Below are 72,089 nucleotides of genomic sequence, written 5' to 3'. Positions count from 1 at the left end.
CTGAAGAGGTATTAGTAAATTACACTGAAAAGGTTTTCAGAGCATAGAATATTGGCTTGGTGCAGGAGGAGAAAGGTTTATAAGCAAAAATATGCATTTTTACTGAAAAGGTCAGTAACTTTCATTAGATTAGGTTCAGAAAGATGAGAATCACTGATCAAAATCCTAAACTCACAATAGTTTTGTAAAACATAAAAAAGTAAATAAATTCATCACATAAAAGTCATTACATAAATGGATGCCCTATATTCTAAATGTTCAAAAAGCAGTATTATTTCACGTAATATAAACTTACTATCAAGAACAATTATTAGGGTTTAGAGCATCAAATCTCAATTTTAAATAATATAATTTAATGCATTACCTATGGATAAACCTACCTATAGAGTAAGCCCAGTGGGGAATAGAAAAGCACTATTGGGGGGGTGGTCACTATTTTTTTTAATTCATTAAGTTTATTGCTACATTTTAGGTAGATATGATATGATAACATCTATCATTGGGAATTTGTACCTTTACATGATAAATCTTGGTTCTTATTTTTTTCCCATTCCCCTCCTTCTCTTCCATCCCTCCTAAATGGATGCACATTGAGGCAATACTATTACGCGAAATAAATAGGACATACATGTGTAAATACTAAATCTTTTCTCTGGTGTGAGAAACTGAAAGTGTAAATAAGGATCAAAATGTAGATTAATGTGAAATAGGAAGATAAGGCCCAAAGGGGAAGGGGAAGTGGAAGGGGTAAAGGAAGGGAAATGAATAAATATGAGAAAAGGAAAAAACAGAGGTCACCATTTCAGGGGCTCAAGGCCAAATTATAGCACTAAAGATTTTTGTAGTATTTGGTAATTACCTTCTCAGCTTCTGTTTTGGTCCCCTTGAACTCATACAGGCAATCACTCTGCGATCTTAGACATAATTAATATATATTTAACTCAACTATCAAGGCTCATCATCTGATTTTTAAGTTATTATTAATACTCTTACCTCATCAATAAATTAAGTATTGTTAATAAGCAGAGCTTTGTTTACTTTTCCCTAGCAACAACTAGAAAAGGGCTTTTAAACAAAGAGTAGGAGAGACATGGGGGAAGGTGTGAATAAACACCTGTGAAGAGACCCAGGTATTGATTTAAGTTAGTGGAGGATGTCATTATGTGGGATGATACAAACTATTTCCAGAATAAAGCATGCAGTAAAAAAGTATGAGGAGGGGTCTGAAAAAGAAAGCTAACATACAGATCTTTGTGAAGCTACCTAAATACAAAAAATACTGAAAAACATACTGCATATAACTTAATCCAATTACTTAGATGACAAAACCATGGTTCAAAGACTTTAAATTTCTCTAAAATGCAATACTAGATGACAACATAATAGGGAATAGGTCACCTGAAGGAAAACACAAACTGCTGGTAAAAACATATCACAATAAAGGGTGAAAATAGTCCTAACAATCAAATTATCTCAAATACAACATCGTTTTGCTTTGAGAAAAGGTCTCACTACATAATCCAGGCTGGACTTAAACTTGCAGTCCTCCTGCCTCAGTCTCTCAAGTGCTGGGATTAAAGGTGTGCACCACCACGACCAGCTCTCAGACACAACATCTTAAATTTTTTTTGAAGTATTCTATAAAGTTTTAATCACTCAGACTTAAATCTATCCATCTCATATATGCCAGCATATTTTAAACAAGTAATTGGGTGCCTACAATTTTTAAATCACAGGGCTAAGTACGCTTGCAAGCCCCTGTATGTAATACAAAACTACAAAACAATCCGTGTTTCTGGGTACACTTGAATCCAAAAACTGAAAAATTTTTCCTATGTTAAAATATTACTATGCCACACCTGCACAGATTATATGACACAATATTCAACAATAACGGGCTTACTCATTTATTTTTCCCTATTACTGGTCTCTGTGATTCATGAAATTATACTAAGATCTATTGTTAAAAACATTTTTCACATTAGTTGAGGATTATGTGTAAATTCAAATCAATTAGTATCAACTAAATGCTAAAATTGCCCATTAAAAGTCAGATCCATTCAAATGCTCATTTTACTATGAAGATTTTAAAGATCATACTCCAGATAAATGTGATTCTGACATTCTTCGTTTAGTATGAAAAGTGTACACACTAAAATATCCTAGTTTATTTTTTATGGAAAAAAAATACAAAACTGGGGCAAAGAAATGTCCTAAAAGGCACAAAATTAGGGCCAGAGATTTAGCTCAGTTGCACCGCACCTGCCTCACAAGTACAAGGTCCAGAGTTTGATCTCTGGTACAAAACAAAAACAAAGCAAAAGAGGGCACAAAATTAAATTCTAGCCTGAGAATCCAAATAACAAAGCCATAAAATATAAGTATCCTTTTAAAAATGCAAGCATTTCTCAATCACTGCAAAGCCACACAGTATGTGCTGCCAAGCTCTTGGTTAAAATAGTTTAAAATGTTTCTTAACGAAATGATTGTCATGGGTGATGTATTTCCGCAAGAGGGGAAATTGTAGGATGCTGTGTACTCAATTGTTGGAACTCAGAACATTAGTCATTCTGCTGGCAAAGAATGGCTTTTTTGTCTCAGATGATGAGAAAAATTCAACCCTTGATGCAATACAGCACTGAGCTCTAAGCAGTAAGAACTCATAATTCTTTTTAATAGAGCTCATCTCATAGACAAAAATAAGGGGTAGTTCTTAATTCTTAGACCCTGTCTGGACACTATGATCACTTTCTACATACTTGAAATATAATTGCAAAACATATGGAAAAACTTTTTATTCACCTGGGACCACAGCACTATGGCTAAGGTGTTTTCACTATGTATTAATGGTTCACACAGGCACAAAATCATGGGTAGATATGGCATACCAGTGTCATTTCAATAGCTACCAAGATCATATCCCTAGAGGCACAGGAAGCAACAACTATTTTCCTTCCCTGGCACTTTTGCCATGAGTTTAAATTAAAGTACTGCTCCTATCTGGCTTACACCCTCCTGACACTGTATCAATGTTCCTTTGCTCTCTCATGTCTCCTATGTCTGTTTTCTGTCCTCTTATACCTACCTTGTTTTGTTTTGTTTTTGGTAACGGGGATTGAACTTGGGCCCTTGCACTTGCAAGGCAGGTGGCGGAACCACTTAGCCAAAGCCCCAGCCCTATACCTACCTTTTAAAATCCTAATTCTCTCTCAAGGTCCAAGCACATTGTTCATATCCATAACATTAATATTTATATCACTATATTCATGCCAATTATTCACTCATTTCTTCTAAATGGATAGAGGCTTCTTCAGGACATGGATGCTACCTACTCATTTTTACATATCTTATCCCTATGATCTAGCTACTACCTTATATATGGAAGATACTCTTAAAATGCTTTAGAAAATCCATAATAAGTAGCTAGCTCTACTTATTATGAGCTGCTTTGAGGGATACAGCATTCCTTCCCCCTGACTGTGAGCTAGTCAGATAACTAGGAGATACTATCAGAAGGATTAAAATCTTAGGTAAATAGGCCACATTGCCTTTTAAAATCCCTTTGACCAAAGACTGAAATTCCAAACAGTCCTATGAAGGATGTATGCACTATATCTTGGAGATGGACTTATTTTTTCCTTATTTATCTCTCTAAAGAGAGACATTTCAGAAATTATCAGTTAAGAACAGATATTAAAATCTTCCATCATGGATTTTCTGTCATTTGTTCTATTTGTGGCTCCTTACGAGAAAAAACTAGCATCTAAAGTTAGTGGTTCAACCACTGTCCTTAAAAGAAAATCAAGAAATAGGCAGAAAAATAAATACAAATTATAAAGTAGTTAGTATGAGCTCTACAAGAGGGGAGAAAAATCAGTGAGAGCCAGAATGATTAAGGAAAGGATCTTCATCTAGATATTGTAGGATTAATTAAATGTTAAGAAAAAGGCACTTCCATGTTAAGAAAGATGAAAAAAGGGAAGGCCTGAAGGACAAAATAAACATACTGTAGCACCCACCAGGACAAGAAGTATTGAGTAAAGCTCAAGTCCATGTTGGGGAAGAGTGGGAAATGTTTATTTGTCCAACAAACTGGGAGCATGGAAAGGGGACTTGACAGTAAGGTAACAGAATACCACTGAAGGTTCTGAGCAGAAGAGTGAGTTAAGGAAAGAAGTACTCAAGGTAAATCAAGTCTGGGAGAATACTGTATGCAGGACGGATGGATAGGAAAGCCACTAATATAAAAGGGGGCACTGGAAAGTTGTCATAATCAGAGGTCAGAATCTGTTTTGGGCATGGGGGCAGGGGAGTAGTCAGTGGGGGGGCAGAAGAACAGCTCAAAAAGAGGAAGTAGAAGGATCTGTTAAGAGGGTGAAGGAAAATTAAAAGAATCATACCACAGCGATATACGCACACCCATGTTTATAGCGGCACAGTTTGTAATAGCTAAAACTTGGAAACACCCCAGTTGCCCATCAATTGGAGACTGGATAAAGAAGATGCAGTTTTTCTATAAAATGGAGTACTACTCAGCCACAAAGAATGAAAAACTAGAGTCATTCACAGGAAAATGGATGCATATTGAGGCCATACTCTTACGTGAAATAAATAGGACACACGTGTAAATACTGAATCCTTTCTCTGGTGTGAAAAACAAAAAGTGTAAATAATATCCAAATTGTATATCTGAAAGTGTGAAGTAGGAAGAAAAGGGCTAAAGTTGTAGGGGAAGTGTAAAGGGTAGGGGAAAGGAAATAAGGGAAAAGAAAAAATATGAGAAAAGAAAAAAATGGAAGCAAAGTCTTTGTAAATAGGGAAGGGTGGAGGGGGTGAAGGGAGGGCAGGGGTATGAGAAAAAATGAGAACCAAGATCTGTCACGTAAAGATAAAAGATTCCAATGATGAATATAACTGTACTGTATACCTGAAAAGTTCCAATAGTCAATTTAAAAAAAGGGTGAAAGAGAGCTGGGGATGTTGCTCAGTGATAGCATATGTGCTTAGCATGTACAAGGCACTGGGTTTGATGCCCAGCACTGCAAAAAAGCAGAGGGGGATAGAAGATGAAAGAAAAAGATGTGTTAAAAATGATGGAAAGCACAGTTACATTCATTGTTGGGATCATGTACCTCTACATGGCAAGTCTTGATTCTCCCTAAAATGTACCAATAAACTCAATTAAAGCTGAAAAAAAATGATGGAAAGGTTGATCATGACAAGAAAAGAGTCAAGCAACTAAGGAGAAGCTTCTGGACATGTTAAATCTGCAGTATTAAGTGTGAAATATCTATGACCAGGTAACTTATGGGACAGGAATTCAGAGAAAGAAAGGGATTTGAATCAGAACCTTGAGAACTTTCTACAGATAAAGGAACACTGAAATTCTAGAATAAAAGAGAGGGAGAGAATGTAAAAAAGCCCAAAATTGATGAGCAGGAAAACCTTAAGGCCATTTCAAAACTAGAAATCAAAAGAATATGAGCTTGGGCCGGGGATTTAGATCAGTGATTCCACCGCCTGCCTCCCAAGCACAAGGACCCAAGTTTGATCCTCAGTACCAAAACAAACAAACAAACAAAAAACAAAAAACAAAAAAATATGAGCTGAGTAATGGAAAAAGAAAAATGAGTATGGGACAAAAATTCTGGATTTAATAGTGTCACAGAACACATGAAAAGATTTCAGAAAAGAAATGGGTGATCGACGATGGATGATGATGGATAGGAGCCAGGGTATGTTAATGAAACTGCTAGACTAATAAATGAGCAAGGTTGTTTCACCCCTCAATTACTATATAAAATTATTTAATCGGCCAGAGGACAGAAAAAGGGCTTTCTGGCTGTGTGCTGTTTTCTGTTTTTAATGACAAAAAGGAGACATATCAAAATACTACTATTCTTGGTGCAAAGATAGTTATAATTCTACTAATGTCAATTGATTTTGAGTCATGTTATTTAGAATGTTCTCTTTGGGAGGTACATTAGAGGAATAATACTGCAGATGCAAAGTACTGGCCATATATTATAAATGTGTGGGTAATATATCCAAATGTACAATCCTGACAAAAGTTGTAAGGAATATCCAAAAGCATTTAAAACTGGATCATTAAGTAACTCATGGGATATTGCCAAGCACACACAAAGTTGATGTATTTTGGACCTCACAAGAATGCTGGTGAAATAATGGCTATTACCCGTTCCTGAAATACCTAGTTTATGTCTAGGACCTAACATGAGACACATTTGCATCTACTTTTAGTTGTAAACCAGCTGGGAAGGCATCACAGTGAGAAAGCAGTGTTTCTAGTCAGTTGGTATTAAAATCACTCAGATCTGACTGATAGGACATTAGGAAGTCCAATGCTTTTCCCACTGCCACTGATAGATTGGACACTGGCTTTTGGAAGAACAGTGTGCACTACCTCACAGAAAATACCGTCTATTTCCTCAAATGGAAATGAACAAATAATAATTAATAATGACCATGGACAGATCTAGGTTTTGTGAGTCCTTACATAATTTGGATGCCCTCTTTAAGATATAAAAAAGCAAAACTGTGAATACAAAATTCAGTGTGGAACTAGTTATTTATTTAGAATGAGAACCAGAAGGGGCCTAAAGTTGTAAAGCCATAAAGCATAACGTTCATCGCTACATACTAAATCAACCTCTGCTAATGACCAAGTATTAGGAGTTAAGTACTGGAAAGGAAAACCAGCAGGTAATCAGGCAGAAGAATAATAAAAGACAAAACTCATTAAGGAATACCAGAGACAGACTAAGGAAAAGACAAGGAAAACATCCCAGAAAGACCCCTGAATTGTGGCATAGTGATGAGAGGAGACAAAACTAATAATTGACACTACACATGACCATATTTATTTTCCAGTGATAAACGATCAAAATCCTCCTAGGATTCTGCCTAGAAGAACTAGGTTTTTGTAAACACCAGTCCACTACATTGCAGTTATGCAGCAAGTGTTTGTGAAATGAATAAGTAAATGAATGAAAGAAGGGAAACAAGAGAAATGCTCCATTTTCTTACTCTCAGCTAGGATGTGCTTGTTTTTGGTGGCACTGGTTGGAACTGTCGAAGCCAATGGTCCATGCCAATCTTTTCTCTGGTTGTTAAAGACTATCATGCACAGGACAAATCAAAAACTGTTTTCAAAATTAATTTATAAGTATGTTCAGAGTCTCTTCAAAAGGATAATATATAAAAATAACTCCTGCAGAGCCACCCTATTTACTTCTTCCCTCTTTTTTTAAATCAGATCGTGCATGTATATCTCTAAAATTATTAATACCTGGAGAAAGGGATAGATCCATATGTGATTCTAGGGAGGGCCAAAACACGACGAAATTCCTAAATTTCAAAGATTTTGGCAATTATCACAACATAAGCGTCAATTTAACATGTCAAGTCTTCAAAAAGATACTGAAGGGCCTCACATACCACTGTCAGCTACAAACCCAAGCCAAGACCAGCAGACAATATGCTGGTAGTAGGAGCTCTTAAAGAAAGGACAAAACAGGGCACTCCCTGACTCGCCCACAGCTCTTGCTTCATAAAAGGATTACTTCTGGATAAAAATGCCTTACACCTTCCTGCACATCCTGAGAAAACTGGCAGGAGACAGCTGAACCTAAGAGCTCACCCTTCTTTCGTTTTTAAATTATTTTACATTTTACTAAAGGATTTTACTTCCTTGCTTTTTACCTACCAAAATTTCCAAGGAAAAGTACTTAGAGAACAACAGAGCTAGACTAATATTATTACTACCTCCATACTATAAAAATCTGTATGCTGATGTTCGATTCAGGGAAAGGGACAGTAAATCAGTGAGGCAAAGCAGCCACCTCAGGCATTAAGAGTCGGGGTCTTTAATGGGAGAAAATTTTTCAGGTACTTCCCAGCTAGGCAGTTTGACCTCGGAAGAGTTATTGAAACTCCTCAGGCGTCGGTTGGTGGCTTTTGTTAAAAATAATAATAATAAATAAATAAAGGAGGCTGGGTGTGATACCATCTCACAGGATTGTTGGGGACTGAGAAAAATCTACATAATGTAACCGCACAGCAAAAGCTAATCAAATATTAGAATTTAATAGTAAAATTATTCCCTACCCCCAGGCCCCCTTCATACCACCAGCAAAACTGGCCCAACCTCCATTCCCACTTTGCAAGACCTGGAGTCTAGCCACTGTCACACTCTCCTTTGGAGGAGAAACCAACCCCTTGAAACACCACAGCAATATTGCAAGTTTTGCAAGTCCCTGTCCCTGGTCCAGCCAGGATCGCTCAGGCCACCACTATGGTCCACACTAACCTGAAATGCCGCCTCCTATTACCACTACATCGAACATGTGGCCTGCGGTACTTGCTTTCTCCGGACTCGCCATGCTTTGGTTGAGATTCTTCTGAGGCGTGGATATAAGAGTAGGGACAGCCAAGGGCGGAGCTATCCCTTCAACTGACCCCCGCGTGGCGTTCGAGGGCGGAGCCCATGTTCCTACTGATACTCCGGAGGAACTGGGCCCTAAGACTGGGGCGCACCCTCCTGCTGACAGTCTGGGACTGCCCGTAAGCGGTACTGGTCTTGCTAGCGCTCCCCCAGGGAAGCCAGGCTCTAAGAACCGGGCGCGCGATCGAAGTGTCACCGCGGGGTTGAAACTAGGTAGAGACCCTTGTGCCGACCTTTGGGAATGGCTACCATAGCGAACAGAAGGCAGCGCTACCGATATCCAAGGGTAGCCGGGCGCAGAGAGCAAGAGGTACTCTTGCGCTGAGGGCTGTGGGGGGTTACTTGGCGCAGGAAGAACCCGTGCGGACAGGTGGGAAGAGTTACTAGATGTTGGAAGTCCTGGGGCCAATGGGCGAGACGTTAAGTTCCACTTCAGTTCTTGTAGAGACTCACTGGGTGTGCTGGAAACTGAGGTCCGGGAAGCACTTTGTCCGGACTCGTAGGCTGAGCTCGGTAGAGACGCCTCTGAAGAGCCATATAGCGACAGTGTGGAGGAGCCCAAGGACAAGCCAAGTCCCGCTACCCTGCGGTTGTTAGCGTCCGAGTCAGAACTGGAGCCTGGGGCGGACGCAACCGAGGTGCTTGAGGGAGTGGCAGGTATCGGGCTCAACCCTCTCAGGCCTTGGGCACCGAAGGCTCTGGAACTAGGGTTGACGTTAGGGCCCTGGGCAGAATTAGCGCCGGGGGGCACGCCAGAGTTCGGGTCTGAGGCGGACGCGTTTGGCGCGCTAGCGGAAAAACGGTGGGAGGCCTGCCAGTCTGGTAAGACGTTCCGCTCCGACGAGAGAGTCGAGGCCGCGCCCACAGTGGGGGCCAGGCCCTGGACCTGGTTATCGGACCCCGGGGTTTGGGGAGCCGGCCTCCCCTGACGCTGTCTCCTGCCGCCGCGGCCATAGGGGTCGCGGGGGAAGGGGGTCGAGCTCTGTGAACTCATGTTTTTTTTAGCTTTTGGGTCGCTAGGAAAGACGTTCGGTATCACAACCCTTCCCTACTGGCGAATGCCTTTCTAGCCCGGCTATCTCGGAGTGTTACCTCACAGGGGCGGTCGAGCGCCCGGCCCTCTCTGAGGCGGAGGAAAGAGACTAACGAAACCTAGCCCCACCTTCCTCGTCCCTTAGCGGTTTTCGCGCACGCGCGCGAGAAAATATTTTCGCGCCGTTTTAGACGGGAGATACCACTACAAGAGGGAGGACAGGGGCCAGGCGAGAATGGATGAGCGGGTGTGCTTATGTCCACGTGGTGCCTCACCTGAAACTTTCATTACCACACTTAGCTGAAAAGTATTTTGACTGCAAGGGACACAGAGCCGCAAATATTTGAAGGAAATGAACCCGAAGACTCGTGGGACCACCTACCTGATTGCACATGGTCTAGCCCGCTTGGACGTCACTTAGGGCGGGAGAAGTCTGCGCAGCTGCGCAACGTCCTCGGCAAGGGGCGGGTTGGAGTGGGGGCGGTTCCTTGGATGAATTGGGTGTGGTTACTAGTTCTCGAGTAGGGTTTTTCAAACTCAGATGCTTAACGAAAATTGAAGCAAGTAGGCAAGAAAAAATTACCCAAGTGGCGTTCCAACTTAAACGTGAAAGTCAGAGGATGGCTAAGGTGCAAAAACAAAACGTTTCCCTATCCTGTTTTATTTAGTGCTGACACTTTACTGTACAACCAGCCTTCAGTCTTGCTATTTTTATCCCTTTCTTAAATTTCCACTTTTATTCTTTTCTTTCTAAAGCTGAATTTGTCGTCACCGGAATCCTCAGAAATAGATTTCCTAGCTCGGCATGGTGGGCACATTCCTGTAATCCGAGCACTCTGGAGGCTGAGGTAGGAGGAATACTGCCTTTGAGGCTAGCATGAACAGCACATCGAGACTGTCCAAAAAAAAAAAGTCCGAATTTATAACAGGAATCCAATGTGTTGAGAACTCTAGGAAGTTAATTAGGTATCTTTTCCCACCTCTAAAATATTTCTCGTGCCTGCCCACCTGCATTCTGTATAAAACATCTTGTTGGATAAGCTGTAAAGAAATATAGATGTAGTTTTATCCAGTTTTAATAGCTTTTACTTAGAAAAGAACTTGAGACTCTGGATTAAGTAGAAATCGTTTTCATTGTGGTAGATTTTGAAGCATAGACAGGAAATACATAACAAAGAATTCAACTCTAATGTGATTCTACCCACCTTCCTCCTTATTACCATTGCTTTCATTTTCATTCAAATACTTGATTTCACACTGTGTGGTAGACAAAGATAGAGCAAGGTACTATAGAAATACAGGTAATGCACAACAGAGACTATCTTCATAGTCTATGAGCAATAGACAACCACATGTTCGACCAGACCAAAGTTATGTTGGAAAGATCCTTAGGAAAATTCCCCAGGCCAATTATGTCAAGGAGTTTAGCTGAGCAAAATAAAGACAAAAACACAAGACAAAGTTAAGCAAACAAACAAAAAATGATTCCTGCACCTCCCAAAACCAGAGCATGTTCTTAAAGCTGCAGTCAACAATGAGATCAGACAGCATCTATTGAAAAATGGAAGTGAAATATAGAGAAATGAATTGGTTACAGCTTAAATAGCTAACTAGCTACAAGGACTACAACAGACTAAATCACAACCACTGTGATTTTGTTGTTGTTTTTTTTGTTTTGTTTTTTTTTTTTTTGATACAGGGTCTCACTATGTAGTTGAGACTGACCTGGAACTCGCTATGTAGCCCAGGCTGGTCTAGAATTCACAGCGATCCTCCTGCCTCAGCCATCCGAGTGCTGGGGTTACGGGCATGCGCTACCGTGCCCGGCCAGCTACTGTGATTTAACTCTACATTGGTTTGGTTTGTACACAGTGCGGGTGCCCAGTCCAAATACATGGCCCCTCAAATATTTTATTTGACAAGTGGTCTGACCACTTTAAAAGTTACCTTTGGGAAAGGGAGTCTAAAATACTCCAGAGAAAGAGGGAGCAATTTGGGAGGCTGAGGCAGGAGGATTCCAAGTACAAATCCCACTTGGGCAATTTATCAAGATCCCTGTCTGGGAATGTAGCTCAGTGGGAGTGTCATGGGTCAATCCCCAGTACCACAAAAAAAGGCAGGTAGAAATGTAATCAACATCCCTGTGGTAGAAAGAAGCATCGTTTATGGGGGGCAAATGAAAGGCTGGCAGTAGAGCCAGGGCAAAGTGAAACGCATAGGATGCAAGGCTGCTGAGGTAAGCAGAGCCAAAATCAGATCCTTGGCCTTAAGCTGGAGATGTAGTTCAGGGTTTGGATGCTTGCCCAACATGTACAAGGCCCTGATATTTGATCCCTATCTCTGCAAATGAAAAAAAAAGGTCTTTATACTAAGAGCAGAGGAGAACACTGCAAGAGTCTTAAGCAAGAGGCAATAAGCCTATGTTGCGTTTTGAAAAGGTCTGCCTGCCTGCCTTGGGAATAATGGGCTGAAGGGAGCAAGAGTAGATAAATACAGGGATACCAAAGTTATGAATTCTTCAAAGAAAGTGATGAGACTTTTAGACTAAGGAGCTGTTTACAAAGAGGTGCCTGACCCAGGCAGGCAGCCAGCTCACAGCGAGCTAGCAGGGAGATAGCCAGGAGAATAAATACTCAGACTTTCTAATCTCCCTCCTTCCACTCTTCTGCTGCTTCTCTACATATGAGGCAGAGAAGCCCCTGGCTCATTTTTTTTTTCCTATACCAGTCAGAAGAGCCTGAGTTTGACAAAAAGCAGCTGTTAGGTCCCTCTCCTTGCTTCCCTCTGCTCTCCCTCCCCCTAAAATGAACTTGGACAACTTGCCTCAGTATTCAGTATCCTCCTGCCTCTTCTGAGGTTGCTTTGTGACCTCTCCAAACACCAATAAGCTGTGATGAGCACAGCTGACCCTCCCAAAGGTTTCCTGGTACCACCACTTTTCATGGAGATGAGACAGCCGTTACTGCCCTGCCCTCCGCTGAACCACAGCTATGGCAGCTGCAGTTGTACGGCACACCCCCAACCCCAACCCCAACCCCACTCATACATCTGACCTGATCGCAGGCCAACAGTTGCACTAATCAGGAGGTCTGAATTTGAGATGAACATAGGCTTTACCTTGGACCAGTCACAAGGTTGCTGCTGCTATATGACGAGTGCACCCCTCATGTTACCTCCCTCCTTCCCTCCTTCCTTCCTTCCCTCCTTCCTTCCTTCCTTCCTTCCTTCCTTCCTTCCTTCCTTCCTTCCTTCCTTCCTTTCTTTCTTTCTTTCTTTCTTTCTTTCTTTCTTTCTTTTAGTACCAGGGATCTTACTCAGACTTCCTTTCTCTTTCTTTCTTTCTTTCTTTCTTTCTTTCTTTTATTCTTTCTTTTGAGAGAGGATCTTGCTATGTAGTCCAAAGTGGCCTTGAAATCACTGTGTAACCTCAGGCTGGCCTTGAACTAGCAACAATCCTCCTACCTCAGCCTCCCAAGTGCTGGGATTACAGGACTGGGTTAGTCTCAGAGGGTTCCATCTGCTGTACTGATGTGCTGCTGCACATGTCCTGTTAAAATAAAGCTTCACTCTGTTCGTCCTTTAAATCTTCTTGTAATTTCTCAGGTAGTGTGGCCTTAGAAGGTCCTGTAAATCTACTCAGGATTCCTGAGCAGTATGAGCAGAGCAGTCACTTTCAAAGAAGCAATAAACACTAGGGATTTTTAGCCCTGAAGAGCTCAGCTAGTGAAGATCAGTAACTGAGACCATCAAGCAGCACAATTGACCCACTGTGTCCAGCACAAGCCAGCATCAAATGACACTAGCGAGCAGCAGCAGAGACCAGCAGACAAACGTGGCAAATGACAGTATTCAGCATTATCTGGTGTGGTCCAGTGGCACCAGGACCAATAGCAGAGCTACATTTTGCTGACTCATGGTTTTTTATCTGCACTAAGGGAAAGAACCCTCACCTTATTGGTGACACGTAGACCTACCCCAGACAGAAGCTAGCTGGCAAGAAAGCCTGTACAGATCGGCCATATGGATTGGCCATCAGAGGAGAGAAAACCTGGGATGGGGCAGACATCACTTGGAAGGGTTGAAGAGAGTGCTAAATGAGCAAATGAATACAAAATAGTGTAGTACTTTACATAATAATTACTTAATGTATATTGATATTTTAATTTTTTAGAACTACGTTCAAGTCATGTACTATAATATATTCAACCATTGTCTTCTAATATTAAGCATTTAGTACTTTCCAATTTTTCATATCATGGGGATGAACATTTTGTGCATAAAATATTGTATCCATTTCTTAGAATTTCCTCAAAATAGAATACTAAAAATAAGATTATGGAGGTAAAAACGTAGAAGCATTTTTAAAGTTTTTTTTGGCAGAAATTACCAAATTGCCCAAAAGATTGTACAAGTTTTTATTTCATCAGAACTGTCTAAGAAAGTCCGACTTCTTATTGTACCAACTCCAACATTAAGCAAGTTAACATCTTAACCATTTATAATAACATGAAAAGTAAAAAGCCAGCATGGCATTGCTGTTAAAATCAGTGTTTCTTTATAGCTGGACATGGTGGTGCACGCCTGTAATCCCACCACTTGGGAGTCTGAGGCAGGAGAATCGCTGTGAGTTCAAGACCAGCCTGGGCTACATAGTGAGTTCCAGGTCAGTCTCAACTACATAGTGAGAGCCTGTGTCTAAAAACCAATAGATAAATAAATAAATACATACACACATACATAAATAAAACCAGAAAGAAATCCAGGAAGTAAAGGGATTCAGGCTAAATCAGCAGCAGCAGCTGAAAGATATTCTTTGATACTGCATGAAACACAATAAAACAAAACAATAAATCAGTGTTTCTTTAATTATTAATGACTACTTTGCCCATATATTAGCCATTTCAATTTCTTTTATTGTGAATTAATTCACACCTTTCTGTAGCTGATTTCTATACTTTATATGATACCTTTTATCTGTTATTTTCAACAAAAATACTTTATTCTAATTATATATCCTTCTATTGTTTATATTTTAGATGTGCAGAAATTTAAAATTTCCATGGTAATATCTATTCTTCAGTAATTTTTCCATTACAATTTATTTATTTGGTTGTGCTAGGGATTGAACCCAGGATCTTGCGCATTGCTAAGCACATGCTCTACCATTAGCCTACATCCCCAGCCCTCCATTGCTTTAAACTAAGAGGGTTCTTCTTTGATTTTCCACCTTTTTAAATAAATTATTTTATTGATATATTTTAGATATGCATGATGATCACATTCATCATAAAGAATTTGTACCTGTACACAATACATCTTGATTCTTTTTTCCCCATTGCCCTCCTCCCTCTCCTGTCCTAAGATCTGAAGGACAAAAATCTGTTTTCTTCTAGTTTTTTGGTGATTTGATATTTTAAAACTTAATCTCAAAGTATATATGTTGTTATGTTAGAAAGGGTAATGATCTAAATAGTCTCTCCCCACGTGTAGTTAACAGTTCATAACAAATTGTCCACTGAAAAATACTTCCATACTCCACTGATTAATTTTATCTCATATAATATAAATACTAAGGTCTATTTTGGAATTGCCTCTTCAGTTATACTGACTGCTCATTCTTGCTGTGTTGACGTCAGTGCCACATTGATTTATTCATTGTTACTTCATTGTAGATTTTACCAGATGGACGAATCAGTCTTTTCCTGATAGTATTTTTTTCCAAAGTTATTTGCAGTATTTGTACATTCCTTCTATTAATACAGTCATATTTTTAAATGAATTTTGGATTTATTTAATCCATAAAGAACTCTCTTGGTTAATTTAATTGGGATGATAGTATTTTCTAAACATTATTTTGGGAAATTTCTATTTGGTAGCCTCATTTAATATCTTCTTAAAGAGGTGTTCACCTCCAGAATTCTCATAGGAAATTGTTTTATTTATCCCTGAAATTATAAATTTTGTGATCGTGTTTATATATGTGTTAACTGGCATACATCCTTTCAGTCTGTGAATTTTTTCTTATTTTTTACAAAGAGTCCCACTACACTGGCCAGATTGGCCTTCAACTTTCAATCTTCCTGCCTCAGCTTCCCTAGTAGGTAAAATGATGGCATGGTAGTCTGTGAATTTGAAATTTTGATTTTTTTTTATCCTTATGATAAAACAGTTTTCTTCTACGCTAAGTTGGATTATTGCCTCTATTATTAAGTGTTTGATTTCTTCCTGGAAAATACCTACAATTGTTAAGGTTTGACTCTTAAATGTCTCCTAAAGCCGTATCTTTTGAAGACTTGGTAACCAACCTGTGGGGCTTTTAAGAAGTGGTGGAACCTGTAAGAGGTGAGGATTAGTTGGAAAAAGTTAGGTTATTGCACCTCCACCATACACTTCCACTATGATGTTGCTCTAAAAGAGATGGAACAAAGTGACCATGGACTGAAACCTCTTTTTTTGGGGGGGGGGGGTTCTTTTGAGACAGGGTCTCACAGTGTAGTTGAGACTGACCTGGAACTCACTATGTAGCTCAGCCTGGTCTTGAACTCATAGCAATCCTCCTGCCTCAGCCTCCCAAGTGTTGGGATTACAGGCATGACCCACCACACCCGGCTTGACTGAAACCTCTTACACCGTGAACCAAAGTAGATGTTTTCTTCTTTTAAATTGATTGTCTCAGGTATTTTGTCACAGAATCAGAAAACTATCACAAGTATCCTGTTGAAGCACCTGTCTTATATTATTATTTTCATAATCATCTGTCCTTATCTGCTCTTATATCTGAAAGGGATAAGTGAATTTATTCTTCATTTTACTTATTTAGTTTTTTGCATTTTTAATTTCGTTTGTACTGCTGCTAATATAGAATATTAACTATGTCATTTCATTTTAGGTTTTTTCTTTGTTTTTTTATTTTAAATTCTGATTTTAACTAACTTATTTTTCATTTATGCTATGCATGTCAGAATATTTTCTCCATATTGTAATTTTGTTTCATTGAGATACAGTTTTATACATTTTGGGGAGTTAAGATCACCTAATTTTGAAAATTTTATTCTCTACCTATAGACATGTATTGCACACTCATACATAGCTGGCTCAAATGCAAAATGGTACAACCCCTGTGGTGAGGAATTTGGTAATATCTAACACAACCACTTATTCATGTACCCTTAGAATTTATCCTAATGATATATTTCCACAAGTGGGAAAAGCATAGGCATAAGCTTATTTATAGTGGATTTTTAAAAAATTTAGAGATAAGAGTCTGCCTAAATTGCCCAGCCTGGCTTTCAACTCCTGGAGTGAAGCAAGGAACCTGTCTTAGCCTCCCTAGCATTTGGACCTACAGGCATGAACCAGCACACCCTGCATCTGAGTATTATTATTATTGTTTTCAAGACCCAGTCTTGCTGTGTAGTGCAGGCTGGCCTTGAACTCACTATATAGCCCAAACTGGTCTTGAACTTGTGTTCCTCCTGCCTCAGACTCATGAAGTTGAAATTATTATTTTTTTGGTACTGGGGATTGAACTCAGGACCTTGCACTTGTGAGGCAGGCTTGATGCCTCTGAGATAAATCCCCAGTCCTTGAAATCATTTTTGATATTTAACTATTCAAAACAATTTACATGTCCTTTCATAGGAGACTGGTTACATGAACTTTGATTTATGTACTCCATAAAATACTATTTAGCCACTAAAAATGAAGATCTCTGTGAATTAATAGAGAATGGTTTTCAGGATATTGCAAAGTAACAAAATGAAAGTACAAAAGAATATATATGGTATACCTTTGTGTTTATGTGTGTGTGTATTCGTGTCTTTATGTAAGAACAACACTTATAGGGCCAGGGATTTAGCTCAGTGGTGCCGTCACCTGCCTCGCAAGCACAAGGTCCTAAGTTCAATCCCTAGTACAAAAAAAATGAGCAATACTTATATTTTTAAAAAGAAACATAGGGATAAATAATAAGTGGATGAGAATAGGACACAAGTGCTAGGGAAAGAAGTGAGATTTCCCTGAGTGTTCTTTTTTTTCCTTTTATTGAGTTTATTGGTACATTTAAGGTATACAGTACAATTATGTTCATTATTGCAATTATGTACCTTTACGTGACAGGTCTTGATTCTCATTTTTTCCCCTTGTCCATGACCTCCCTTCACCCCCTCCTCCCCTCCCCATTTACAAACACTTTATTTCCATTTTTTCATTTTGTCATTTTTTAAATTTTCCCTTATTACCTTTCACCTACCCTTCCCATTTTCCCTACACCTTTAGCCCTTTTCTTCCTATTTCACATGGTCAATTATATCATTAGGATCTTATGTACTATGAGTATTCTTTTTAATAGTGCAGTTTCCATTAGTGAGACATCATGTCTTTAACTAAACATTCAGACACATTAAAATATCCATATATTCAGAAAATATTCTGACATATGTATGGATATATTGTTGTGTCTGAATGTATTATATATATACTGTGTGTGTGTGTGTGTGTGTGTGTGTGTGTGTGTGTGTGTGTGTGTGTATGCTGCTCAAAGGGATAAAGAATACAATTTACCACTCTCCAGTAGGACAGCATTCAGCGTTTTCCTTCTATGGAAGTTCTTGCAGTGGATCATGGAACAGTCCAAATAGCTGGACTGAAGCTATTCACTTTGGTCTCCTGTCATAGTTACTTTTCTCCTGGCTGAGACAAAATACCTGATACCCCAAATTAAGAATATTTGGCTTACAGCTTGTGGAAATTTCAGCCCATAGTCAGCTAGCTCCAAGATAGGGTGGCACGGCAGCCAGGCACTTCAGAGGAGAAACAGTTCATGGTAAGCAGAAGGTAGCAAAGCAAGAAAGGGGTAAGACAATCCTCTTTCTGTCCCTTCTATTATATCCAGGCTACCAGGATTAGGGTGTTACCAAACCAATCAGTGGACTCATTTAGTAATCACCCATCCTTAATCCTAGCACCCTTAATCCTAGCATTGCACCATGAATCAATTATACACCCTAGATTCAGCCAGCTCTGTAAAAGCTCGACCTATGACTGCATGAGGCTTTGGGGGCACATCTAGAGGCAAGCCATAATATCTCCCAACTGGTAGTTTAGGTATAAGGAGACATGATTTCTTGTCAGACAAGTTTGAAATCTGATGAATTAGCAACCATATTCCTCACAGGAATAATAACTTGTGTAATAATTCCATAGGCATGATTTCCAGGTTTCCTGGCATAGGACCACATTAATAGTCACCACACTAAAGAAAATCTAAGGTTATAGTGATATTATTTGTAATTTATATATATAGTGTCCACCAAGCCAGATCCTATTTACCAAGCAGAGGGCACATTTTTTCTATAAGTAGTATTTCTTAACAAAGTTGGAACAATCCAAACATCAAAAGTTGTGATATTAAGAAAAACATTAGTAAAAAACAGTCCATTGTGTTATATCAAAATAAATGAGTAATAAAGCATACAAAGAAGGGAATTAAAAGTAGGAAACTCTTCTTTATAGAACAATATCAGGTAGCAAGAAAGAATTACTAAAAAAAACCCCACTATTTTGAACTTTTGTGATAATTGATTCTAGCAAGGTTCTCAGCAGATGCTAAAACCTTTGAGGGAAAGATTATTGGGAAGTAGTTTATTCACATGGCCTTCAGGTATCACTCTACAGATTGTTTTATTAACTATAAAGGAAAAAAGAACATTCCTTTACAGATATCTAGCAACCAAGACCTGAACCAAATTATTAATCATTAATCTAATCTATGTCCTCTGATATGGTACAATAAGTATACAATCTCACGTATATAATACTCTTACTAGAAATGTTTAACTTGAATCTAATCATGAACAAACAAATCTAGAGAATAGAACATTTTACAAAATACTTGGCCTAGATCCTTGAAAAAAGGAAATGTTGTGAAAAACTAAAAGGCTATATCTAAGAGGACTGTTCAAGATTAAGACAATAGGGCCAGAGTATAGCTCAGTGGCAAAACACTTGTCTAGCATGCATAAGATGCTGGGCTTGATTTTCTAAGAAATTAAGAATTAAGACAAGAATTAAGACAATAAAAAAATCATGGTCAAAGACTATGTGTGAGACTTGATTGTATTCTGGGCTGAAAAATTTAAAACTATAGACATTATGACAGTTGGAGAAGATTGACTATGAACTGTACATTTGCTATTGTTGATTAATATTAATTTTTCTAGGTGTGATAATATACTTGTTATGGTAGAGAACGTTCTTATTCGTAGGAGATACAGGTTGAAGTACTTTGAGGTGAAATATTATGAATGCCTTAACTTATTTTCAAATAATTCTGAAAACACCAAACAAATAATAAAAATGTGGCTATCTATAAGTATATGTAAAAAACAATTAGTGGATCTATATGAAGAGTGTATTGGTGTGGAACAAAGTATCCTTTTAACTATTTTTCAGTTTGAAATTGTTTTAGTATTAAATGTTGGGGAACAAAAGTTCAGAGGAAAAAGTATTCTGAGTCAAATTATTTACTAAGATAAGAAATGAAGGCAAAAATAACTTATTTTTATACAAGAAAAATAAGAAAGTATATTTCTCTTTCTGAAAGGAAACTTGAAGCCAGATGTGGTGGCACATGCCTATAATCTCAGTACTCAGGGGGCTGAGGCAGGAGGATCACTGGGAATTTAAGGGCAGCCTGAAGTGCAAAGTGAGACCCTGTCTCAAAATAGATAGATAGATAGATAGATAGATAGATAGATAGATAGATAGATATTTTTTTAAAAAATGAAAGGAAACTTGACACACTCCAGAAAAAATGAGACTGAATACTAGGAAGATATCTGGGAAAAGAGAATTCTGGGCAAATCACTAGAAATAACAGTGAATAAAAAGAAATAAAGCTAGAAAGAAATGTGCTTGGTTTGTTCAAAGAACAGTACAGAAATAAGCAATGGGAGAAGGAGGGGAAAGAGTAGGGCAGATCTTATTAGGTCTGTGAACTTTGGATTTTTTTGTCTGAGAGATGAGAAGCAATTTAAAGTTTTGAATTGAAGAGTCTAATAATTTGACCTTAATTTTAGAAGAATAGTCCTGGTTGCTTTGTTATGAGTAGACTGTAGAGGCCTTTGGTTTGAATTGTGGAACTGTGTCAAACAATAGAGTTTGGTAGAACTGTTGCTATGTGACTTCTGAGGCTTGGTATTGCTATGGTCTGAATATTAGTGTCCCCTCAAAATTGATATGTTGAATCTAATCCTGGTGGTAATGGTATTAAGAGGAGATGACTTTGGGAGGTGATTAGATCATGGGTGCTCTGCTCTCATGAAGGTGCTTAGAGCCCTTATGGAAGATGCTTGAGGGAACTTGTTTGGTCTTTCTGCCACTTTCACACACAAAGAAAAGAAATGTCCCTCACTAGGCTCTGATTCTGCTGGCACCTTGACCTTGGTCAAGCCATCAGAACTGTGCATAATATACAAAATAATGACTCAATCTAAGGTATTTGTCATAATAGTCAAAACAGACTAAGGCAGTCATAAAAGTTCATAAACTTTCCTCTTGGGATACTCGCTATGGTAGATGTTGCTCATCGTGTAGAAGTTTGACTGAGATCCCTGTACTGGAGGAGCCGTGTGTTAGGTACTCTGGTCAACAACCCTAGATAAGCTCAGAGCTGAAAGCCACCATGAACTGTCATGTTTTTTAATGCACTGCCTTGGACATCCAGCCGAGCTGAGCCTTTAGGTGACAACAGCCCTGGATGATATGTAGCTACATTGCCATGAGGAGTTGCCAGCAAGAATCCCTTAGCCAAGTCATTCCAGAACTCTTGACACAAAAAATCATGAAGAAGATGAAGTGGTTATTTTTGCATATTATGATTTGGTGTAGTGTGTTATGCAGGAATAGTAACTAAAATACCAGCTGAGAGAGGATAGTGGCTTGAAACTGAGTAGTAGAAGTGGAGATATTCAGATGTAATCGTGGCATAGGAAAATGACTACAAAATACTGAATGAATAAAAATAGTATAGTAAAAATTTAACTGGAGTATGTCTCAATTATATAAAGCAAACGGGAGGAGATAGCGTCACTGAAGTAAAAAAGCTTAATTTTCCGTTTTTATTTTGAAATAATTATAAATTCATAGGAATTTTGCTAAAATATTGCAGAGATCCTGTATACCCTTCATGTGGCTTCTTGAAAAGGTTACATGTTAAATAACATAGTACACAACTGGGAAATGCACTTGTATATATTTGTCTGTGCTCACAAGCATCAATGAAATTATTTCAGAATGATGGTCCACATAAGGAATTAACAATTATACTTGACTTATATACATATGTAAGGACAAATTTTATTTATTGCCCTTTGCCGTGCACGGTCTCCTAATTAATTTGGCTCGATCTGCTAAAAGAACGTCCACCAGCCTTAAATAAGTACAAAAGGGAAAGTTTATTGAAGGATATGCGCATACAGAAAACAAAAGTAAGAATGGAGAGGACAAAGAAAGAGGAGAGTCCTCTAACAGCAAGAGGGACTCTATCCGGGAAATTACCCTTAGGCTCTCTGGCAACAACACCAGAATGTTGGAGGAATTAGGTTCATCACTCGCAACACAGCACGGGTCTCTTCAGCAGTCCCTTTGGCTACAAGTCTCAATCCCGGGCGTAAGACAGCAGCAGCAGCCTGGGCTAGGTGGGCTGTTTTTTTTTTATAGCTCTCTAGACAAAGGTAGTAAAACTACCTGAACTTTTGGCGCGGAAAAAGGTGAATGTGCTTGCAGTCACGTCCCAACCAGGCCCTGGCCAGGGGTCCGGGAGGGGCGGAATGCATCACATTCCTTATCTTGATGTTAAGAACATCTGGTCTTTTTAACAAAGTCCTCCCTGTTTTTTCCTGGGGAACTGGCCAGGTATCCAGGGAAAGAAGAGGTGAACTAGTGATTACGTGCCTTAGAGAGCCGAATGCCTTAACCCAAGCCTTTCCAACTTAAAGTTTTAACTTTCTTTACAACATATCACTGCTAAAATGCTAACACTTCAACTCTTAAAATATTATTTGGTAAAACCTAGGAAATATTCATAGTGAAGTTACTAGTATTATACGAATGTTTATTTCCTGATTTGGTACCCCATTCTCTCCCAACAGAGCGTATGCACCAACCATTGTAATACAATGTTTTTGTTTTATTGCATCCCCCTTTGCTTGTGCTGCTTCCTGGGCTTCATTCTCCCTGTGTGTGAATTTTTTTAAATTAAAAAAAATTTGTTTTGAGACAGGGTTTCACTATGTAATTTAGGCTGACCTTTAACTCACTACATAGCCCAGGCTGGCTTTGACCTCTCCACAATCCTCCTGCCTCAGCCTCCTGAGTGATGGGATTATAGGCCACCATGCCTGGCTTGAACTTTTTCTTGTAGATTAAATAATTACCTCCTTATGAATTTGTCACAAACTGGGTCCTCTGGGAAACTGAAACTGAGATGGAACTAGGAGTACAAAAGGTTTATTGGGAATAGCATCCATGAAAGAGGATGGGAAAGAAGCAAGACAGGGCAATGGGAGCCATGGCGGGGGGAGCTGCAGATCTGAAAAGTTGCTGCCAGCCTAGTGGGACCTCTAAGTAAACTGTGCCCATCAAATGAGCCTCAAGTTGGATATAAATGGCTGGTTTCAAGTACCACAGTTTTGCTCAATTATTCACCAGAGGTTAATCAAAGAAGATTGTTTTGCTTAGTCATTGGCTTGTCCTTTCCCAAGAATATTGTAAAGTTGGTGATAACGCAACAGGGACCTAGAGGCTGGGCCTGCATGTGGCCAAAGTGGAACTAGAAGCAGGATAATACTTTGATCGCCTTGAAACGTTGGGTAGGAAATCTGCATTACTCTGCATTTAATCATGTTAATAACTTAAGTAAAGTTTATAATGCAAACTTTATTGGCCCTATATTTACTACCTATTTAATCTCCATTCAAGCCTGAGAACAAGATAAGTGTGACTAAAATAATTTCAGGATTTTCAAGGACATGCAACTGTCAGTTTTTACAAAGCCCAGTTCCAGACCCCTAGCATGCCTAGAAGTTTTGAGTCATTCTTTTAAACCTGCAGCCACTTCAGATTCCAGGAAAAGCAGAGCCTTACAGACCACCCTATGATGAGGTCACACGCCCCCCAAGTGGGACCAATTACCCCATGATGGGAACTGGGCTGCTCCCTAAGCAGGAGTCATCATCTCATGATGCCCCTCCAGTGATAATGGCTCTACTGGGACCTCACAGAACCAGTCCTGAGACACTGATCAACCAGATCACAACTTGATGAGGATTATCCATGGTGCCACCATGCAACTGCCCAGTTATGAAAATGTCTAGCACTTGTCTTTTTCCCTTTTCTATAAAACCCCAAAATTTCTGTTAGCCCCTTGGAGACAGATCTTGAACTACCCTATGCTTTCCGGAATGGCCATGCTCATTAAAGCTCTTTTCCTGTCCTACACCCCTGCTCATCTGCTTCATTAGCATTATGGAATGAGTGGCTAGGCCTGGTCTGTTGGGACCCCCTGGAGCTGAGGCTTTTACCCTAAAAACTCCAGTAACAATAAAGCTGATCCTGAAGTATATCACAGCTGGAGGCTGTCCGCTAACCATCTTTCGCACACTGGGTCAGTACTCTCTGGACGAAGGACGTGAATGGCACGTCTCGAGGGGTGGCTTCATGAGCATGTGACCCGCACAGTCACACAGAGCCTCATGCTCAGATGGACCTCACCCTTGGTTTCATGCCTTGCTGTCACTGTCTTAAAATTCTTAATAATTTTATCTTTGAGCTTACATTCTGTAAGTGCAGCCCAGTGAGAATTTGTTGGGGAATGGAGTACATAAGTGAGCCAAGGAGATAGGTATGATATGCATATACTGCTTCTTGTCACTCCCAAGGATGTTTCATTTGTATATAGTGTTAGGAGTGCTCTTTTTCAACAAGGTTTTTTCTACATTTTTATTTTGCACTGGGCTATGCAAATTGCATAGCTGGCTCTTACCACAACCCACAATGACCAGATTCTAGTTCTGAATTACTGTCTATACCCTGGCCTTACTATGAGCATCACATCTTCTATTGCATATAGTACAAATATATTAAAGTTACCCGTCCATATGCCTTTGGCCACATTATGGTGCTCTATTTTCATTTTAGCATATTTCTACTCTTAAGCAGTATAAATGCCAATAATTTATGTATTTCTTCTGTTCTTTCATCTTTCTCCCTCTAATCTTCTACCTATCACCTACTCCATTGTATATTAAAATCACTGTGACTATCTCTGTGAAACATACAGTCATTCTCCCCCCATATGTTTTCCCTTTCTTCCTTAGAAATAGAACATAGTTTTTGCTACTCAGAGTAAAGAGTATAATTTTCCTGCCTCCTTTGGAGCTAAATAAGACTAAAGTGTGGTCAACAGATATAATATGAAATGTTATAATAGAAAATGTTCGGGCATTTTCATAAGGGAAGGATTGTTCTCTCTTCTTTCCTTTCTGCTTTCTGTTCTTGGAATGTAGCCAGGAGGCTAGAATTCTGAGACCATGATATAGAATGAGGCTACCAGAGTAATTAGAAAGAGTATGTGCATTTGTAGACTTCTATTACATCCAAGATGAACTTTCTTTTCAAGCCACTATTATTTGTGGTTTTCAGTTACAAGTTGCTGAACTTAATCCTACATATATAGTTCTTTAAATAAATGTGGAACTTGATGGATGTGGTGGCACATGTTTATAAACCCAGCAGTTGGGAGGCTGAGGCAGGAGGATTACTGTGAATTTGAAGGCAGCCTAGGCTACACTGTGAGTTCACGGCCAGGCTTAATTACACAGCGAGACTCCCTCAAAAAACCAAAATAAATGAATGAATAAATTTTTGTTGACTGTTGACTCTCTCAACAAAGATACTCCCAACTGGTCCTGTTTATTCTGTCTCACAAAGTACTGAGGTTCTCCTTTCATTTGTCCCACCTCCATCTTTTGGTCAAGGGTAGGGGTAGGAATGGGTAGAGAACATTTACAAATGTCCAACTGTTTTTTTTTTCCAGGGCTGGGAATTGAACTCAGGGCCTAACACATGCTAAGCAAGCACTCTACCACTAGTCACATGCCCAGCTCTATTATGATATTATTTGCAAGGTGACTTGTCCATAGGATATGAGTTAGTTGTGAGGCAGGAGGTTAGGGGTGGCAAGGCAGCTGGGCAATTGAGCATGACCGCTCAATCACGAAGACCTTTTGAACACAGAGCTTAAGAACACATGGGCAGAACAGCTATCTCACTCTTCACCTGATACCAACTGGAGAATGCTATTTTCAATTCTTCTGGCACAAGATCATGTGGGTTTTTGATGGGACAGCCTAGATATGATGTCAGAATGGGGGTATAATGAGGGTATAAATGAGGGGGGCCACTGAGCTCCTGGCTGCTGTGAGCTTTTTCATCTACCCAGCTTGGCGTCTGCTGGGCTTATGGACTTCTTTTCCTACTTTAACTGGCCCATGCTCACTGGGCAGAGCACTTCTTTTCAGAGTACTACTTCTCTCTTCTTTTCTCCCTTCATTTTTTCCTACTTGTACCTTTAATAAATGTAAAACCTCTGTTTTTCATGTGTCCAATTCTTTGAAAAAGATAATAGCCTGGAAGGGACTCTGGGCACCCCAGTACCCAGTAATAGTAGGAGTGGGGGAAGAGAAATATGCATACAAAGACGGCCCCTCCTTTTCATCCTTTGTATTCAGTTGTCTACCGAAAGTTCATTTCTTCCATTCTTTTGTCCTTCCTCTTCTCTCTACTTTGCTCTCTCTTGCCACTTTGCCTATGCTCTGTCTCATTTAATCTCTAGAAAAGAAAAAAAGTTTCTTTGAATATTTTTCTGTACAGTAAGTCCGCAATCCGTGGACATTCATGTTGCTACGTTTCACAGGTGTACTGTGTCAGACTCACTTTGTCAGATTAGTACAGTTTGAAATTTCATAGGAAAACTGAGGGAGCCACTCCCTTTCCTTCATCCAATATTAACACAACACTACCCTATCCATGTTTATGCTTAGGAGGTAATGATGCCCGAGGAGGCAGATCACCGACACCAGTGAGGGACTACTGGAAGCCACCTGTAGTCAGGTGCGTCTGACCACAATGGGAGGCACCTGAGATTAGAAGGGCCTGATCCGTTAAATCTGGAAGCCTGAGTTATGGGGGTTGATGTTCCTCTATTTCCTCTTTTTCCCTTTTCTGTTTTGCCTGTTTCTGCTGCTGCCATTCTGTGATCTTCAATAAATGTAGCCGCTTACTACATATTACAAGTTGTATGCTTGGCAATTCTTTCCTCATGGTACACAAGAGCCTGTACTATTTTTGGCTCATTCAACTGTAGCAGGATTACAAATGAGTCTAATTTAACATTCTTCTGAGCCGGGCGTGGTGGAACACGCCTGTAGTCCCAGCACTCGGGAGGCTGAGGCAGGAGGATCGCTGTGAGTTCCAGACCAGCCTGGGCTACATAGTGAGTCCCGGCCTAAAAAAAAAATAAAATAAAATAACATTCATCTGGAACAGAACTCTTTGGTAAGTCAGGGACTTACTGTGCCTTTATTCAATCTTCAGTGTGGACTAGAAGAGTGAACTGGTCCTTAGCCTATCAGTAACAATGAAGAAGGGGAAATGGAAAACAAAACAAACAAACAAAAAATCCAGACAAATACTTTGAAGTATAATGCTTTGTAGGAAGGATCCTTACTGGTTACCATGATAAAAAACAGTAATGGTACCACAAAGATATGTGGACTGTATTGAATTCTCAGAAGAATATCCTAGGCACAAAAAAATATAAATATGCAATAGATTTCCTTAATAAATGACAGGTAACTTGAGTTCAAAATGAGGCACTAGGTGTACAGTGGTGAGGTAGGAGACAGATCATTTCATCTGGTCAGTAGCTAAAGGGAAAACGTGTAGTTTAAAACTACAAGAGCTTTAAAGAAGTTCTTGTGCTCAGGGACAGAGAATCATAGAAATGTAGAGCTTTCCAAGTACAAAAACATCAGTTCTTTCCCAGACGCCTGGTCAGCAATGATATTGAATCAAGCCCTTTTTAAATGCTGGCTCCAGATGTCTGCAGCAATAGCCCCTATAGGGCTATGGCTGACATTTATAAACATGCTCACTCTTTTCTTCACCTGAAAGGACCAAAGTCAGAATCCTCTGAATCATGCAGCTCTGGGCAATTTTAAGTCAAATCATTCCTTTAACTTTCAGCATTTGAAGACAATTTGAACAACAACAGGGATGTTCCTTTAAAGCCAGGCAGTGCTCTCCTTTGAGTGAGTATGCAATTAAGTTTAAATCACCTTCACTTAGAGAGATTGCAGCTACAGGCATTCCCACTGATTGAGAGGGGAGGCACAGTAAAATGGTAAGGTAAACACACAATTATCTACACAATTTGATCAATACAGAACATTTGGCAAACAAGCGCTGCCTTAAAAGCATTCTCTGAAAGAGTGACTTGAATTATAGACTAGATAACTGCCTTCAATTTCCTCCGCCTGTTTTTGTATGACACTAATCACAAGGGCCGGGCTGGTTACTCTCCCTTTCCTCCTCCTCCACACTGACTTTCCACCCTTCTTTGCTCTGCTCCGATCCCCTTGGAATGAATCACCTTGGACTCCTGATTTTAGGATTCTGGATGGGTTGGGCCATGAGAGTGGGTGCCAGCAAGAGATTAAATGACCGGAGAGAAAGGTCAGGTTGTTTATTCCATCGTTAGCAACCTGCCCTCACACCCTAACCTTACCCTCATTTTGCTGAGTCATGGCCAAGGCTGCCTCCCTCTAACTAGGGCTTCTGCAGTCTCACACCTGCTCTAGTTTTCAGTTCAGATCCCTCCACACTATTTCTTCTCCGCATCCTGTCAGGATAAATAGTGGCTAATCCCTGGGTATTTCACCATCTCTTGTCAGTTTCCTTAACTCAGCCGGTGCAATACCTTTGTAAATATTCCCTTCTTGCAGTCTTAGAAATCTCAGGTGAGTTTGTTGTGTGTTTCTTATCCCAGTTGACCCTGCTTGATGGCCAGCTATGTCAATATGCTCTACCAGGACAGCTGATAAACAAGGCTTTGGACTACGTCCACCGAGCCCCTAAAAATACTTCAAAACTAACGACAGTCTGTATGTATCCTGAATATACTATCATAGACTTGTTGAGCTGGGAAAGAACGTTTAAAAAAGAGAAAATGCAGGATCTTTTTGGAGGTGAAAGTAAATATGAGCATGGGCCAGTCTCTTGTTATTTTTGATTGCTTTCATGTTTGGAATGAACATTTGGAGCTAACAACTCTTACCAAAGTATAGAGCACCCATGTTCATGGAAATCTTTCTAGTTTACATCTGTGATATTTTTGTTTGTTTTTGGAAACAAACTCTTAAGTCACACAGGTTGGTTTCAAACTCATAGACTTTTTGCTTCAGCCTTCCAAGTGCTGGGATTACAGGCATATGACATTGTGCCTAGCTTACATCTGTGATATACTAAGGTAAATTTTAAGTAAAAAATTTTTGCTGGGTGAGAACTAAAAGCTGAAACCATGATTCCTGCAATAAAAAACAAATGAAAATCGGGAATGCCTTAGGGACATCAGAGATGGGGACAAGCAGAGAGATTGATGGATAAAAACACAAGAACAGATACTATTCAAGTAGCAAAGTTGATAGGCCCTGGATCACTTTTTTATAATTTGAGAAGGTGAGGCGTCTAGAAAGCCTTAACTGTTTGTGAGCATGGATTTCATACATAAAGAGTGTTTTCTCAGCACACTAAGACTCAGTATGGAAAGGTATACATTAAAACCCCAGATTTTTAGGCCAGAACTGTTTTTGTTCTGTTTCATGAGTCCCCCTCTTCACTGCTGTAGATGTATCCCAGGGGCTCATGCATGGTAGATAAGCACTTTACCACTGATTTATACTCCTCACCCTACACTACAGGTTCTTTACTTAAAACCAACTAATAGAATTCAGAGAAGTCTGTGATCTTATTTGTTTGTTTGTTTATTTGTTTGTTGAGACAGCATCTCACTACAAAGTCCAGGTAGGTCTGGAACTCAATATGTATCCCAGGCTGACCTCAAACCTCCTGCCTCAGCCTCCTGAGTGCTGGGATTACAAATGTGCATGCACCATGGTGCCCAGTTTTGGGATTTGTTACAGTATCTTGAAAAGAAAGATTGCATCCTTATTTTTACTAACTTCTAACTGAAATGAACATCTTTTGACAATGATTGTAGGCAATAAGCCACTACAGTATTAGCTGTACCTATAGCTGTCACCCACAAAAATCTCAATCATTGTTATACTATATAGCAGTTGTTACAGATACCTTGAAAATATTTTATGATTGGCACAGTTCTTCAAAATTTGACAAAAATACCATTGCTAGACCTTCTTATTTAATGCAGTAATAAAAATCACTCATATTATTTTTTTAGTTGAGTTTATTGGTACATTTTAGGTATACAGTACAGTTACATTCATTATTGGGATCTTGTACCTTTACATGACAGGTCTTGGTTCTCATTTTTTTCCCCTTGTCCTTGCCCTCCCTTCACCCCCTCCTCCCCTCCTCACTCATATTATTATACTATAACAATTTTAATACTTTGACAACTGGGTTTCAATGTAACTGTTCCTTTGTAGTCTTAGGTCTCTTATTCTTTGAGAAACGTACAGACTGCTGAAAGATTGAGGGCTATGTTCTGTTTCTTTTTTTGGACCAAGGATCAAACTTGGGGCTTTTCACTTGTGAGGCAGGCAGCAGCATCCCTGAGTTAAATCTCCGGCCCTCAAGGCACAAAGTCTTTAAAAGCATCTTCCTTAACTAGCCCCTACTCAGAAATTATTGAAATGTCTTTAGTCTTTATTGATTCTTAAATCCCAATGACCACTTTAGTGATTACCCTTTTTTTTATATATTCATTAAGTTTATTGGTACATTTTAGGTATACAATATGATGACATCCATTATTGGGGTATTTGAATCTTTACATGATATATCTTGGTTCTTATTTTTTTCCCCATTCCCTTGCTCTACCTTTGAATGATCAGAATAGTTGTTTGGCTTCTACTGAGAAGACTCAATAGAAGGAAAGGGAGAGAAGGAAATTGGTATTATTCAAGAGCTGAATCCTGAGAATATGGGGGGAGACTATTGCTTCTGAGGCCCATAGGTAACTTGGGTGTTTGAGAAGGCTTTTATATGAAGGGAAAGGAGGTACAAGGGCAATGGATAGGAAGGCTATGTGAAGAGAGAGTTCATCATCCACCCCAAACATGTAATCACTCAATTTACTGGGGTTAGTTCCTGTTTCTTTAGGCAAACATATTACTTTTGTGCAAGTTAAAAATTATAGCAATGTACATGCTTTGTGTTAGCATAGGATTTGAGACTAAGGAGAAGCATTATAAACTCTGATATCACCTGGAAGTCACCAGATATTATAGGGTGTATAAGCCTATACAAAGATTATTTAGCTGTTAACATCTTAGACATTTAGAATTTAGAAGGCCAGGCACAGGGTGGAGATGTCAAAGGACAACTGGGCAAAGGGACAACTAAGGGTGTGGTCACTGTTACAAAACTGGCATGTTTAATAGGGCAAAATATTGTTTGCTGATAATGCCTGCTGTCTCAGCAGACCAGCCCTTTCCACATATTGATCTAAATTTATTTTCTGCCCTATTATATTTGAATTACATGGAGTCAACCACTGCAAGCAAGTTTCCAGTTGTTTGGCAGGACTGCTTCCAGCTTGAACTTTTATTAACAACTTGGATAGTATAACTCTTCTTTGCATTTCCAGTGTAGGAGGACAAAACATGCCTACATATTATGACTGCAAGACACTAGAATATGCTATACCAAAATATACCGCTTTGGCATAAGCATTATTTGAAGCTGTTTACTTTCTGAGAAATGACATCCATAGGAGGAATTCTGAAAACAGAAGTTACCTTTTTGTAAGGAAAATTTAAATTTATAAAGGATATTTCCATTTGTAAGGCTGTGTCCCTCCTAGTACCAAGAAGAGAAAGACAATTAATCACTAGAATCTCTTATCAATGGCAAAGGCACTGACTTAAATCTATGTAAGAAATCGTACTCTTGTTTACCATGCTTTTCTTGGTATCTCTTCATAGCAAGCTGTTCTCACATCTTTCTTTCTTTTACAAAATGATGGTGTGTCTTTTTGTCACTTTGACAGAATGCCTGAGAAAAACAATTTAAGGAGGAAAGATTTGTTTTATCTCATGATTTATCTGGTAGCCTGTTTCTAAAAGTGACTTGCAAGCTAAACATTATTGGGTTCTGGAGAGTCCAGGGTCTTCTCATCTCAAACAAAGAATTTAACAAACCAAGTCCGAAACAGTGCCAAAAATTTATTTGAAAAGTGAGGGGTGAAGGGCTATGTGAGAAGCCAGCTCTGCAGAGCAAACTTGAACAGAATAAGACAAAAAGAGGATAAAAGCAAAAAGTACATGGTGCATCTAGAGAAACCATGCCCTTTTGCCATAATGTGCTGCCTCACCACAAGCCAAGAAACATTGGAACCAGCCAACCATACAATGAAACCTCTGAGACTAAGAGATTATTAGTTCTTGGCAAAGCTGGCTGCAGAGTAGGCAAGATCTATTAAGTACAAGATCTTGGAACACACATGCAGAACATCTTCCCAAAGCCCAGCACATTGACTTGTCCTGAGAACTTGAGCAGATTTTAAATAGGATGGCCTAGATCTGACATCAGCATGAGACATGGATCCCACCACCATCTCTCAGAACCCTTATGTAGATGTTCCCATGGGTTTCCTCGAGTTTTGAAGATTTGGACAGTATAAAAGGAAGAGACTAAGAACTTGCTATCATGACTTCTTACCCCTTCACACGTTTCCCTTCCTAAGCTTCATTCTCCTCTATAAAAAATATGATCTTCATTTATTCAAGACTAATCATTACTCCTTATGGAGCTTTAAATGTTGTGGGATCCCACTGATTCCAAGGGTTTGCCTTTCTTGGCAATTTTGTTTTCTTTCTTTCCCTTATTCTCAAATAATCATATTTAGGGTCTTTTTCCCCTCCTCTTATCTCTTATGTTCTTTGTTTTCCACCTCATTGTCTTACTTATTTCATACGTGGAATACTTCCTAGAACTGCCACTATCCATGTTAGAACTTTTAAGTGAAAGTATATTATATATAGTATTTACATGAAGGTCATTAAAAGCAAGAGCAAAAGCCCATTTTTATTATATCATCTTAAAGTCTTTGGCCAAGAACATCCACAGAAGATTTAAGGTGAGTCAGGATCTCCAAAGCAGCCCGAGAGGGGAGAGATATTCAATAGGATTATTCCTTTGCTTCAAGGAAGAGAGTAGATCCAGTAATCTTAACTCATTTAGGATATTTTCTTCCTGGCACATCAAATAAGGCATGGCAGACACCTAGGGCTTACCCACTCCTCCCTTCTCCTCCTCCTCTTCTTCTTTTTCATCTTTCTCTCTCTCTCTCTCTCTCTCTGTCTCTCATACACACACGCACACACACACACACACACACACACACACACACACTCGCCACTGCATTGTCCAGTAAAATGTAAAGTCTTTGAACTGAGTTTAAGTTTTATTTTGTTTTTTGGTACTGGGCATCAAATTCCGGTCCTTGTGTTTGCAAAGCAGGCACCTTAACCACTGAGCTAAATCCCTGACTTAAGTTTCCCTTAAATTTTAAATACTAATGGGTACTTGGATAAATTGGCCAAGTTTGCAGAACAGTATGTCTCTTTACATGCATTCTCAACTACCATTCTGGACTATGCAATAACCTATAATTTGCTAGGTGAGTGCCCTCTGTGAATTCTAGGAATTTTTAAATGATTATATTCCTCTCTCTGAGATAGAGGAATTTTAGATTACATTTGGACCATCAGCCCTATTGTTTCTTTGAGCTCCTCTGTTACTTTGCCACTAAACCTGACTCGCAGGCAACCACTGATCATTTTTAGCTTGCATTTTCTGGAATTTTAATTAATTAAGTAATTATTTTTGGTACTGGGGATTGAGCTCAAGGCCTTTATACCGAACTATACCCTCTGCCTTTTTAAAATTTTGGGTCACACTAAGTATCTAAATTACCTCTTTTGGACTTGAACTCATGATCTTCCTTCCTCAGCCTCCCAGTGCACTGGGATTCCAGGTATGCACTACCCTAGTTTTAGAATTTTATACATGTGAAATCTAAGAGAGCATCTTTATTTTTACCTGATTTTTTCACTTGGTATAATTATTTTGAAATTTCAAACAACCATTGTATGTATCAGTAATTTATACTTATTGCTGATATTGTGGTTATGGAACAACTGAGAATGTAGTAGAATTTTTATCCATTCCCTTTCTGATGGACATTTGAGTGATTCCAGTTTGAGTTGTTAGAGTAGAACATTTTTATGCGTCCTTCACTTCTCTTGAATAAACACGTACTAGTGGAATGGCTGCATCATAAGGTAGATACTGTATTTATTGTCAGGGAGCAAATATAATGTCTCCCTAATCTTCCTTCATAAATTCATAGTTGGGACATACTCCTGTAACAAAAGGCAGATTAAGAGGAGAAAAATAAACAATTTTATTGATACAAGGAGTGTGCATCATATGGGAGAAACTTCAGTGAAAAGCAATTCAAGGCAGTGAGTTGTACAAGTATAGCTTCACACACACACACACACACACACACACACACACACACACACACAAACAGTAAAGATGTGGGGAAATGAGAGGACAAAGGAAAGAGGTTTTAGGCTTCCAAGGAAAAATACATGAGGAACAGGGTTGCTTTGTAGCCTCTTCTGTGCTGTCAGTAAGACACTTGTCTCCAGGAAAGAAGAATTCGTGTTCTGTCTTTAGGCAGAAAAGAGAGAGGAGGGAGCAGATTCCTGCTCTTGCTGCTGCTTAATTGCCATTGCTGCAAAAATCATTTTTATGTTAAAGGGGCATGTTTTGGGATGGCATATTCTGGTTTCTCTCAAAACTTTGTATTTTAAGAAACTGCCACACTATTTTCCAAAGTGGTAATAATGCTTTACTTTCCCCCTAACAATCTGTGAGAGTTCTAGTTCGTCTACATTCTGTCCGTATTCTACCAAATGTTAAGAGTGGCTTTTGGTGAAGAGGGTCTGCTATAACTGTACCTAAAGTGAAAGGCTTTCCATCCCTTTTGTATACAAGAGTGCAGACAAATAATTGTTTGCACTGTTCTAAAAAACGTTACCTGCTGTTAAAGTCCAGACTTATGAAAATCTTTTATAAAAATGTTAGAAGAACAAAAAGCAATAAAGTTCAAGTATAAACACTAAAGAAACCATTAACTTAGCTGTGTCTATAGCAAAGATATTTTAATAGGGAAAAAATTTGCAGTTACATGGCAAGAGGACAACTGATACATTTTTCACCATATTTTTTTGGTTAAAACATTTCAAAAACTCAAACACTGAAAGTATTTGATGATACTTAACACATCTCTTGGAGATATGTAAGTGATTTTTCATGTATTGCTGCAGAAGGGAGTTGAATTTTATTTCTGTCAGACTCATCCAGCGCAATGAGGCTAAGGAAGTAAGTCATAGACCAAACTGTCTAATGAATATTTCTAACCTCAAGAATTGTTATTTTTAAAAATGAAATAGAAGCATTTCTATGTTTTGAGTAGCTCACTGTGAGTACTTTAAAACACTTGGACACAATACAAAGCCATGCGGGGACTGACCAGTTAATAAGTGCTTAGCTAACTCTGCCTGAAGGTCCTTGGGCTTTGCTGTTGATGACTTTATGGGTCCAGTGACCCTGAGGCAAAATCTCTTCAGTAGTTCAATAAATAAAATATTTATTGCATTTTCTATAGAAATAAAATTAGAGCAATGATCCAGAGCTTTGGCTTGTTTAAAAGTCCTTATATTCTTGGAAACTACTGCACAGTGGAGCAATGTTTTAAACTGATACTGTATTGTATTCTAATCAAAATTTCTCTTTCTTTTGCTTTCTTTTTGTTTTTTGGTACAGGGGACCGAACTCAGGTCCTTACGCTTGTGAGGCAGGTGGTGGAACCATTGAGCTAAATCCCTGGCTCCCAAAATTTCACTGAACCATTCTAATCCTTAATTATAATGATATGAATGAATGCTATCCAACCTATTATCTTAAAACTAAAACTAATGCAGAATCTTTTCAATATCTAAAATTGTTGCGAGAAAACGTGTTTTCTTTCTTTTAGACAGGGTCTATGTAACCCAAGCTGGCCTTGGACTTGGGAATCTCCTGAAAAGCCTCCCAAGTGCTGGGATTACAGGTATCTACCACAACAATACTTTATAATAATAACTTAAATGCAGGATATAATTGCCTACAAGTAGTATCAGGTGGAAGATAAATTTTCTGCTCAATGATAGAGACCAAGTACAAAATATATGTATCTTTCTTTTTTAACATTACATTATGAATATTCTCCAAATGTTTATGAACTTGCAGTCCCTTTTTATGATTGTATAACACTTCATTAAATTCATATATTGACTTTTTAAAAACAAATCTCAAATCTCGGACTGTGTTTTTGCATCTTGAATTAATGATATTAATTTGTAGAAGAGTTTTCTCATATTCAGAATTGTTTCTTTAGTATAGGTTGTAAGAAATGGTACTGCTTTAAGAAAGAATCTTACTTTAGTTTTAATATAAAATGTTTAAATATTTCTTTAATATGAAAAGACTATATGCCAAATTTTACTCTACTATCAGAAAGTAAGGCTCATTGAAACCTCACCAAAGTTGGGCACTTTAAAAATTTTTAATGAGTGCTAATTTAAAAGGGAAATATTTTTAATTACTTTTTATTATTAGAGATTGTTCTTATTTTATTTTGAGTTGTCTACTCACACCATTAAATATTTATAGCTCTTGAAGTATTTGTGTATTTATTGATGTGCATAAACCTCTTAGACGTTGAAAATATCAACCCTTGACCTATCCATGCAAAATTCACCACAAATGAAAACTCAGGAGCTGGGCGTGGTGGCACACACCTGTAATCCCAGCACTGGGGAGGCTGAGGCAAGAGGATTGCTGTGAGTTCAAGACCAGCCTGGGCTACATAGTGAGTTCCAGGTCAGTTTCAACTACATAGTGAGACCCTGTCTCAAAAAACCAAAAAAAACAAAACCAAACAAAAAAAAACCCAAACAAAAAAAAACCTCAGCACTTAGGCCTAAATCTCCAGTTTTAAAATAACTATAAGTTCAAACTCTACTAAGTCTGAACTTAATATTTTTTATAAAATGAGTTTTATATTAACTTATTTCCAAATTTTTCCTGTTTACTACTTTAAAAAAATGTTCTCAGAGAAGTACCAAGAATCTAACTTGGGGCCTTGAGTATGCCAGGCAGGTGCTGTGCCACTGAGCTACATCCCCAGTCTGCATTCATATTTTTTTTGTTTTTCTTATTTTAAAATTTTTATTAGTACATATTTGTACTACATAATGATTTCATTCATTTTAGGCAATTGATACATGTACATAACACATCGCAATTCTTTTTTTTCCCCATTCCTTTGTACCCCCTATTGTTGCCAGCCTCAAACTCATTTATTTATTTTATAAGTCCTTATAAAGTTAATTTTTGTACATACAGGTAAACAGCCAGACTAACAGGCCACAAAAGCTTACAAAACACATAAGGCAATTCTAGTAAATAAAGGTCCACTTTTAGATACATTATCCGTGCTGGATTACAACAACTTTTTTCTATTTTTTCCTTTTGTCTATCTTTTATTTTGTACTTTATGTATATATTGAGTTTCTCATACAAGACAAACCATGTGATATTTAAAGTTTGTGTGTCTGATTTACTTCACTTAACATTATGGTCTCAGGGTACATTCATTTTGCTACAAGTGACTCAAGTTTATTCTTTATGGCAGAGTAGTATTCCATTGTGTATAAATACCACATTTTGTTTATCCATTCATCTGTTGATGGACATATAGGCTAGATTATGCTGCTATAAACATGGATATGCATACATCACTGTGGTATGATGTCTTTTAACTCTTTTGGAAAGATGCCTAAAAGGGGAATAACTGGGTAAAATGGAATTTGTATTTTTAGCATTTTGAGGAATCTCCATACTGATTTCCATAGTAGTTGTACCAGTTTACACTCCCACCAACAATGAATAAGGGTTCCTTTGCCTCTCTAGCATTTGTTATTGTTCGATTTCTTGATTATAAATATTCTTTCTGGAGTGAGATAAAAATCTCAGTGTTATTTTAATTCGTATTTCTTGACTAACCAGCAATGTTGAATATTTTATTTATTTATCCGCTATTTGTACTTCTTCATCTGAGAGGTGTCTTATTCATTTCAGATGTACATTTGTTTCATTGGGTCTTTAAATTTGGGGGGCGGTCTAATTTTTGAGCCCTTTATATATTCTAGATATTAATCCTTTGCCTGAGGAGTAGCTCACAATAATTTTCTCCAATTCTGCAGGTTTTCTCTTCACTCTTTTGGTGGTTCCCTTTGCTGTGCAGAAAACTTTAATTTGATCCCATTTGTTGATTCTTGGTATTATTTCTTGTGCAACCTGAGTTCTGTTTAGAAAGTCTTTGCACCTGCCTATGTCTTCAAGAGCTTTACTTATTGTTTTCCAGCAGATTGTTTTTGTTTTAATATTTAGATCTTTGATCCATTTTGCTTTTAGTTTAGTTCATGGTGAGAGAGATGCATCTAGGTTTTACCTTCCATATGTGAATAACTAGTTTTTCCAGCACCACTTATTAAAGAGACTATCTTTCCTCCAGTGAAAGGATTTGGCCCCATTGTAGTCAATATTTGCAAGGGAATAGATTTAATACAGGACACATAATTTATAGGATTATTTTATAATATTTACCAAAAAAGTCAAATGCAGAGTAGTACAAGAGATCTGTCCATGCACTAGAGACCCAAAAATCCAGCTGAGTCTGGATTCCATAGAAATGTCCCGCTTTCGTCCAGTCATATGCCTGAAGCATATAGCAATGTCCTCTATGAGTCCATCCAAGGGTCCAAGACCCAGTGGTGGAAGCTAGAAAGTCTGTGACAGTGGGATGAAGGGACTGTGCCATCCTGAGGGATCTGCACTGGAGCCAGGAAGTGACACTTAAGGCAGAGACCAGAGCTCCCCTGAAGAAAACAGCAGCCATGCCCAGTGATAGTGAGGACCCGAGCTCCTCTGACAATGAGAATAGCTGAGTTCATATCAGGAAAACTCAGAGGACGCCTTTCAGATTGTTCCACCTCATTGCCCCCTGGGTTTGACTTTTGTGAGCTTCAAGTCAAGGGAATTGCATCTTCTTTGGGTGTTTTCTAATTTTCTATTTTTTAAAGTTTAATTCCTGGTTGATGCTTGTAAACTGCTTATGGTAAGTAGCTTTAATGCAGTATTCAGAACCCTTAGGAAATGACTACGTCTCAGAGGTATTTTCCAGGTGTAGCTGGCTTTTGGGTTTTCAGTCTGTTTCAGGATCTTACCTCTTCAATTTATTTATTGTAGATGAGAAGTTTCTACCTACTTGGCCCAGCCACCGGTTCTATGGCACTGGCCTATAGTCAGTCTTTGTCAAACAGAAAGAACAACTGATTAGCACAATTATGTCATCTTTGGCAATCAGCAATAATAGCAGCATCTATAGCCTAGAAAATGAAAAACTGTGGTAACTATTAATTTACCACCTTTAACCATATAAACCAGATTTGTGGTTATGTAACAAGATCTAAAACAAACCAGAAAATTGTATGCAACAAATAAGCCCTTAATATGGCGATTTTACCCTTAGGAAAGGAGTTTTTAAAGGGTTGGGGGAAAATAGAGAAGTAAAAGATGAAGGGTTTAAAAGCAAGGCTGGAGGATCAAGCAAGATCGTACAAACTTTAGGAAAATGGTGAAGAAACTTTAGGAAAATGCTGTCACACATTGGGAGACAGTGTGGGTAGACAGAGTCCAGAGCTGAATTGATTAATTCCAGCAAGCCAACCATAGCTTTATAGCATGATAGTGGATAATCCCAGCTGGCTTGAACCTTTAGTTTACTGAAGTTCAGGCTGGTTTCTAGCTATGACACTAGAACTGCATTTTTTGAGCCTGTAACTGTCCATATGCCTCCTGCCAGCTTGAATTTGGCCGCCTGCCAACTTGAACTCTTCTGTCTTGCTTCCTGCTGAGTTGAAATTTGCACCCTCACTGAGATACCACAGTCTACTAGATGGAGTTGGCCTGTACCTGTTTTGAGTTCCAGGCTTAGTTGGCCCCTCTCCAAGATAGCTACCAGCCAATCACCCTCTCCTTGGTGACATCTGAATCCAGTGACCATCTACTGTAGTCTGCTGTGTCCACTGTTCCATTCCACTGATGTGTTTCCCTGTGGGGGCCTCTGGGGCTGCCAGTAGTCACCACGCATCTACAAGTTCAAATTGCTGTTACCACACTGTGAGTTTGGGCTCATAGAGGAAGCACTACTTGCTATCTCCCTCCTCTTCATTGAGGCCTCTCTCTTTGCTCATCCTGTGGACTTCAATTCATACTTCAGATCCTTCCTGGGTCCTAGGACCCACTTCCCTACTATTTCTCCTCATGCTGCTATATTCCAGACTTAGGATACAAATCTTGGAGAGGCTCTTTCTCTGCTGTTTACCACTCTACCATCTTCCCAGAAGTCTCCAGAATGCAATCTTGAACTTGCTTTGTGGCCCTTGGCCTCAGACTTGCTACAATCCTCCTGCCTGTCTCCTGAGTGCTGGGATTACAGGCATACACCACCACAGCTAGCCTTTATCACCTATTATAAACTCTCATTTTATTTTGTATCTGGAGACAGAGTTCCTGTAAGTCACTAACTGCAAGGACTGGTGTTCAGCTTGCTGTCCTGGAGCATCAATGTCCCCCAGTGCTAGGATTACAGGCAACAGTGCCACACCTGGCTCACTCAGGCCATAATTGGTGACTGTAGGTTCAGAGTCCCTGAGCTCCAGTCCCAGTCATGGACATCTTCATGTTGTTTTTCCTTCTCTAAAGTTCTTATAGAATTTGGCAGTGAATCCATTGGGACCTAGGCTTTTCTTAGTTTGTCTTTTTTATTACTTTGTCATTTTCATTGACTGATTTTGGAGTATTCATAATTTTTACATCTTCTTGGTTCAGCTTTGGTAGTTCAGATGTTTCTAGGAATTTATTCATTTCTTCTTTATATTATATTTTATTAGAGTACAGGTTCTCAAATAGTTACTGATGATGTCTTCTGAATTTTGGCAGAATCTATGTGATTTTGCCTCTTTAATTCCCAATTGTGTGGATTTGGGTCTTTTCTTATTTTGGTAAGATTGGCTAAAGGTTTGTCTATTTTGTTTACTCTTTAAGAGAATTAGCTCCTTGATTTATTTATACATTTTATTGGCTTAGTCTCAATGTCATCAATTTCTGCTCTGATTTTTATAATTTTCTTCCTATTATATGCTTTGGGGTTTTCTAGGACCTTGAGATGCATCATTAGGTTTTTTATTTGCGCTCACCCTGCTTTCCTGATAGGGGTATTCATTGTTATAAACTTTCCTCTTAGAACTGCTTTCATTGTGTCCCATAGGTTTTGGTATGTTAACCTGGCATTATTATTTGATTGTAGGGACTAATTTTTTCTTTAATTTCATCTGTGACCCATTGATTATTCAAGAAGGTATTATTTAATTTCCCTCTGATTGCATAGTTTCTGTGTCTTTTGCTGTTGATTTCTAGTTTCACTGTACATGATCTGATAATATGCATGGGATATTTGCATTCACTTAAGCATGCTTTATGATCTAGTGTGTGGTATATTTTGGAGAACATTCCATGCGGTACTGAAAAGAACATGTAGTCTGTTTTGGGATGGAACACTGCCTAGATATCTATTAAGTCCATTTGTTTGATCTCATCATATTAAAAAGCTTCTGCACTGCAAAAGAAACCATCAACAGAACTAAAAGACAAGCTACAATGTGGGAAAAAAATTTTACCAGCTGCTCCTCAGACAAAGGACTCTTATCTAGAATACATAAAGAACTCAAAAAAATCAACCCACCCAAATATAAAGACCCAATTCAAAAATGGGAATCTGAAATGAACAGACGTTTTTCAGACAAAGAAGTAAAAGCATCAAGTAAATATATGAAAAAATGTTCCACATCACTGGTAATTCCAGAGATGCAGATAAAAACAGCACTGTGATTCCACCTCACCCCACAAAGAATGGCTGCTATCAAGAAATCACACAATAACAAATGTTGGCGGGGTTGTGAGGAGAAAGGAACCCTTCTCCATTGTTGGTGGGAGTGCAGACTGGTGCAACCACTATGGATATCAATATGGAGATACCTCAAAGAGCTGGAATTAGAGGTTCCATTTGACCCAGCCATCCCTCTGCTGAGTTATCTTTCCAAAAGAATTAAAAGAATCATATCACAGTGATATATGCGCACCTATGTTTATAGTGGCACAGTTTGTAATAGCTAAAACTTGGAAACAGCCCATTTGCCCATCAGTTGGATACTGGATAAAGAAGATGTGGTTTGTCTATAACATGGAATACTATTCAGCCATAAAGAATGAGAAATTAGAGACATTCATAGGAAAATGGATACATATTGAGGATATACTCTTAAGTGAATTAAGTAAGTCACATGTGTAAATACCAAATAGTTTCTCTGTTGTGAAAAACCATAATAGTACATAAGATCCCAATGATATAATTGACAATGTGAAATAGGCAGAAAGGGCTAAAGGTGTAGGGAAAGTGGGAAGGATAGGGGAAAGGTAATAAGGGAAAAGAAAAAATATGAGAAAATGAAAAAATGGAAAGAAAGTGTTTGTTAAAGGGGAGGGTAGGAGGGTTGAAGGGAGGGCAGGGGTATGGGGAAAGAATGAGAACCAAGACCTGTCATGTAAAGGTACAAGATCCCAATGATGAATATAACTGTACTGTATACCTAAAATGTACCAATAAATTCAATGAGGAAGAAAAAGAAAGTTTGGTTCAACTCTATTTCTCTATTGAGTTTTTTTGTGTCTAGTTAATCTGTCCATTTGTGACAGTGGGGTATTGAGGTCCCCTATTACAATTGTTTGGTGCTTATCTAATTTTCATGTCCATTAGTGTTTGTTTTATGAAGTTGGGTGTGCCAGTATTTGGTGTGTTTGATGATGAGGATTATAATGATGATTATGGTGATGATAATTTCTTCCTATTGAACTATTCCCTTAACTAATATGTAGTGACCCTTTTTGTCCTTTCTGAGCAGTCTTGTCTTGAAATACATTTTGATACTAGAATAGAGACTTCTGCTTTTTTCCTGGGTTCCCATAGCATGAAATATTGTTTTCCATCCTTTGATTTTTATTCTGTGAGTTTATTTTTTTTTTGATACTAGGGAATCAAACTCAGGACCTTGCACTTGTGAGGCAGGTACAGTGCCACTGAGATAAATACCTGGCCCTGTGAGTTTCTTTTTAAATTACATGTTTTTTTTATACCACATATCATTATATTTTGTTTTTGGAGTCATTCTGCCAATTTGTCTTTTGATTGAGGAAATAAGACCCTTCATAATGACAGTTTTTACTGGGAGTTATTGATATATTCCTGTCATTCCATTCTTTTCTGTTACTGATTTCCTTATTTTCTTTTCCTTTTGCTTATCTGCTTATGCCACCAAATGTATTCAGTATTTAACTTGTTGGCATTATTGGCTTCATTGTCTCTTTCTAGAATATCCTTGAGAATTTTTTGTAGCATGATTTTATAGTCCTGACTTTCTTGAGGTACTCTATGTCATTGAAATACCTTATTTCACCATGAATTTTGAAGTAATGTTTTGCAGATGCATAAGTTGGGTTTGAGAGTTGTTATCTTTTAAGGCTTGAAACACTTCACTCCAAGCTCTCCTGGCCTATAAGGTTTGTGTAGGAAAGTCTACTGTAATTTGTATGTGATTTCTTGCCTTTCTCAAACATCTTTTTTTTTTAAACCTCATTGAGTTTATTAGTACTTTTTAGGTATACAGTACAGTTACATTCAGCATTGGGATCTTGTACCTTTACATGACAGGTCTTGGTTCTCATTTTTTCCCCATACCCCTGCCCTCCCTTCACCCCCTCCTCCCTTCCCTATTTATAAAGATTTTATTTCCATTTTTTTGTTTTCAACATTCAGCAGGGATCTTGTACCTTTACATGACAGGTCTTGGTTCTCATTTTTTCCCCATACCCCTGCCCTCCCTTCACCCCCTCCTCCCTTCCCTATTTATAAAGATTTTATTTCCATTTTTTTGTTTTCTCAGATTTTTTCTAGACTTAATTGACACTTTCAGCAGAGTAGATGGATACAAGATCAACACTCAAAAATCAATAGTCTTTTGTACACAAATAACAGACTTATTGAGAGAGAAATTAGGGAATCTGTCCCTGTGATAGTCTTCTGGTACTTTGAGTGTAATGTTGAATGGAGAGCTTTTCTTTCGGTCGTGGCTATTTGGGGTCTTCTATGCTTCACTTACCTGTGTGTTTATTTTTCTATATTTGGGAAGTATTCTGATATTATTTCTGTGAACATGTTCTTTTATGCTATTTGTTCACTTATTCCAATTATTCTTTGTTTGATCTGTTTGTGTCATCTAGCAGCTGTTGGATCTATTTCTTATGTTCTCACCCCCTTCTTTTCTTTTTTGGTACTGAGGATTGAACTCAGGACCTTGTGCTTTCGAGGCAGGTGGCAGAACCACTGAGCTAAATCCCTGGCCCTCTCTCTCTCTCTCTTTTGAGACAAGATCTCACTATGTAGTTCAGGCTAGCCTTGGACTCACTATGTAGTCCAAGCTTGGCTCAAACTCAGTGATACTCCTGCCTCTGCCTCCCAAGTGTTGGAACTATAGGCATGTGCCAACATGCTTGGTCACTTTTGTTTTCAAGGTACGTTTGAATAGTTGGTCTTTGAAGGCATCAATATCTTCTAGTTCTGAATTCTCTCCTCACATCTGTCAGTTCTACTGCCCCTACTTTCAATATGATTTCTTCAGTATGAATTTTAATCTGGATTTCTGATTGAAACCTTTTCATGGACTCTAATTCTTTGGTAGACTGGTCATTCATGTTTTGAATCATTTTGTTTAGCTCAGCTAGCTTTTCATGAGTATGTTCTGAAAGCTCCTGAATCTTTTAGGTCATTACTTCCATTATTTGTTTAGTTATATCTTCTTTGTACTGAATACCTCTTTGATCTGTTTTCTGAACTCATTTGTTATCCCTTTGATTTGTTCAGGTACATAACTTGTGCAGTTCTCTCAGTGCCTTCTGGATTGGCTTCAGGGGAGTTGGGAGTTTTGGGAGGCATTTTGTTGCCTTGTCTTCTCATGTTTCTGTTGTTTTGTTTGCTATGTTTTTGTTGTTTTGTTTGCTATGAGGTTTGTGGATGCTTATAGTCAAGGACTTTGTTGCTAGTACAGAGATCTCTTTAGTTGCTTTTCATTGATGTACTTTGGTCATGGCTAACTATAGTTCTTGGCCACATTCCCATGATCTGCCTGAGTCAGTTAGTTTAAGAGTAGAGGATGCAGTGTAAGTTACCCTAAAAACCAAGTTCTCTGGGAAGGTACTCTAGTGCTGATAATGTCACAAATGTAATTCGAGTGTTGGCTTACAGAGAAATAGCAACAATTATATGACTCTTAATATAATGCAAATCAACTACAGTATTATTTCCCAAGATGAACTGGGTATTAGCATACCACAAGAACCATTTATGTACAGTCCTTATTCCTAGAGAAGAAAGCTGCAATTATGGTGTAAACATTAAGACAACCCAGGTTATTTGCTTACAGCTAATATGTACTAAATGCGGCAGCTACATCTCCATCTAGTGGTAGAAAAGACTTTAACAGTAATTTTATATTGTTAACTATCAAAAGATTTAACAAAGATTTATGGTTATACTATTAAAGATATAGGGTTTTGGAATGGGGGAATAGAAGAAATAAACTGTGAAACCTTAAGCTCTATGAAATGAGGAGAGAGAATTGGTACAAAGGATCACATTAGGGAGTAGAAAGATGTCTATAGAAGTAGGTAAACATAAGAGAAAAAATTGACAAGAAAATGAAGATAAAAGGGAGAAAAAATAACAATTATATAGAGAGTAAAAGTAAAGGAGAAATTTAAAGGGAAAACAAATTTAAAAAATTAAAAAATAGAAAAAAAGCAAGAAAAAGAGGCAAAATGCAAAGAAGGACAAAGAAAAATTAAACTGGTAAAGAAAAGAGAAAAGGAGAGGAGAGGAGAATTCCCCCCAAAACCTCCCAAAAAACTATAAATAATGAACACAGAAACAAAGTAAAACAACCTCCCCCCAGAGAGAGAGAGAGAGAGAGAGAGAGAGAGAGAAAGACTAAAAAGAGAAACAAATTTCCTCTGTGATTTTGAGCATGTGGTTTTCTTCCAGAATCTATAATTTTGGAGCAGTGCCCAAGTTAAGATGTATTCTTATTCATGCTGGCAGACAAAAATGCAGTCATAGGGGCCATGGATTTATCTTAGTGGCACTGTGCCTGCCTTCCAAGTGCAAGGTCCTGAGTTCGATCTCCAGTACAAAAAAAAAATGCAGTCAGAACCAGAATAAGTGCTGTATTCAGGCCCAGCAGGGAGTAGGATTAGAGTGAGGGCGCCAATTCTGGTACTTTGAAATCCAGAGTGATTTGGGCTGAGTCTGACTTGTGGCCATGAGGGTGGGGCCTATATCCTGTAGATTAAACCCCTCTGGAGGTCTCTTGCCAGCCTGACCACATTTCCTTGATCACAGATGTCTCCAATAGCTGTCCCTCACCCAGTCACTGTGGGAACTTTCCACTGAGATCCCTGAATTGAAGTCATCCAACAGCTGCTCTGAGTTCCATGCTCAATCAGTCAATCCTTCTGTGCAATGACTTCTGAACCAGAACTCTCTCCAAGTGTATGGAAGCCTCTTGGACTAGAGTCAGTAGTTGTGATAGATCACAACATCCGCTGGTCCATTCCACTAATGTGTTTCTCTCTAAAGCCCTCTGGAATCCCCTGCTGTTACTTTATCTGTATATTTGGTCTTCCTTTCTCATAAGCCAGGAGCCAGGGAGAAAGTGCAGATTGTCCCTTCTCTTCTCTGTATTGTGTTCTGCCTCTTCAATTTCTGTGTAGGTTTTAATGGTCCTGTCAGATCCTTCCTGGTTCCTGGGGATCTACTACCCTCTTTTTAATTTTTCTTCTCAAAGTTGTTATTTTCCAGTGTCTGAGTTCTGAGCCTTAGAGAGCCTTACCACTCTGTCATTTTCCTGGAAGTCCTCCTCATGCTTTCTGCATACATATTTTAGCTATTTGTACTCATATCCTCTCTGTTTCCCTAATTTATAACACCATCCATCCATCTATTGATTGATTGATTGTACTGGAAATTGAATCTAGGGCTTTTGCCTTTTTTATCATTTTGAGACAGAGTCTTACTAAGTTGCTAAATTGTTCAGGCTTGACTTGAATTTGTGATCCTCCTATCTCAGTCTCCCATTGCTGAAATTATAGGCACGTGTAACCATACCTACCTACCTTTTATGTTTTATAAGGAATTGCTTGAGGTCAGATTTCCTGTTTCCCAGAAGACTGACTCTGTACCACATCTTAGTGTATAGGAAGTAAATTAAGGATCATCTTCATTATCAACATCTGAAAGCGTTGAACTGAATATCTAAAGTATAGAGGTATAAGAAATACGACTGGGTGGAGGTGGGCTGTATGAGAGCTCTGAAGTTAGAATGGCCCTTCAGAGTTATCTTACTTGAAGATATGGAGACCAAGCTTTCCTAACTTTAGCTTTGAGCGTTCTTCAGGTAAAGTCAACCCATAGACAGGGAGCATCAACTTAAGGCACTTGACTCTTTTGGAGAGTATAGCAATGCCTGTGCAGAGATTTAGCCGAAAGTTACTAACCACCGGTACTCTTGGCAGCTGGGGTTATAAATGTCTCAGATGTGAAAATTGAGCCTCAGATGACAGACCACAGTATCTGCTACAGGTTGAAAACACCATAAAAACTTATAGTTCTCTGGGAGAAGTGGCTGCTGTGCCATATAGTGTCTGGTCTTCCATAAGCTTGGGTGGGTGAGTGTGGCTTTTTTCATGTAATCTGTTCTTGGGTTTTATCTCATTTTTTTTTTTATTCCGGGGATCGATCTTGGGACTTGGGGTCTTACCTAGAGCTTTATATTGGAATTTTGGATCAAGTTCAGGCTTCTGGGAATATAGAACTGTCCGCTCTGGGACTCATGGAACTCTCTGGCTATGTGGGCTTTTTGTGATGTATACATACTCATTATGTTGGACCAGGAAGAGGATTGTACCAAGCCTTCCAGATGTGATGGGACTCTGATAAACATGGCCTTCTCAGAACCTCTATATACCAGAGTAGACTTTGCTTCTTTCTTCTGTAACAACCCATTTCTCACTCAATATGGACCTGATAGTCCTTGATTGGGTCATATGTCAATCTACTCTTAAACTTGAATGTTGAAATGGTTCTCCATGTATTGGTTTAAGTATTTCTATCTGCTCTGAGATCCCAGCAGAATATAATTATCTTACAGAATCATTTCTGTGCTTATTTATTAATTATACACTACTAGAGAACAGTTGCACAAAGGCTTAGAGAAATAAAAGATGGCTCTATTCAAAGCCTAATACTTGACTACTTGTTATAAAATCAAACATTTTCATTGCTTAAAGATGCCTAGTGCTACTCAAAGGAGTTAAGGAGGCATGAGAGATATTAGGGTTCATCTTGAATTTGGAGGGCCACTCATAGTACATCTTCTTAACAGAGCCTTCTTCCTGAGATAGCTCAACCCCATTTGCTCTGTCTTTTTTCTTCTAGATCACCACTTCCTCATATGATCAGTAGCAAAATTCATATTGCACTGCTCCTAAAGTCAGAGTAACTGGACACTAGGCCTTGGAGCAACCACTGTTTCTGTGCAGCTATGAAGAAATCAGGCAACCTACCTAAGGTTCCTCCTCTACCAAACAGGGCCAACAATCCTGGTCTGGTTGTTCTGATTGCATTGATGTATTAATATCTTATTTCATGAGCATTATTAAAACAAGGTATTCCACTTTTGTCTAATTTTTGAACAACAGACACATCTGGATGGCTTAAACTTAACTATTTTTAGTAGAAATATTTTAAAAGTAATTGAAATGAAGATATATTATACAGTTGAAGATTTTGAAAATGATAACACTAAGCTCAATCTTTTTGATGATTTAGACAGCCATCATAAATGTCAGTTATTGTGTTTTGATGCAATATGGTTCATATAAACTGTTCTATCCATCTTTAATTTCATATTGAATATTATACATCCAGAAGAGTGCACATAAGTATATGGACATGAAGTGAATCCACGTGGATAATCTCACCCAAATAAAGAAATAGAACATTACCAGCCTCCCTGGGAAATCTGATTCACATTTCCTTCTAGTCACTACCTGCAGAACCCAGAGAAACTACTATCATCCTGATTTCTGACAATATAGCTTAGTTTTGTCCTACACTTTTTCTCACTGTATTTACTCTTATTTAATAAGGAGAATTAATTATCCCTCTTATTCACTCTCATAGCCTTTATCTTATGTGTATTTCTTTTTCTTTTTTCTTCTTCTTTTTTAAAACAAGGTCTCACTATGCAGTTCAGGCTTGCCTTGAAATCACTGTGTAGCCTAGGCTGGCCTTGAATTTGCAGTAATCCTCCTGCCTATGCCTTCCAAGTGCTGGGATTTCAGGTGTGTACCACCACATCTAGCTTTATTGTATTTCAATACTCATTAACTCTGCCTTGTTTATTTGTTGTTTTTAATTAATTTATTTATTTAAACTATATTTTAAAATACTAGATAGTGTTTTAGGAATTGGTGATAAGGTCAACAAACATGAGTCCTGCCCTCATGGAATTTATATTCTAGAGGGAAAGATAGATAATAAAAGTAAGCATGTAGCTTGGTGTAGTGGCATGTCTGTAGTCCCAACGACTCCAGAAGCTGAGGCAGAAGGATAGAAGGATTGAAAGTTTGAGGACAGTTGGGCAATTTAGCTAGAATCTGCCTCAAAATAAAAAATAAAAAGTTGGAAATGTAGCTCAGTGGTACAGCTCACTTGCCTAGCATATATGAGCCCCTGGGTTCAATCCTCAGTAATACAAAAAAGTAAATACATAAGTTTATCACAAATTATACTGCACCTTATGATGGGAATCATTAAAATACAATGATAATAATTATGTGAGCTGAAAGCTTTCCTACACTGCCTACATACATAGGGTTTCACCCCAGAAAGAGTCCTTTCATGTGTTTGACAATTACTGTTTGTGCTGAAAGCTTTCTCATATTGCTTACATATATAGGGTTTCTCCCCAGCGTGATTCCTTTCATGTATTTGATAACTGCTGTGTGTGCTGAAAGCTTTCCCACACTGCTTACATACATAGGGTTTCTCCCCAGTGTGAGTTTGTTCATGTATTTGACAAACACCACATGTGCTGAAAGCTTTTCCACATTGCTTATATATAGAAGTTTTTTCACCATGAATTCAAGGCCAGCCTGGACTACACAGGGAGACCCGCTCTCCAAAACACACACACACACACACACACACACACACACACACACACACACACACAATATCATGGGTTTTAAGGTTTAAAGAATCACTACTTGTAGATCTTAAAAACAAGTTTAAAAGTAACATATTTGTACATTGATGTAATCTTTACTCAGTCATTCATGTAGTTCCTTTGGGTAAGGGTAACATATTAAATGTATATGATACTCCCCTCAATACTATGACAATGAAGTGAAGCACTTATAGTAGACTTGCCAAGGAAGACCTTTCTCAGGAATGACATTAACATTGAACAAGAGCCAGTCATGCAAAAAGCCAGGGGAAACATCCTGTAGGCAGAAAAATAGCAAATTTTAAGACCGTGGGTTGATACAGAACTTGGCTTAACCTAGGAACTAAAGTAGGTCCCATTTGAAGGAAGGGTTTTGAACAAGGAACTGGAACATGTATGAGTTTCGAGGGGTATGAAGGAAATCAGAATTTATCACCTCAAATTATGCCTCTTTGACATAAAGTTCAGTTTTGAAGAAGCAGCAAATAATATACATGTATCAAGACATCAATAATGCCATTAATATGAACATGTTTTATGTTTTTATGTACAAATGAAAAATTAAATTTGGGATTAGGTGCAAAAGTCAGTGGTAGAGTGCTTGCCTAGTGTTTGCAAGACTCTAGGTTTCATCTCCAGTATTACCAAATAAAATGAACAAATTTAGTTTAAAAAGAAGTAGCAAATGGAGGAAGAGCTGTCTTTATTCTTCCCCCTTTCTGCCTAAAGACAGTAATGTATTTAGTAATAGTAATACATATATAATAATAAAATTCTCATTTTTAGAAATAACTCTAGAATATGGTTAGGCTAGAAATGATACTAGAAGAATCTACAAACAAAACTTCTTTCATTAGTTTCTTCCCATATAGTTTCTTGCCCTTGAAATTCTAAAATCTTTCCTTTGTTCTATTGGTTTTCTACAAATTTATTGTTCTTTGTTGAAGATGCTTTATAGATAAACTTCTAAGCCATAGTGTGAGCTAATTTTCATTGAGGTTTCTACTAAGGGATACCTCTATTAATAAATTTGTTTTCTTTCTTATTAATCTGTCTTTTGTTGCAGGGATCCGTTCCAACTAAGAACTCGTGAAGGCAGAGGCAGAGAAAACATTTAACCCCCACCCTTTCAGGTAAGCAAAAGAATTTTTCATGTAGTATTTGGCAGTGTATGGCTAGGATTTTGGATTTTATTTCTGAGCAGTTAGACATCATTTGAAGTTTTGAAGTAGGAGACTTTACTGATCTGACCTATTCTATTCTATTGTATAGATTATAGATAGAAAGGGATAAAAGGAGAAAATTAGGAGGCTACTGCATTCATCCAGGTAAAAGTCACTAATAACTTGAGGTATTGAGACTATGCTTAGCTAGCATGGATGAGACCCTGAGTTCCACCCTAGCACTGGAAAAAAAGGTCTAGTTTCATGGATCTGAATTGAAGCAGTACAGATAGAGATAACCATATCTAGACCTGTTTGGAAGTAGTATGCAGCTTTTCAGTGAATTAGATAAGGAGTTTGATAGAGGGGATGGGGTGAGGCGTCAGGGATAGTGGGGGATAGGTGAGGGAAAGGAGGGAATAAGGTTGATAAGAGGTTTTTCTAGGAGCAACTAATGAATGTTGGGGTCATCATTTCCTGAGTGGGGCAGAAAGCTTATCTTTCCTCATTGTTTATAAAAGTAAGCAATGCCATTGAAATATCCTTGTAAAACTTGTTGAAGCACTAGATGAATGACAAATTATTGAAATAAATTTATTTATGATCATCATTACTTATATTACTCTCAATGTACTCAGCCCTAATGAGTCCATACCTTCAAATTTCTTTTCTTTTTTCTTTCTTTCTTTTCTTTTTTCTTTTTTTTTTTTTAATTTTATGAGACCTGGGAAACTGAGTTAGAAAATTCTCTCAACTACCTGCAATTAAGTCTCTGATTTTTTTTTTGTTTTGTTTTTTTGAGACAGCATCTCACTATGTAGTTGAGACTGACCTGGAACTCACTATGTAGCCCAGGCTGGTCTCAAAATCACAGTGATCTGCCTGCCTCAGCCTCCCAAGTGCTGGGATTACAGGCATGCTCCACCATGACTGGCACACTATGTAGCAGGCTGGTCTCAAAATCACAGTGATCTGCCTGCCTCAGCCTCCCAAGTGCTGGGATTACAGGCATGCTCCACCATGACTGGCTAAGTCTCTGAATTTTTGTCAGCATCTGTAGCAATCTTTTCTGCTCATTCTTTCTAGGTACAGTAGAATCTATGCTCTGGATCATATTTCCTTTACTGTTTCCACCTTTTCTGGATATTTTCATTTTCTTCTCATCACCTTCTACTCCCTCCTGTTTTTATAATTCTTCTTTTCCTAGACTTCCAGTAAAATGTAACTGTGCTCAAGTTTCTCTTATTAAGATAAAACAGAAGGAGGAGGAGGAAAGAGGGAGGGAGAGAGAGAGACACACGCACACAGAGACAGACAGAGAGAGATAATGAGAGAGAGAGAATGAGAAAGATAGAGAGACAGAGACAGAGAGACAAACAGAGGATGGACAGGCAGGGACAGACAGAAACAAAGGGATAGATGGATGGAGAGGGACGGATGGATGAGGACAGATGGATGGACAGACATGAATGGATGGACAGAGATAGATGGACTGACAGACAAATGGACAGACAGGGATTAATGGACAGACAGATGTACAGAGATGTCTGAAGACTGACAGATAGAGGCACAAAGACTGGCAGACGGACCAAATAGGTGGAAAGATGGATAGAAAGAGTTGGACATATGGACAAAGATGGGCAGACAGATGGACAGAGAGAGACAGAGACAGAGATGAACAGAGAGACAGAGATGGACAGAGAGACAAAAACAGATGGATGGACACCAACAGACAGATAGACAGAGACTGGCAGAGACAGGCAGACAGCCCAACATAAACAGAGACAGAGACAGACAAATGGACAGACAGACAGAGATAGAGAGACAGACAGATCACAGAGATGGATAGATGGGTGGACAGCATTGAACAGATAGGCAGATAGAGGGACAAACACAAAGACAGAGAGATGGACACAGATGGACAGACACAGGTGGACATGGATGGATGGGTGGACATAGATGGGCAGGCAGATGGACACAGATGGACAATGACAAATAGACAGATGCAGAGAGACACAGACAGATGAACAGACAGATGGACACAATCAAACAGGCAGATGGACACAAATGGACAGAACAAACTGCCACAGATGGACAGATGAACACAAATGGACACGGACAGATGGACAGATGGACAAAGACAAACATGAATGGACAGACAGACACAGAAGGATTAACAGACAGATGGACAAGAGAGGTAAACAAATAGAAATTGATGGATAAACAGAGACAGATGGATGAATGGACAGATAGGCAGATGACAGAAATGGACAGATGGACACAGACAGATGGACAGACATAGATGGACATGAATGTACAAACAGAGAGACATAGACATGGACATACAGAGGGACACAGATGAACAGGCAGAGATGGATGGACAATGACAGATGGACAAAAAGACAGACAGACAGAGGGATGGATAGATGGGCACAGACAGATGGACAAGGACTGACAGATGGACACAGATAGAGAGACAGGTTAGAAACAGACACACAGATGGACACAACTGAACAGACATGTACACAGATAGACAGGTGGATGGAAAGATATACAGACACAGATGAATAGACAAATGGACACAATGGACAGACAGAAAAAGACAGATGGACACAGGTGGATAGACATACAGACACAGATATATGTACAGACATAGGTAGACAGACAGAAGGACACAGAAGTATGGCCAGAGATAAAGGGACAGATGGATAGACAGTGACAGATGAAGGGACAGAATGGATGGACACAGATGGACAGACAGATGAAAAGACAGATGGACAGACTGACATAGATGGACAGACACATACAGACACAGATGGACAGATGGGCACAATCGGATAGACAGGCGGACAGACAAACAGATGGACATGGATGGACATAGAGGTGTACACAGATGAACACAGACATATGGACAGCGAGAAGGGCATAGGTGGATGGACAGATAGACACAGATGGAAAGACAGATGGACATTGATGGACAGGAAGATGACATAGATAGAAGAATTGACAGATGGACACAGAAAGATGGACAGGTGGAGACAGCTGGACAAACAGATGGGCAAGGATGGATGGACAGATGGATTTGAATGGGAAGACACACATAGACAGATGGACACAATCAGACACACAGATGGACAGACATAGATGGACAGAAAGATGGACATGGATGGATGGGAAGAGTTACAGACAAATGGACAGAGAGAATGGATGGATAGACACTGAGGGATGAGCAGATGGACACAGATGGGCAGACATGTGGACACAGACAGATGGACAAGTATTGACAGATGAATACCGACAGAGATATAGACATAGAGAGAAACAGATAAATACAATCAAACAGACAAATGGGCAAAGATAGACCGACAGACACAGATGAATGGACAGATGTGGGTGGACAGAGATGGACAGAGAAGGATGGACAGACAGATGGATGATTAGACAGGTATGGACAGATGGAGACAGAAGACAGATGGACACAGACAGACAGTCAAAAGGACAGATAGTTGGACAAAAGGACACAGAATGATGGACAGACAGACACAGAGGAACAGACAGATGGAAACAGACACAGACAGACACAGATAGACAGACAGATGGACCCAGATGGATGGACAGATACAGATGGATAGAAAAGATAAATAGACAGATGGACAGAAAGACGGGTGGAGAGACAGACACAGGATGGACAGACAGGGACACAAAGAGATGGAAAGATGGAAACAGACAAAGGGACAGACAGACGGACATGGATGGGGAGACAGACTCAGAGAGCCATAACAGGTACACTGACAGGTGGACACAATAAGACAGAGAGATGGACACAGAAGGATAGACGGACAGATGGACACAAATGGACTAACAGACACAGATGGACAGACTGATGGACAGACAGAATGGATGGACAGAGACACAGACTGACAGATGGAGAAAGATGGACACAGACAGACAAGGAAAGACAGACACAAATGGACAGACAGACACAGAGACATAGACAGAAGGATGGGCAGAGAGATGGACATAGGCCATGGAAAGACATTGATAGATGGACAGACAGATGGATCAGATGGGCAGACAAAAAGAAATGGATGGACAGAGATGGATGGACAGACAGAGGAATATACAGGTCTATATAGACATATGGACAGATGGACACAGACAGACAAGGACCAATAGACAGATGGACATGGTTAGAGAGACAGACATACAGGGAGACAAATGGAAAAAATCAGGCAGATAGATGGACACAGACGGATGGACAGGCAGACGGGTCCAGATAGGCAGATGGACAGACATACAGACACAGTTGGATGGATAGATACAGGTGGATGGACAGATGATGGACACAGATTGACATGGATGGAGAGACAGATACAGAACCAGAAACAGCTGGACAGACAGACACAATCAGACAAATAGACACAGAAGGATGGACAGACAGACACAGAAGGATGGACAGATGGACCCAGACAGACATACAGATGGACAAAGACAGACATGGATGGACAGACATATGGACACAGACAAATGGGCACAAATGAACAGACATATGGAAACAAATAGACGGACACAGATGTACAGATGGACATGGACAGACAGACATGGACACAAATGGACAGACAGACACAAATGGACAGAGACAGAAATGGATAGACACATGAACACAGATGGACTGACAGACATGGATGGACACGAATGGACAGACATATGGACACAGATACAGATGGACAGACAGAAACAGATGGATGGATAGATGGACATGGGTGAACAGACAGATGGACATGGACACAGACGGATGGACAGACATAGATGGAAGGACAAAAATAGATGTATATAAGAAGAAAGAGGGATGGATGGACACAGATGGATAAAAATGGATGGATGGATAGAGACACACAGAGGGATAGACAGAGATGGACAGACACAGACAGATGTACACAGACAGACATAAATGGATTAACAGACAGACAACACAGATAGACACAAATGGATGGACAGACAATGGACACAGACAAATGGACACAGGAAGCTGGAGAGACAGACACAGAAGGACAGACAGGCAGATAGATGGACACGGACAGGTGGGCGCAGATGGACAGACACAAATGGATGGACTGACAGAGATGGACACACAGACACAGATGAACACAGATGGCTGGACAGAGATGGATGAACAGTGAGAGACACAGTTGGATGGGCAGGCAGATGAAAAGATGGACACAGACATACAGATAGGCACAATGACAAATGGATGGATAGATACAGTTGGACAGACATAGACAAATAGATGGAAACAGACAGACAGACACTGACAGATGGATGTACAGATGGATAGGTGGTGATGGATGGATGAACTGACATAATGGATGGACAAACAGACACAGATGGATAGATGGACACAGAAGGATGGACAGACACAGACAAAGGAACAGGCACAGATCAACAGGTGGATACAGACACAGAGAGACAGACATAGACAGACATGGATGCAAATACACAGAGACATAGACAAATGGACAAACAGATTGATACAGTCAGACAAACGGACATGGAAGGATGGACAAACATGGATGGACAGACAGATGGACACAGAAGGATGGACAGACAGAGAAAGTCAGATGGACACAGATATAGACAGATACACATAGATGGACACAGAGAGACAGAGAAAGATGGACAGACAAAGACAATGGACAGACAGACACAGACATATGGACAGAGAGAAGCACGTGGATGGACAGACATGGACAGACACAGACAGACAGATATGGACCAATGGATAGACAGAGAAAATGGGCAGACAGACAGATGGACATAGAGAGAGACAGAAACAGAAGGATGGATGGACAGATGGACAAAGACAGATCAACAGACAGATGTAAAATCAGAGATGGATGGACAGAGATGGATAGAGATGGACAGAGGAATGAACAGATACAGGTGGATGGACAGAGGGACACAGATATACAAAGGCAGATGGACAAGGATGGACAGAGAGACATAAATAGACACAGACACAGAAGAAGAAAATATGGACACAATCAGACAGACAGATGGATACAGAAGGATAGATAGGCAGACATAGATGGATAGACACAGATGGAGGGACAGATGGACACAGATGGGTGGACAGACACTGATATACAAAGAGATGGATGGGCGAACACACAGATGGACATAAATGGACAGATAGATGGATACAGACAGATGGACAGACATGAATGGACAGACACAGATAGACAGATGGATATAGCCAGGTGAACAGAAGGACACAGAAAGATGGACACACAGATGGACAGATGGGCAGACAGTGACAGATGGATGAATGGACAGACAGAATGGATAGAGACACAGATGGACAGATGGACACAGAAAAGGATGGACAGACAGACATGAACAGAGAGAACAAATGAGCAGTCAGATGGATATAATTGGACAGACAGACACAGATGGACACACAGACACAGATAGGCAGACAAGGATGGATGGACAGGCAGATGGATGAACAGACAGAGATGGATGGACAGACAAATGGACGGATGGACACAGAGTGACAGAAGGACACAGATGGACACAGACACAGATTGATGGACAGAAGTATAGACAGTGACAGATGGATAACAGACACAGAAAGTTGGATAAACAGATGGACAGATGAATAGGTGGACACAGATAGATAGATAAAGACGGACAGACAGACACAGACAAACTACTGGACACAGAAGAACAGTCAAACAGATGCACACAGACAGATGAATGGATATGGACAGACAGATGGACAGACACAGATGGACAGAGACTGACGGATGGACAGATAGAAAGACAGGCACAGACAGACACAGATGGAGTCAAAGAGGCAGACAGATGGACAGAGACTGATGGATGGTCAGACAGAGACAGAAATACAAGCCACAGACAGACACAGACAGAGATAGAGAGGCAGACTGATGGACAGAGATATGGTCAGACAGCGATAGGCAGACACAGAGATGGGCACAAACAGAGAGATTGAGACATACAGAGACATAGAGAAAGAGACAGACAGAGATAGACAGATGGACACAGGCAGACAGACACAGACAAGCAGACAGAAACAGACAGTTGGACAGAGAAAGAGATGGACAGATGCACAGTAAGAGGACAGATGAACAGACAGGGACAGAGAGACAGACTAACATAGAGAGCAAGAGTCAGACACAGATAGAGACATACAAAGAAAGAGACAGAAAGACAGAGACCGACAGAGATGGATGGATGGACAGACAGACATAAAGAGACAAACAGAGACAAATGGATTGAAACAGACAGATGGACAGATGTAGATAGATAATTGGACAGACAGAAACAGATGGATGGACTGACAGAAATGGACAGAGATGGATGGATGGACAGAGACAGACAGATGGACAGAGAGACAGACGAACAGACACAGATAGAGACAGAGACAGAGACAGACAAAGATGGATGGACAGAGACACATTGATAGAGATGGATGGACGGACAGACAGAGATAGATGGGCAGACAGAGGCAGACAGACAGAACTGGATAGGCAGCCAGCTGACTGGACAGAGACAGGTGCATGGACGGGCAGACAGATGGAGAGGCAGACAGAGAAAGACAGAGAGAATGACATAGAGACAGACAGACAAAGAGAGACAGACAGACAAAGAGAGACAGACAGACAAAGAGAGACAGAGACTGACTGAGACTTTTTGGTCCCATTCTAATTCATGTTTTGTTTATTCAAGTCAGTTTCATATTCTTATTCTCATTCTCTTTGCTCTCTCAACTTTCTTTCATAGACAAATTTCTTGAGTTGGTTATCTACATAAGATTTTTCATCTAATTCAGCTCTTACTCCTAAGCAATCTGTACTGTCTCTACCATTCCTGCTCCAACTAGCTTTGCCAGGTTTATCAATGACCTATTGTTGCTAATCTAATTCACATTTCTCAGTTGTCATTTTATTTGGCTTTCACCTGCATAGCATGTCCCCTTTCCCCTTGAAGTTCTCCTTTCCCTTCATTTCTGGCACACCACCCACACTCGGGTTCTTTCCTGCTTTTCCAGAAGCACTCTCTGACTCCTACTACCTATTTTGGATAGTTTAATCAGGGTTCTGCTCTCAGAGTTCTTTCTTCTCACTATGTGTTCTGACTGGGTGAACTCATTCACTCCTCTGGCTTCCTTTACTAATGCTGGCTCTCAGAAAATGATACCCCAAATATTGTGCAAATACTTTGATGGACTTGAGAGGCCTCAGAAACTGCCTCAGATTCAAGGTCCTTCTGACCTTTTCTTGTTTCTCCTCCCCCCAGGAAATGGCTCTCTCTGGAATTCTTTACTCAGCACTAAAACCATACTCACAAAAGGGAACAAAATTGCCTCCCATCTCCACCTTGAAATCTCATTATTTCAGAAAAGAAAACTGATGACTTCATACCCGGACAGACTTCTTTTGTGGCAATTTTTTCTCATTGAGTTTATTGGTACATTTTAGATATACAGTACAGATACATTCATCATTGGGATCTTGTACCTTTACATGACAGGTCTTGGTTCTCATTTTTTCCCCTTATCCCTGCCCTCCTTTCACCCCCTCCTCCCTTCCCTATTTGCAAATACTGTATTTCCATTTTTTTATTTTCTCATTTTTTTTTCTTTTCCCTTAGGGTTAGGACAGACTTTTTAAAAAGCACAATGTAATGTCTATTCCTTGGGCTCATTCAAATCCCAAAGAGATTCATTTTACAAACTAATTTTTATCTCTGGGTCCATTTGTTTGCCTAATGATTTAAAATCCCTCAGGAGCTCCTTCTCACCTATGAAGAAAAATATACAAGCTTCAACTTCCTAGCCCTGCTCTCTCATAATGTAACAGTGGCTACTGCTTAGTGAGTTGTTCTTTGCAGATTTACCTTCTCTCTTGCCTAGCATTCTAAATTATAAAGAAACACTGCACTTACATGATTAAAATATTAACTGGTAAATAATCTTTCTCTAGATTGACAGAACCCAAAATATCTATTGACCTTCACATTATATCAGGATGTGTATAAAATGATGCTTAATTTGCAAAAAAGTGATGCATGTGTCTAAAAAGCTTGTAGGAACTACTCCTAGGAGATCAATGTTGGCTGTAATTTTTTGGCTAAAGAAAAATAGACACATACCCTGGATGATTGAAAACCACAATCAATACACAGATTTTCTGCCTAATGTGCTACTGCACTCCAGTACCTTCCAATAAGAGACCTTTCATACATCTGGGCTTCCCTAGATGTTCATTTTAGGGGATGATATCTGCCCCTCATCTTCTCAGGGTGCTGGTCCTTGAAAAAAGCTGATTTACTTCATACCAACTCTTTTTTCTTGAGTATTACCTTTTGAATGGTGAGCAGATGCCCTGGAGTCTGGTGTCAGTACTTTATGTATGACTCGTGTGCTGTGATTTTCTCCTGTGCATGTTAATAAATTTGTGGCTTTTCTCCTATGTAGACTGTCTATTGTCAGTTCATTACAGCAAACATTCCTCAGGCAAAGGAGAAACTTCCCTTTTCTCTACACTGTCTACTTTGAAAACAGACTTTTCTTGTGAGTGCCAGACAAAGATACATACAATGGAATGTCATCAAAATATGATCACTTGTGTATAGGTACCATAAGACACAAATAGGACTAGAATAAAATTAATCTTATGTGACAAACTACAATATGCCTCCCCATAAACGAAGTATGGTTGAGCTAAAGACAGATACAGGTTGAGAAAAAGCAGACAGATACGGGAGAGATTTTTGCCCTCCCTTTGCCAAAAAGCAGGGTATAAATTTACAAAGGCTAAAGGTATTCTGCCCCTCCTGTACAAGAGAGAACAAAGGTTAGCCATTGAAAGCAACTTCAGATTCTTACTGGTCTGGAGATGATACCAGAGAAATCTAGATTAACAACTAGGTTTGGTTTGCCAGCCATTTGACTGTCTTCAAGTTGCTAGCCCCAGTATTTCAAAATCATTTTTTGTTGTTGTTTTTGTTATCACTTCTCTAAAAATTTGCTGTTTTTAATTGAGGCTTTATAAGCTGGAATTCAAAGACATCTTTCTGAAATATCATTATGTACTGCAAACATGTACTAACAAAATTTTAAAATATTGTATTTTATTCTCTCATTGAGCTTTTTGGTACATTTTAGGTATACGGTACAGTTATATTCATCATTGTGGTCTTGTACCTTTACATGCCAGGTCTTGGTTCTCATTTTTTTCCCTTGTCCCTGACTTCCCTTCACTCCCTTCTCCCTTCCCCATTTACAAATACTTTATTTCCATTTTCTCATATTTTTTTCTTTTCCCTTATTACCTTTCCCCTATCCTTCCCAATTCCCCTACACCTTTTGCCCTTTTCTTCCTATTTCATATTGTCAATTATATCATTAGGATCTTATGTACCATTATAATTTTTCACACCAGAGAAACTATTAAGTATTTATACATGTGTGACTTATTTATTTCACTTAGGACTATATCCTCAATATGTATCCATTTTCCTATGAATGAATCTAATTTCTCATTCTTTATGGCTGAGTAGTACTACATTTTATAGAAAAACCACATCTTCTTTATCCAGTCTCCAACAGATGGGCAAATGGGCTGTTTCCAAGTTTTAGCTATTACAAACTGTGCCATTATAAACATAGGTGTGCATATATCACTGTGATATGATTCTTTTAATTCTTTGGGAAAGATAACCAGCAGAGGGATGGTTGGGTCAAATGGAACCTCTAGTCCCAGCTCTTTGAGGTATCTCCATATTGATTTCCATAGTGGATACACCAGTCTGCACTCCCACAAACTAGACCCTTATCTTTCACCATGCGCTAAACTAAAATCCAAATGGATTAAAGATCTAAGTATTAAAAAAGAGTCAATAAATTTGCTGGAAGATAAGTTAGGCAGAACTCTTAAAGACATTGGCATAGGAAAAGACTTTATGAACAAATCTTCAGTACAATGGGAAATGGCAGAAAGAATCAACAACTGGGATCTCATCTTATTAAAAGGCTTCTGCACTGCAAAAGAAACCATCAACAGAACTAAAAGACAAGCTACATTGTGGGAAAAAATTTTTACTAGCTGCTTCTCAGACAAAGGACTATTATGTAGAATACATAAAGAACTCAAAACAGTCAGCCCTCCCCAAATATAAAGACCCAATTAAAAAATGGGCATCTGAAATGAACAGACATTTCTCAGACAAAGAAGTAAAAGCATCAAGTAAATATATGAAAAAATGTTCCACATCACTGGTCATTCGAGAGATGCAGATGAAAACAACACTGTGATTCTACTGCACCCAACAAAGAATGGCTGCTATCAAGAAATCAACCAATAACAATTGTTGGCCGTGTTGTGGGGAGAAAGGAACCCTTCTCCATTGGTGGTGGGAGTAAAATATTTTTAAAATAAAAAAATAAACACACTGGCAAACAAAACAAAAAAGCAAAGCCATCTCTTTGAAGGCTACAGCCACACCTGGGTACTCCTTTGAAACTAATCAAGTTTGGTACACAATGCATTTTGATGCGAAAATTTTGTCCCCTCATTGTTTCATACTCAACATACAAGCCAGAACTTGTTGTTGTTAACTGCCTCATAACTTGCTACTGTTTCCAGCCATAACAGTTTGTTTGGTACTTCTTTTCAGTACAAATTGTGTCTCTTAGAACCAATTGATGAGTACCAAGGTACCACTATATTTGGGTGTTGCCTATGTATACCGGGATATACATGTTTATAAATTTCTTTCTTTTCTTTTTTTTTTCAGTTTTTTGAGACAGGGTCTCACTATGTAGTTGAGACTGACCTGGAACTCACTATGTAGCCCAGGCTGGTCTTGAACTCACAGCGATTCTCCTGCCTCAGCCTCCCAAGTGCTGGGATTACAGGTGTGCACCACCACACCCAGCATATAAACTTCTTTCTTTTTCTATTGTTAATCTGACTCTTGTTACATGGGTTACATTTGTTACTTATGAGTCTTGAAGAAAAAAATATTTTTCTTTCCCTTATATCTGCATAATTGCTCATCCATTATACTTTTTTGTATATATGTACATGGTCCCGGGGATTGAACCCAGAGACTTATGCAGTGCTTGCTAAGCAATGCCCTACAACTGAGCTATATCCGCAGCCCCTCCTCCATTATCTTAATGAGTAACATAATCTATCTGGCTAAATTATTACTTTCTGTAGAAAACCTTATTTCATTATTTTCACTAGTTTGAATCTCCCTGATAAGTTCATAACTTCAATTTTTTTATTGGAAGCTACATGCTCCCTAGATATTTCTCTAAAATGGTACTTAGAATATTTTATTGTAATCACTTGTTTAATTTTCTATATACCCCATACAATGTAACGCTCATGGGGATGCTCAATAAATATTTGTGTAATGAATGAATCAAACATGTTAGAGTTGTACATACATAAACTCATGGTGATAGGTCAGAGTTCTCCAGTATAAGTGAACTGCATAGGATTTAGTGTGTGAACTTTTGTGTGAGTGTAGTGCTGGAGATGAAACCTAGGGCTTTCAGTATGCCAGGCATTGTTCTACCACTGAATCATATTCTCAGCCCTGCATGAACTTTCTCTCAAGTGATTGAAGAGAAGGATGAAAAAGACGTTGCGATTTCTTATTTATTGTTAGACATTTCTTCAGCATTCTTCCTGTCATACCCATCGAGGAAAGGAAAAATAAATAGCTTCAAACTTGACATCAAATGGCCGATTTCTTGACCTATCACTGCCTAAGTAGTTAAGTAATATAGATATCTGTGAGGAGATGTGTGTGTGTATGTGTGTGTGTGTGTGTGTGTGTGTGTGTATACAATCTCTGTATCTGTTACTAGAATGTGAAGTCAACAAGGCAGGCTGTGAGGAAGGGAAGATATTTGTAAAATGGAGAAGAGAAACTTCAGACAGGTACCCTATGGAGACAGACTGAAATCCATATCTGGTTTTGTTGCCCTCAACTTTGGTGGTGTGGGTGTTCTGCTTTGTTGTGGGGTTAAACACACATACCTGCCTCAAGAATTGGAAAAACTAAAGGAAGATCCAGGGGAAAGTAGAGTTACAGGTTTAACTACTACCTGTAAAATTTGGAACTTAAAATGTCCTTCCAAGGCCATGTGCTAAACACTTGGTCCCCAGCCTGTGGTGGTGCTATTGGGAGGTGAAAAACTGCAGGACATGGGGCCTAGTTAGAGTAAGTATGTCATTGGGGGTGTGGCCTTGAAGGGACTATTAGGACCCCCACCACGTTCTCTCCGCTATGATGTTCTGCCTCACCACAAGATTAAAAGCAATTGAGTCAGCTGACCATAAATTGAAACCTCTAAATCTGTGATACAAAATATTTATTTTTCTCCTTTAACTCAATTTCCTCAGGTATTTTTCATAGGCGTGGAAAATAACACAAAGATGTACCTATATTAACGATCCTACAGACTTTTATCTAAGTTGACCAAAACATCATGATTGTGGAGAGATGGAATGTTGCATGTCCACAGCCAAAATAATCTTGGGCCATTTTTAGCCCTTAGGAAAAATAGCCATTTACTTTTTTTATTTTTTGCAGTACAGGAGATTGAATCTAGAGCTGCTCTACCACTGAGCTATAGCACTAGCAATTATTATTATTTTGAAACAGGATCTCACTAAGTTGCTAAGTTGCCCAAACTGGACTCAAGCTTGTTATTTTTCTGCCTCGTCTCCCTAGAGTGCAATGTACTATTTAATGTGTTGATTTTTTACTTTCTTTTTACTTTAGCCATGAAAATTTATGTAATTTTTTTTTCTTTTGTACCAGAGATCGAACTCAGGACCTTGCACTTGCCAGGCAGGCGCAGTACCACTGAGCTACATCCCCCTCCTCCCCGCCGTGTACCTTTTTAACGCATGTCATTCAGGGTAACTTGAATCATGTTTTACAGCCGTGGTCACTCATATTTGACTCAGAATAAACAGTTATTTCCTTTAAAGCAGTGTCATGTTGACATACCTCACACTAATATGTAAGTCAGCAGATTAGCCACATGTGTGAGCTATAAAATGGCTGCTGTTTCCTTTCTGTGCTCCAAACCTCTGAAATATCTCTCTTGCATGACCCTCATCTGACAGTACAAGGAATGGAATTCTGGAAAATGTAGTTCAGTCTAGCCAAGTTGACAAATTATAAAGCTACCACCTTACTCTCATAGGTTGCTAATATAACATTTAAATGTATATTTCAACGAGAGGTTTTTATGCAACATTTATTCGATCAGTCCAATAGGTAGGAGGTCAATTTCTATGTTCAAGGAATTTATATTTCCATGAGGAAAAACCCAGACAAATCAGTGGAAAATACAACTACAAAAGTCCCCGAGCTCTGCATTCTCTGATTACAACCATCTATCCTTCATTCTCTGCACTACCATTGGCAGGATTGAAAAGGCACACCTGATCCCTGCATGTTTCTGGCTTGATCTCCACCCCTATCACAGCCTTACCACTACTATCTGCTCTGAGCAAAGAATAATTTCACTGTTTATTTCTGTTTATGGTAGTATCCATAAAAAGCCCATAACTTTTTTCTATTCCCTCAGACCCCAATTTCCAATTATTTATCTGAAAAGTGACACACCTCATGTCAAATTCCATCCTTCTTTGTTCTGTTTTTCTGTACAGCAAATACAACTTTTTGATGTTGCATTTATTCTACTGAATTATTTGTCTTTATCCATTATAGTGTGAGCTCCAAGTGGGCAGGGAAACTTTCTATTATGATCACTGTTATATCTCTAGAGAAAACTACATCACACATAATATGTCTTCAATAAGTATTTGTATAAGGAAAGTAAATCATTTACTCATTTCAAGAAGGCAAACTTCAGTACTTGCCTGATAATGAATCATGGTTTTATTGAATTAAGAAGGAGATGGAATGAATAAAAGATAGATGCCATATTTAATCATGAGTTTAAATGCCATGAATATCCTGAAAGCATTCTGTTTGTTCATACTTTTAAAAAGAAATAACCCACAGAAAACCTTAAGGAGCTATTTTATTTTACTCTTCCAGGGAGAATATGCTTATCTTGCTCATGATTGTTTGGATAAGACACCAGTCCTCTATTGATTTTGACTATCTTACACTTGTGAAGACTATTTCTAAAATGTCTGAACCTGAACACATTAACATAGTTTTTCATTTTTATAGCCCAGCAGATTCAAGGTTTAGAAATAAGCTAAGGCAATAATCTTGGGGTACCAATTTGTCCTAAAAGCGTAATTTAATGTTCTTTTCTCAAAACAGCTGTTCTGTGTTGCCAGTATGCGGTTCCAAATCTAGGATTGTTCAACCAGATACAAATAAGAGCAATTTATGAAAGTGAAGATATGGCTCAGTGGTAGAGTACTTGCCTAGCGTGTGTGAAGCCTTGGTTTTGGTCCCCAGTACCAGAGAGAAAAAAGAACAACTGAAACAGGGTTTTATTAAAGGTTCACCAGGCTTTTCTGCACAACCAGACAGCTGTTCGTCATCGTGTCAGAGACACTGCTTTGTGTTCACCAAACTCCACTTAATTTGCTATTCTTGGAATACATTGGGAGGTTACAGTCCTTGAATTCCTTTGCACTAAGACTATAGGCATATAACTGGATTCTGGATAATGAGTTATGTGTAAAGTGGGTGGAGACCATATTTTCTGAATGTAGAGCCTCAAATAATGTGACATGGATGGTTGGTTGTGCAACATCATCTCATTTACTGTGCTGATCATGTAATGTGAGCAAGAAATAAACTTATTATAGAAGCCATTGAGATTGTGGAGCTTATTGAAATTGCGGGGATTATTTGTTACTGTTTCTTGACTAATCCTTCCACCATTGATAGGAGCCTGTGACCAAACTGAAAAATTCAGAACTTAGGCTAGAAATAGATTCAGGTTGCTAGTGAGAATTTAAAGTGTCACACACATACACACATAAATTTAAAATGAGGTCACAAATTTCTTCAGGAAAATGTGAGGAATGAGACTGCAGTAACTTAGGTCAGTCTGACATAGAGGTTTCCACAGGCTCTCTAGCGCCATAAAAATAGCAAATGATCTCAGTGAAGGCCTTTGTCCTCTTACTGCAAGTCTCACCTGGAAGATAATAACATAAGTGACCAGCAATCACATCCTGGGCTGCTCTTGTCACCCAATGCAACTATAAAATCTGGTTTGCTGTAATCTCCTTCTTTGTTCTTTTTTTTTTAAATCTATAAAAAAAAATCCCCATATCCCTCTGATGCAATTGGGGAGTGCTACTTTTAGGTGGCTTGAATTCATTCCCCTCAAGCAGTCATCCTCTATTGGGTCAGATAAACTTTGTTTTCCTACTTAGTGTGCCTCAACTTGCCTTTTAGGTTGACACTAGGTAAATGTTTTGGAAAAATACTAGAGCCAAGAATGGTGGTACACTGCTGTAATATCAGCACTCTGAGAGGCTGAAGCCGGAGGATCACAAGTCTAAGCCCAGTCTGGGCAACTTAGCAACTTAGCAAAAACCTTTCTCAAAAAAAAAAAGGATGGGGCTATAGTTCAGTACAAAGGTCCTGGGTTTAATCTCTAGTACCGAAAGTATCTACCCCATATATGGAAAGTTTGTAAGCAAATCAGGTGTTTGTTAGGTCCCTCACTCTTTCTTAAAAGGAAATATTTGCTAATCTAGATATAACTAAAATTTTTGGTATTTCCTCTGACATTTTCGTTTATCCTGCTTGTATAGTATCACATATGCATTAGACTACACCATACCTTTCATTGTGTTTCTCTGTGTTTTAAATTAATTTAACAACTATGTGTGACTCAAAGATCATATTTTGGCCTATTAATTTTCTCTCTTATAATCTCTGGGCTAGCTCATCTGACAATGATCTAGATGATCACCATTACATAAAATGGGTTTCATATGATAAGGTTGTTTTCTTCTATGCAACTCATCATTTTTAACTTGAAATCATGAAAACACCATTAATATTTAGTAGAAACTTTCTCTGGTCATGAGAAAGCACACTAATTTTTCACTTCAATAGTTATGTTTTAGCATAAGTTCGCAAATTCATGCTCTTCCTTTCTAGAAGTAGAGATTAATTTCCTTTTTGAGTATGAGCAGAATTTAGAGAATCACTTCTCATGAATAGCATATAGCAGAAGTTACAATGTATAACTTCCAGGAGTAAGTCTTTTTTTTTTTTTTTTTTTTTTTTTTTTTTTTTTCTTGTGTTTGTGAGGCAGGTGCCGAACCATTGAGCTAAATCCCCAGCTCAGGAGTAAGTCATATTAGCATGATGACCTTTTTTCTGCTTCTCTTTGTCTTGGATCATTTCCTCTGGGGAGAAACCAGCTGTCATGTGAGAACGCTCAAGTGTCCCTAAGACATGAACCTTCTGTTGAAGAACAGAGGTTTCCATCCAACAGTCATTCAAATGAAGCTCCTTTGAAAGTTGGATCCTAGAACACTAGTCAGACCTTTAGGTGACTATAGCCTTACCCAGCACCTTGATTATAACACCATGACAGACTTTGAATCAGAATCACCCACTAACCCATTCCAAATATTTGGTCCACAAAACTTTTAGATAAATATTTGTTGTTTGGGGCCTTAAATTTGGGGCAAGTTGTGAGTAACCAATTCAGTGATCTATCATGATGGGTAAGCAAGGATGAGGAGTCTTTCCATATGAATATTCATGAGAACAGGGGCTTTCATTTTTTTCAAATATCTGACTTTATCTAGTGACATACAGACAGCAAGGAAACTAGTAATTTGTAGAGAATAAAGAATCAATATTTCTAGGGTTTGTGGAAAGAGTTACAGGAAATCTTGCATTTAAAACTATTTAATGTTCATAAGGCTGTGCCACATTTATGATATTGAAAAACTTGGAATAATTTGTTTTGCCCTTTCTGTACTGGAATGATGAATGATATCACCAAAGTTGTCAATGTTTCCTCAGAAGCACAATCCTCATATGGATTTAATGCCTTATCGTTGCTCTGCAAATTTTTATTTAATCTAACATTGTATTTAACATGCCAAATCCAAACCTACCTTTCCTTTCTGATGGGAAAAATATGTTTATGTAATCTAGTACTAGACTTGGTTAAGCCACGTTTTAGGAAAGCTCAACAATTCAATCCTGGCAAGAAGTGTATGTCACAGCACTACAGCAGAGTGATTAAACAACACAACTGAGTAAATGCTTTTTATTTTTTTTTTGGTACCAGGGATCAAACTCAGGACCTTGGCGCTTGCTAGGCAGGCGGCGGAACCACTGAGCTAAATTCCGGGCCCTAAATGCATTTTTGTTACCACTACATGTCCTGTGATCATGCCAATGTCATTTCTTCCTGGTAGACTCGATAAAGAGGCCCACATGTTAGGAGAAAGAAACACTGTGGCTTTCAGTAATTATTTCACAGTCCTGCTTTGCCATCAAGGACTGGCTGAAACTTTTGAGGGAGTTGATTGCTCCATCAATGTATACACACACACAAAGAAAAAAAAACTGCTCAGCGTTTAGAAACAGATACAGTTTAAATTCTGGTTCTGCTGGTTGCTAGCAGCATGACTCAGCACAGTACATAATGTCCTGGAACTTTAGTATCCCTGTGTCTACAATGAACATACTGATTTCCTTCTACTGTGTTCTTATGTAAGGATTCAGTGAAATAATATTTGCTAAGAATCTGTCACATAGTAGATACCATTTTTTTCTTCATGCCTTTATCACTTCAATTATAAATCATCATTCATGCCTCCAGCCCATACGTATCGCATAACATTCCATGGGTCCTGCTCTGGTGCTTGTCAGTGATTAATCACTGAATTCATAATTATTTACTTAACACTTTAGAGTTCTACAAACTGTGGCTGAAATCCATGTTGTAGACTATCCATATTTCTCTCTCTTTCTCTATTTCTGTATAATTATACTACCTAATATATCTTTACAAGCATTAAACAAGTGGGTTCAGATAGAGAATCATAGGAGTAGAGATATTTGTTTCTTTTAGAAACTGCTACATACTTGTCTTTCCTCTTTTCCAGTCATTCAACTTATCTTTTAGTATATGTGTGGCCAAAGCGAGCACTCAACTTGTCTTTTAGAAACACACTGTGCTACAATATTCAGGACTTCTTGGTGTGCCCTCTCCCTGGGCCACCGAGGCGGCCTTCCTGTGGCTCCTGGTGGCTGCTTTGCTCCTTTGGTCAGTCCCGGTAGTCTTCTGTGAAGCGATGCTGAGAAGACTTGGGCACTCGCTATGGCCAATGAAAAGCCCAAGGAATGAGTCAAGACTGAGAACAATGATCATATTAGTCTGAAGGTGGTGGGGCAGGATGGTTCTGTGGTGCAGTTTAAGATTAAGAGGCATATGCCACTTAGTAAGCTAATGAAAGCCTATTGAGAATGAAAGGGTTTGTCAACGAGGCAGATCAGATTCTGATTTAATGGACAGCCAATCAGTGAAACAGACATACCTGCACAGTTGGAAATGGAGGACAAAGATACAGTTGATGTGTTCCAGCAGCAGACAGAAGGTGTCTACTAAAAAGGGAACCTGCAACTACTCTACTGCAGAACTCTGTTCTTACAGACCAAGAACACATTCTCAATTAGAAAACTGTAATTTGGTTCCATCACATCCTGACTACTACAGTATAGTTTTCTCCATTTACCCCTTCCCCATTCCTTTATTGTACATAAAGTATCTGATGTATGTGAACAAGCATATTGCATTTTTTAAACTAAATGGCCAACAATATGATATGATCCATTACCTATAACTAAATTACTGTATCTATTCATCTCATTGTTTTCCCATGAAGAGCTTGTTATAAAAACAAATGTCTGGGCCCTATGTTATTCCAATTGGATTCACTAGGGTTGGGGTAGGAGCCAGGCATCTGTAGGTTAAGCAAAAATTTTAAAAGTCTTTAAGGGATTATAATATACATCAAATTGAAAAATCAAAGACATAAACCTTTATTTTTATTTTTTATTTATTTTTTTTATTGTTATTTATTTATTTATTTATTTATTTATTTATTTATTTATTTATTTGGTACTGGGGATTGAACTCGGGTCCTTGCGCTTGCAAGGCAGGCCACTGAACTGCCGAGCTAACTCCCCGGCCCCCTAAACCTTTATTTTTAAAGAATGGCACTTATGATCATTTAAAATCAAAAAAATTGATCCTATTATACAATTATTATTGCAAGTTAGTCTTCTTCCTTTCCTTCACCCATAATCTGCTCTTTCAGCGAGACTAGTACTTTCTTTATCCAACACATGAGTCTACCCACTTTTATCATTTCATTGGCACCTTCCTAGTCCCAGTATGAACCACTGTGACAGCTTCAAATTGGCTTTCCTATTCCATTCTTGACTTGCTCTAGTGGATCATTCCAACTGACAGCAAAAATAATCTTCTCAAAGCC

The 72,089-nt window shown here is 38.9% G+C and overlaps 1 protein-coding gene, 1 long non-coding RNA gene and 1 pseudogene across 2 annotated transcripts in view; 2 read left to right on the top strand and 1 right to left on the bottom strand.

The window, feature by feature from the left end:
• LOC104855266 (amine oxidase [flavin-containing] A) overlaps positions 1-9,631 on the bottom strand; it is a 75,522-nt gene extending 65,891 nt beyond the window's left edge. The window contains exon 1 of the mRNA XM_010614077.3: positions 8,330-9,631. Coding sequence (XP_010612379.1) covers positions 8,330-9,458 — 1,129 coding nt within the window. The 5' untranslated portion in view covers positions 9,459-9,631. The remainder of the gene's footprint in view (positions 1-8,329) is intronic.
• A 26,278-nt stretch (positions 9,632-35,909) lies between these two features.
• LOC104855268 lies at positions 35,910-60,046 on the top strand. Its single transcript, XR_778357.1, has 3 exons — positions 35,910-35,946; positions 51,465-51,531; positions 59,881-60,046. It is a non-coding gene; the product is annotated as an uncharacterized LOC104855268 (long non-coding RNA).
• A 10,866-nt stretch (positions 60,047-70,912) lies between these two features.
• On the top strand, positions 70,913-71,200 carry LOC104855269 (annotated as a pseudogene).
• Positions 71,201-72,089: the final 889 nt, after the last annotated feature.

This window comes from Fukomys damarensis, unplaced genomic scaffold, assembly GCF_012274545.1.
Source record: "Fukomys damarensis isolate Sample0158 unplaced genomic scaffold, DMR_v1.0_HiC HiC_scaffold_39, whole genome shotgun sequence".
NCBI lineage: Eukaryota > Metazoa > Chordata > Mammalia > Rodentia > Bathyergidae > Fukomys > Fukomys damarensis.
The sequence above is the reverse complement of the archived record's forward strand: the minus strand, read 5'-3'. Positions and strand labels throughout refer to the sequence as shown.